The 69086-nt window shown below is 37.6% G+C and overlaps 2 protein-coding genes across 2 annotated transcripts; both read left to right on the plus strand.

The window, feature by feature from the left end:
• Nucleotides 1-21824: 21824 nt before the first annotated feature.
• LOC128859630 (Krueppel-like factor 13) lies at nucleotides 21825-24012 on the plus strand. The gene is made up of 2 exons (XM_054096590.1): nucleotides 21825-22893; nucleotides 22987-24012. The coding sequence occupies exons 1-2, from the start codon at nucleotides 22038-22040 to the stop codon at nucleotides 23223-23225; spliced, it is 1095 nt and encodes a 364-aa protein (XP_053952565.1). The 5' UTR covers nucleotides 21825-22037; the 3' UTR covers nucleotides 23226-24012.
• Nucleotides 24013-51867: 27855 nt separating this feature from the next.
• Nucleotides 51868-54515, plus strand: LOC128855035 (uncharacterized). The gene is made up of 4 exons (XM_054089604.1): nucleotides 51868-52681; nucleotides 52741-53084; nucleotides 53157-54177; nucleotides 54226-54515. Exons 1-4 carry the CDS (start codon nucleotides 52096-52098, stop codon nucleotides 54513-54515), a joined length of 2241 nt encoding a protein of 746 aa, XP_053945579.1. The 5' UTR covers nucleotides 51868-52095.
• Nucleotides 54516-69086: the final 14571 nt, after the last annotated feature.

The following is a 69086-nucleotide window of genomic DNA, read 5'->3' on the forward strand; positions in this document are numbered from 1 at the left end:
TATTTGTATGGCACATCCTCAGTGCAAAGATTGCCCGGAATTTCTCATTTGAACGGAATGCGTTGTCAAAAGCATTTTTTAGGCTGGTACATCCGTCAGTGCTTTGTCTGTTTGTAAACAAGTCAATGTTTGATATATTTTCCCATCTTTAACCTAGCTTTATCTTATTTCAGATCGGCTCTCCTTGTGCGAAGGCTCCAGGTCACGCGGTCCTGAGTCGTCTCTTCACAGACGCTTTTGCATCGAATGTCGATTTCAATGGTGTTTATCCAGATTTTTAGTTGACTGCCTGGTCCTCTTTTTCCCTCTTTTTCCTTCTTTTCTCCTCCTTCACCGAGGGTCAGGCAGACCACCAACGAAAAGCAATTAAAGAAGCAGTGGATTGATTGCTTACTTCTATAATTTTTGTAAGGGAGGTAAATATCTAATGAGACAGCCAAGCGGCAATTAGGGCCCTGCGCTCGAAATTGGGGCGGATCCCTGAATTCTCTTATTTGGGTTTCCGGTTTAGACAGTTCCTGGGCTAGACGGGGAGCCTCGAGACGGTTTTACTGCGAAAGGTGCGAACCGGTGATCTAATCCTAGAAGGATGGGCCGCGAATCAACTCAGCGAGCGCTAGATTAGTGCAGAAACGTACAAAGTCGTGACAACCTTATGGTCAGGGCTAAATCGGGAGCGCTCGAGGGAACTTCTAAGGCTAAGAAAGCCGCACCTATCGAATTTGGTGGTTGTCTTTACCGGGCATTGTCCGTTAGGTGAGACTTGGGATTGCTTCAAGTCCTTTCTGCAGAAGCTGTCTGGAGGATGATCATCAGCACCTTCTCCTCAGCTGGCCTCTCTCGTCGGGCTAAGATTCAGACATATGAGCTCTCATTTTTTTGCTAAGCCTGCGGATATAAAAAAACTAAATAATTGACGCGTATAGTTCTGTTAGGGGTTTCTATTTGTGGTGTGCGTCTTGATGTTGTTCCACAAATGGAGGGACCTATGGTTTTAAGCCGGCTCCGAACGGCAAATGGTTTTTTTATGAGGAGTTTTTTCATGACAGAAATACACTCGGAGGTTTGCCATTGCCTGCCGAGGGGCGACCGCTATTAAAAAAAAACTTGTTTCTATAATTTTGCTGATAGTCATGTACCGAACCATTCGGCTAAGGGAGCCGAATATAGCACGCTTAATTATCACATACCTGGTAAATTTCATCAGCAGTTTGAAGCGGCATCTGTATAGCATCACAATGGACACATTTGATTCTTTCTCCAATTAAGCTCTCGCACGGGCAGCCATTTATCCTAGCCTAACCTAAATATTAACTGATGTAACTGTCTCGCTCGGATCAATGCAGCTAAATAAATACCATGTTCGGGTCCATGAACTTATTAACAAAGACATCAATATCAGTGATGCATAAATGAGTCCATGAAAAAAAGAACGCTTCTCAGGCCAAAACCAAAAACACACAATAAAATCGATTATAACCTAAAGTTTTGTTGATTTTTTTCTATGATTGTTATAGTGTGGACTAAGTCCGATATCCTTCCGCCGGGCCAAACACAAAATGAGGACTATTAAGAATGTTTGCGAATTGAAGCGTTGGAGGTAAAAAGTGCTGTTCAAGTTTCACTCAAGTTCCCTCTTCAAGGAGAGCATTCTGAGACGCAAGATTTTAAAAGGCGTGTATTGGTTTCCATGGAGTTTGCTTTGAAGTTTAAAATAAAAAATAATGAATAATTGCAGCGTTAAACTTTTATTAACTAATTAAGGCCACCAGAAGTGAAAGTTTCTAGCGCTTTTTGCGATATAGGAAATACTTATTATGATTGATGATTGACCCGGCATCCGACCAACGGCCATTCTAATGTTCAAAGGTAAGGAAATTTTCCAAAAACTAGGTGCTCAAATATTTTTTTGATTTTTATTATGAAATTGGCAAAATTTATTAGTTTTTCCTTTTATTTTGATTTGCCTGCAAAATAAATGTGTGTGTCCCACTGTTCTTGTATTCTTATTGGTCGACTTCTTTAAACGCAAATGACACAAACTAATCTACTTTTACATACATATATTCACAAATATAGTAAATATTACTTCCAACACATACACACCTAACCATTGATCAGATTGATATTAATGGATATGTACATACATATGTATGTGTGTGTACAGATATTGTGACATGAATTCCGGGCTGACGCTTCCGATCCAGATGTGTGGGGCATGACTTAAATTGCCGAGATCAAAACAAAAGCGACACATACCAAATCTGGAGCCAACGTTTTAATGGTCAGTTGAGTATATTCCAAATGAATGGGATAGTTGCCTGCTGTTGTTTTGTTTAGGAAAATGAAGTGGATTACATGGTTATGATCGGATTTGAGGTCTTTGAAGCATTTTAAAAGAAATACATAAATATATCAACGACATCAAGAAAGACCTAAAAAAATTGGAATCATTTACGTGGAAGTAATTGTTTTTTTCTAAGTAGATTTTTATACATTGACGTAAGAAATGGGACGAGATTAAATGTGCAAAAAAAAGATAATCCCTTTACATACATACATATGTAGGCAATATACATACATACATACTTACATATGCAAAGATCTGAAGCAAACAATTTTAAGGTTAAGTGGACGGAAGTCTTTTGGGGGAAGTTTATGAAGTGACAAGTCAGACTTTTGCCCGTTATGCAGTTATTGCGTTAGAGTTACGATTTAGTCTTGTTTTTCATAACGCATACATACATAGGAAAATTTTAACACATCACACTGTTAGTATGTAAAAATATAAATCTGCTGACAAACGACAACGTTATTCACATTAGGTCAGTTCATGAAGGAAATAATTTGCAAAGTAGGGGAAAGTGAGAGATCAAAATGATATTTCATTTTGAGGGGAAGGCAGCTGATCGCAAAGTGAAACTAAACACGAATTAAAATATGCGAACTGAGTCAAAGTTCAAAATTTCAAAAAAGGTGATTAAAATGGATAAAGTAAGTAAATATATATTGTACTATTTTAGATATAATTTATAAAGTTTATTTGAAGTAATATATTAAATAGGAATCGGCCAATGATTTAGAGGTATGTACTTCTGATCCACAATCTCCAGTCACCGTTGCTGCAGTTTCCGAAACACAAATCGAAAGCGTTGAGTTTTATGCTTGTACTTCTTGGTTATTAACTAATTTGGTAATATACATATGTATGGACATATATGCATAGACACAAAGAAGAAAGCTGTGATTGCCACAATAATACGATTGCTAATGGAACAATTTTATCAGCTGTTCGTAAGACTTGCGAATCGTTACTAGCTTTGCGTTCATGCACTTCTTTTGATATTTTTCTCTTTGAAAGCGAATTCTCGAAAATTAAGTTACTGCCAAGTTACTGGATAATTTTTACATGAACAAACCTATTGCCTCACCCACACGATCGTTTATGTGTATTCTCTAAATAGAAGAACGAGAATGCAGAGAACGCACTCCTGTACCGTTCGTCCTATTGCGACGGACATTAATGCCAGGTATGGTTTGTAAGGCTATTCGGACGCACTAAATGGTGTTGAAGTCGAGATATTAGTAGAGATCGTACTTATGGTCCGATAAGGCTCCTACTCAAATTTCACAATTCAAATCACTTATGTATGTCTAAATATTTCTAAAACCCTTGCTCATATATAAAAGTTAATTAATAATTATATGGTATATATAATATAATAACAATTCTACACTATGCAATCTAAATGGAAAAGAAGACGTTGAACATTTTGTGGAAGATGCCCAATAATATCGCAAATTCGTGTTGCAAATTTCCTTGAAAAAAGCTAGTTGGCTTCATAAATGCTGCTTTAAAGTACAGCGAATTAATTGTAAATGAATTTACGTAACACGCTAAACATACAGATAAGGGGTAGACTATTCGCAAAGTTAAAGAAAATCCCGATTTAAGCGCTCCAAAATTAACAAGCAAAGTCGAAAAATACTTTGGCAAGATCTGAAACCCTGATACTGTTCGTAGAGTTCTGCGCGAAGAAAATTTTCATGGAAGAATTGCCCGAAATAAGCTGTTGATTAATGCTCGTAATAGAAAACAAAGAATAGAGTTTTGTTGACAACATTTGCACAAAGACATTTCGCTTTGGAAGCCCGTTGGTTTTGCGGATGAAAACAAATTTAACCTTTTCAGGTCTGATAGGAAGTCTTGCGTTTGGAGAAAACCAAACACCGCGCTTCAACCATGTAATTTGATCTGAAACGGCCACTACAGGAAGAATGGGATAAAATAAGTTCCTATTATACATGATATACTATGAATTGCCGATTAAAAGCTGTTCTGAATCAAAACGAATACCCCACTAAGTATTGGCCGTAATCATGAAATCGAAATATTAATGTTTTTGTGTTTTTTGACCTGTGGCCTCAAAACTGTAACTGAATTATTTTAATTTGCCATATTTTTCTTAAGTAGAAGAAACATTTTTTGTTATTAAGGGGGTAGTATGGTATTTTTTTTTTTTTCATTTTTTTTTTTTTTTTTTTTTAAATTATATTATTCTATAACATCTTAAGATTATTGTGTGAAAGTTTGAAGTGCATTAGAGTAAAATTGACAAAGACACAAAGGATTAAGTATCTACCTCTCCAACCGGATTTCACGCTGCCGAAAATAGCTACCTAATCTATAAACGCGTTTTTCTCACACTTGCCTTTTTTACGGTCGGTGTCCACTGTAGATTCATATCTACTGCACCGATTCTTTTCAAATTTGGTTTTTTTGTTTCTTTACTTTATTCACGAGGTAATGACGTCGAGTTTTTTTTTTTTTTTTAATTTTGTCATATTTTAAAACAACAAAGTTTTCAAGTTTTTTTATGAAAAATCGGTGTTTTGACTTCAAAGCGCTTTAAAAAATTAAAAAAAAAAAAAAAAATTCGACGTTGTTACCTGCGAAACTTTATTAGCTGATGAAATCAATTTGGTTTTTTGATTTTAGTTAATCCAGTAATGAGTTCTGAGGGACACCGCAATAAAACTTTTTTATGAGACGTCCGCGAAGATTCGCTGCCACCAACTCATTTCTTCATAAAAATCAATGAAAATTTCACACAATATTCTTTAAATATGACTTTATAATGAAGTAATTTTAAAATTTTGAATAAATCAACTGTGTCGACAAAAAAAATTTCGAAAAATATGCTTGTTTTACACCGAATTAACCATACTACCCCCTTAAATAAAACATGTTACTTAACAATAAAAAAAATTTAAGATTTTTTTCTCTAATCGAAATACCATAAAATAAATTTCATATTTTAATAATTTTTTTTTTTGGCTGCATCAAAAAGCTGTGAGTCACTGTATATCGCATATTTCGGCAGACGATCTTTAAGGCTATTGCCGTTTCTTCCTTATTTTTTATTCTACATATTCTACTTTACATGAAATTCGGCGCAAAATTAATCACCCTATAGGATGTTTTATAATTTTTGCAAATGGCGTCGTACGTCGTACGTATGAACTAGACAGCAGCACTCATTTCATTTCATTTTATTTATATTAGTAGTACACAATAAGACTTAAGTCTTTTTAAAGTATCATACTTCAGCATTTTTGTATGCAATTAGAACTTTCTTTATCTAAATGTTTACAACTATTCATAAACAAATCAATCCAATATATGTAATATAACTTAGCAGTAATAAAAAACAGATGAGGCGGAAATGATGCTGAGCGGAATGTCGGACGTCCAAAAGGACAAGAGTTCACGGCGGTTCTCAGAAAACAGTCAAGCTCGGTGGCTTTTGGATGCTTCTCTTGGTATGGAGTAGCACCTATTCACCTCATAATCAATAAAATGGACAAATTTATTTACTAGGGCATACTTCAAGGAGCGTTGTTACCATTTGCTAAGCGGAATGTGCCACTTCCGTGGATTTTTATGCAAAGTAATGACCCAAAAAACTTGACAATGTTTGTACGTGAATGGTTCTAACAAAATAATTTTAAAGTCATGGATTGGCCAAGCCAGTTACCCGCCAGTTGACCTAAACCTCATTGACATCCTTTGGGGAGATTTAAAGAAACGAATCGATAAAAATAAGAAAGATTTATAGAAAAAACTCAAAGAACTGTGGTATTCCACTCCCACAGAAACCTGCCGTAGGATTATCAATTCCATGCCAAATCGAAAACAAAAAAGCATTAGCAATGAAGGTGGACACTGTGGTTGATTAACCTTCGGTAATTTAAACAGAATTTTTAATAAAATCACCAAGTTCTTTTTGTGTTGCATCTACTTCTATTTTGTACCTATTTTAATGGCATGAATATTCCCGTTTTGTTCCTATTGTCACTAGTGTAAAATTTCAAATATCTTTGAATTATTATTTATATATGTATGTTATATTCATCTATGAAATAAAAACCACAAACAGTTTAGTATCTGTTATTACAAGGTCAAGTCCAAAATAAAAAAGACTGGCGTCATAAAAATGTTTTGATGGCGCCATCTTTTTAAGGGGTTACATGGGTTTCGTGGGTTCAAAAAATCGATTTTTTGTTTTTTGGCTTATTAATTTCTACAACATCTCAAGAATATTATCCTAAGATTTCAAGTCCATCCGAATAATAGTTTCGGAGATACAGCCTTTGGAAGGTGTGCGCTCCAAGCCACTTTTATTGTTACTCAAAACTTGAAACGCGTTTTTCTTGGAACCGTGTTTTCAAAGTCGGTCGTCAAATGCTGTCGAAAACTACTCAACCGATCTTGATTTTACACAGGTGTTCGAGATACAATTTACTCGTGTCTGGGCGAAGGATTTTGTTTTTTTTTCAATTACCACTATTTAAAAAAAAAAAAAACAGGCAAGCAAATTTGACCGAAATTTTCATTTTTTTGGAAAAATGTTTGCCAAAATTCCAATTTTTACTTTTTTTTCTTTCCTTCGTTCAAGCACGAGTTTATGGTCTTAACTAAAGCACTTATTTTTGTTTTTTCATTTTTGATGAGCCTGTCAGGAGTTATTCTGACATCGCGGACGCACCTTTTTTTCGAGGGGTCACCGGAAATGACGTCACAATGGAGGAGTTTTAATTTTTTTCTTTTTGTAAATTTCAAAAATTATTCTCTAAATATGTATCTATAAGACAGAAAAAAGTGTGAATTAAATAAATAATTTTTTACATAGGAAAAAAAATATTGAAAATAGGCCTTTTTTTACCCGACGAAACCCATGTAACCCTTTAATCAGTTAGTGCCTTGGAAGTTACATCTCTAGCTGACTTCCAATGAAGGTTTGGTGACATTCGGTTTAGTGGAAGCGAAGTTATTGCGTCTAAAGTGTCAGTATGTTTGTGTTATCGGTACAAAAATGAGTTGCAAACAAAGAACTAATATCAAATTTTGTTTTAAAATACATAGGTAAACGTTTACCAAAATATTTGAATTGGTGAAAAAAGTTTATGGCGATAATTGTCTATCTCGTGCCAGAGTTCATGAGTAGCTTACACGTTTCAGAGATGGTTGTAACGACATAAATGACATTGAACATTCGGGCCGCCAAAAATCAATAATCACCGAAAACTCCATCGAAGTTGTTCGTAAATTTATCAAAAATTAACCGAAATCATGGTTGAAATTCATGGAATCGGAGTTGAATATCTCCAAAACATCGATTTATCGCATTTTAACTGATCATTTAGACTTACGAAAGGTCTGTGCACGTTTCATTTCGCACAAGTTAACTGAGGATCAGACATTCGAAAGACCTCATTAAAAAGGCCTCATTTTGACTGGTGATGAAACGTGGTGTTTCCAACATGAACCTGAAACTAAGCGTCAAAGTGCCGAATGGAAGGCCCCAGACGAGCCACCACCCAAAACTTGATTTTAACTTCTCCACCACTCGCATTTGAAGAAGTCAAAACTCAAGTCGATGCTCATTTGTTTTTACAATTCTAACAACAGAGTTCGTACCAATGGGCCAAGCCGCCTATGCAATTTTCTATCTTGGCGTTTTGTGACGTTTGTTCCATCGCATTCGTCGAATTCTCCCAGAATACTGCGAAGGAGGAAGCTAACGCTTATTGCATGATAATGCACCATCTCATCGATCCACTCTTGTGACTGACTTTTTGACTAGAAATCGCATTTTAACCATCAATCACTCACCGTATTCGCCTAATATGGCTCCCTGTGACTTTTACCTATTCGCAAAATTGCATTTCGTCATTAAAGGAAATCGTTTTGCTGCCGTAGGGGCGATCAAAAAGGCTTGTCCCGACATCCTGAAGGACATACCGGTCAATGACCTGAAACACTCTTTGGAAAAGCTTTTAGATAGCACAAAACAGTGTTTCGAGGCCAGAGCCAACTAGTCTTGTTTATTTTGGACTTCACTTGTATTAACTTAAAAAACTTTAATTTTCCGCACCTATTTTGAGGACTATATGTGTATGTATGCGCTTCAAATTTTAACGCTTCATGCGCGCAAAATTGTGAAAAACCGGCATCAGCAAAATTTTTGATGCAAGAAGGAAGTAAGGAATAAGTAAGCAAAATCGTTTTTTTTTTCTCAAATTTTCGTAACTTATTGCGCTCAAATGGCACTAATGCGCAATACATTGTGCTCATTTAATGTTTCATCATCTAAGAATTAAAAAAAAAAAACGATTATATATACCATCTGGATTCAACCTTTTTATTTTGAGAAATTTGCCCACTTTCTCACTTTGCCTCTTCTTTAAAATGTCGGTCATAAGCCAATCCATTTTCCTCAATCAGCATTGACTCCTTAATTTTATTTATATTTTAGAAGCAAGCTACTGAAATTTCAATAAAATAAGACAAATACTAAAATTTATTGAATCCATGACGGATGCACAATAGATGTTTCAGGTTGGACTGCCAAATCCCCTCGTAATACTAATAATAGCAAGCCACTGCCATGGATTTCCGAGTTATAATATCTATTGCCAAATTTAACAAAAAATTCATTACTAAAATTTCACTTCGCTCAAAAGCAAACTTCGCAAAATATCCACAATATTTAGGTTAAGCTGAATATCTGCAACAGAGTTGCAGTATTGCAGTATTGCATCAATTATTGAGTAGCACCAATAAGCCTTATGTCGGAGTATGTATAGCGAAAAGAATTCAGAAGGTGTGGCCAACATCAGACCGTTAACTGGTTCCAGAAGAAATCAGCTGATTTGCTAACGTCACATAAGGCATGACGGCGATTTGTTTACGACAAAGCTGAGACTGTGTTGGTGATATATGTATATATAAGTAAAACAACACAGCCATTGCCTATATTACTTCGTTGCCGCTTAAACGGGGACATCGTAACAGTAGTTACTCTCACTATTTTGCTTCGAATGGCCAAACCTTAAAACCTATCATCCTCGGGAGTGTTCTAATCGATCCTCATGATTCATTTCCTCTGTAAATATATTTCTATGGCTGTATATGAACATACATACAATCCGGTTCACATGATTAGCAGCAATAATTTTTATGGAATAAAATGGTTATTAAAGCAATCGTATTTGATCTAGTAAACCAAGATTTTCTGATAATTCAAGTGAAGACTAAACATTCATCAAAATTATTATTTCATCTAACGGTATTTCGCAGCAGTAAAACTACAGCAGGTGCAATACAGTGCTTGATTAATCGGTTCACTTGAATATAGGCACTAACTAAATAAGAAAAAATAATAATAAATTTGGAAACTTTTGTTTTATTTATAAGTTACTGCGTAAATACGTTGATGACTGGATTTGTACAAATTCTCTCCAGATAGCCCAATGAAATTTCATACGGCCTAATGTTTCGAATTAAAGCATTTTTGTCTTCAAACTATTGCCAGTTCTCAAAAACTTTACGAGTCAGCCATGCATAGATTTTCAATAATGTTCAGATCTAGGGAATACGGTGGGCATGCTAAAGTTTCAACGTTTTGGGGCGCAAACAAAGTTTTCCCCCTTTTAAATTGTGTACAAGTGCATTACCCTGTTGAAAGACCCAATTAATAGGCACGAATGTGTCACGAATCTCGGCAAAAGATGATTCTAACGGAGCTTCATAGTTGTTTCCTCGTCATTTTGTAGTCTACAATTTTCAATTCAAACGCGCCATAGTACGATATTGCTCCTAATGCCATAACACCATCTTCACGGCTGTGATGCCTCCTCCATTACCTTTTCTCCTTTCTCAAGTCATGGAAACAGTAACTGTATCCATCGGGCCCATCCAGTTTGAACTTCTTTTCATCAGTAAATACTACATTTTTCCAATCACCGGGATCGTTATTTGTAACAGAACTCCAAGCCATGCGGTCCTTGGCAAAATCGAGACGTCGTTCTTTGCGAAATTTATTGCTTCAGATGTGACACATTTTGAATGGTCCTTCGAACGGTGGATTTTCCGGCTACAAAATTTGGCATTTATTTAATTTTTGCTGTTGAAAGGGCGGAATTTGATGCAATCCTAAGGATTTTGCGGGTTCCCTTCGTTGTCAAAGCCATCGTGGTTCTGCCTTTGTAGTTCTTACCATAGGAGGCAGTTTGTCTCACGTAAAGTTCCACCACACTTGGACTTCGACCAATCTTTTTTACACAAGTTAGCGATTTGAAAGTCGCTCTGAGATCAAGATATCGATTTGTCCTTTTTTGCGTTCTGTCAAACCTTTCTGCTTTACAATTTTATAAGAATTAAGAATTATTCGACCAAATACAATGAATGCTTAAAAAAATGTTTCCTTTTCACAGCTTTAAAGCGCAAATATTTAAGGAAGGCAAAGTGAGTGTCTCTATTCAAGTGAACCAATAAATCAGGCACAGTAGTGCTACTGCTGTAGTTTTACTGCTGCGAAATACCGTTAGATGGAATAATATATTGATGCGTGTTTATTTTCAAACCTTAGAAACTTGGCTTTAATAACCATTTTCTTCCATAAAAATTGTTGCCTCTAATCAAGTGAACCGGATTGTATGTGTTTTTGTAACTTCTTAATATTTAGTTGTGGGGTGGCTTATTCAATTTTGTCTGTGGTACTAAAAACCAAAGTTACAAACAATGACAACGACCGCAAAGTGGCGCGCGGCAGCATCATCACATATATACATATTTCGATTGCCAAATATGTCTGCCATTCCTTTTCATATCTTTCCCTCCACCACTTATCTGTCATTGAAAATAAGCACCACCATTTCCACCGCTCGTTTCTTTTTGTTGCCACGAGTTGAGTGCAAGATAAATTAATCGATATATTTTGTACAAAATAATACAATACATTCATGCTTCTGTTGTATGTATGTATGTCTGTACATTTACGGATAAACATAAGGTATGTATTTATATACTCACACATATATATGTATATATGCTCATACATGAGTGCTACTTATTATCTCCAAAGAATGCGCGCGAGTCATTTTCAATATCACAGTTTTCGCTGCTTTAGCGTCTTGCTTTCGGCTATTGTCAGTGTCGCACGCGGCTCTGATAGTTCATCCTGCATTCTGCAAGTATCGATGCCTTGTGCCCTTTGTGTTGTTTTTGTCCGTTGTACCATTTGGCCGCCGTTTTGGTCAAATCAAATACTGATGGCGTGTATGTGTGTGTGCGTAACCACTAGTATGCTGAGCCCTTACACACCACTCATATACCCTAAAACGAGTACGCGTAGTTTCATTATGTATCTACATACATACACAGTATGTATGTGTATGTGACTATTATTTGTATGCGTCCACAGATGCGCGTTTATAACTATGACAACCCTAAGAGCCGCCCATGTCATAGGCATTGTACTAAATTTCCAAGTGCCATACAATTTTTTTTTTTTTTTTTCATTTACAATGAATCAGTCGAGAAACCATTCATTCGTATAAAAAAAAACCTCAAATAAAATAAAACCAACTGCTCTAACAAGTAATTTGATTTATGTTTCACGCAAAAGTGCGGTTTGCCTTCGTTGCTCGCATCCTCGTTTAGGCCTTCAAGGTTTATAGGCTTTGTCAAGGCATCGCGTCAATATTAAAGTTGCTCATTTTTGACACCTTGACGATTTGGTTGCATATGACTATGTATACATATATACCTGTATGTACATACATATGTCTATGCGCATTTCAACATTTATCAGTTTTTATGTTCTATAACAGGCTCTAGGCGAATTTCAGTTCCGAGATCCAAGTAATTTTTCTTTTAATTCATGGAGACTTAATGAAATTTAGCAGCATCTTCAGCGTTTAAAATTAGGACAATAGATTGGTGAAAGCAAGCCGCATAAATATCAAACCGCCAAATGAAAATCACTGTAGTACTTCTAATTACTAGTACCGCTCGTGATCGAAAATTCTACCAATAAGATTTCCCGTTGGCGGCTGCCGTAGCCGAATGGGTTGGTGCGTGACTACCGTTCGGAAGTGCGCAGGCTCGAATCTCCGTGCATGAAACACCAAATTACCGATAAAGTTGTTCTAATAGCGTTCGCCCCTTAGGCAGGTACCTCTACCTGACATTTCTATTTTAACAGAGCTTTTTACCATAAGTATAGAAGTTGTAGATGTGGGGTTATGATTTCAAGACTAGTCCTTAATCTTTGCCTTCAATTTCAGTTCTAAAACTGCGACAACCACGAATGGGAAACGGTCCTAAGTTCTGAATTATAATATCGGATAAATTTTAGAAACAATGTGAAATAAGTTCTAAACAGCCTAAATTCCTTTGGGTCAGAATTCTGTATTTTGAAAATTATATAAAGACAAAATAATATAGAATTAATATTCTGGGTATAAAAATTCTGTTACAAATTTGTTTTAGGGCATAATTCTGTATTTTGTGAAATATTGCAAAAAAAATGTTTGTCATGTTTTCAATGATTACTCAAAAAGAAGTGAAACCAATTAGCAATTCAACAAAAATATATAGTAGATGCTAAAACATAAACAAATGTGTCCTTGAAACAGCTTTCATTGTTATTTATTTATTTAATTAAAATGTAGAAAATATAAAAATTTCCTTCCAAAGGAATTACAGTTAACAAATACAAAATAATTACTAATTACATAAAAAAATGTATGTGGGTGATTCTCCGCGTAGCGCAGAATTCAGTTCATATTATTATTGGTTTTTCGTTTTACAATTAAATAAAAATCAACCCGTAATCTTCAAGGTTACGGATCAAGAATGAAATATGCATAGTGGGCCGGACAAAATGTTTATAATTTTTGTGTTTTTATAAACAATTTGATTGTAAACGCTGGTGTGTACTATATAGCTATTGACCAATCATTTTTTACCAAACTAAGCTGTTGGATTTGTAGGAGAATTAAATAAGGCTTACCCTTATATTGTATTTTTCAATTTTTAATTGTTTAACAGCAATTGTTTAAATAAATTATGAAAAAATTACAATTTTTCAAAACTATGAAGCGACATTCATTCTACAAGAAAAGTTAGAAGGATTTGGTAATGGAAATATTTTTCTTTAAGTCATACTTTGTTAATAAATCATTATAAACAAATAGCGCTTCAAATGGCTCCAATTCAGGCTTCATTTTAAGCACATTAATTAGATCTATATAGGCGGCCGCCGTAGCCGAATGGGTAGGTGCGTGACTACCATTCGGAGTTCACAGAGAGAACGTAGGTTCGAATCTCGGTGAAACACCAAAATTAAGAAAAACATTTTTCTAATAGCGGTCGCCCCTCGGCAGGAAATGGCAAGCCCCTGAGTGTATTCCAGACATGAAAAAGCTCCTTATAAAAAATATCTGCCGTTGGAGTCGGCTTGAAACTGTAGGTCCCTCCATTTGTGGAACAACATCAAGACGCACACCACAAATAGGAGGAGGAGCTCGGCCAAACACCCAAAAAGGGTGTACGCGCCAATTATATATATAATCAGATCTATTGAACTATTGAGTTCATACGCAAATTAGAATAAATCAGTTTAAAAGTTTGGACATATTTTTATAATTGGTTTAAATAATGATTATTTAATAGTTAGAAATTATACAATACAATAAAAAGCCTAATTTTTATTCGTTTGTGAATTCAACGGTTATTTTGTTTATGGAATTTTATGCGGTAATTTATTTTTATTTATCAAACTAGATTTAAATAAAACTTATCAAACTAGATTTGGAAATTTACATTAGCTTTGATTCCTTTAATAACTTTTGTTTTTGTCTTTATTTGTTTACACAAATTCGCTAAAATTGCACGTGCAACTATTTGAATAAAGCACACGGCTTAATACTCGCCCAAAAAGGCTTCACCATACGCAGATGCTTCACCGTGACGCACATGTAATACTGATTTTTTAAACAAATTGTCGATGATTCTCAACTTTTTTTGATGTTGAGGCCATTTATATTCACTAGACTAATAGTACTACACATTATTTAAGATTAATTATAAATCATTATTAATTGTATTGCAAAATATATGGAGGCTTCTCTGTGACGATTCTGTTATTCCCAAAACAAGTTTGTTACTTCGAAGGTATAAAAACCAAAAAATGTTTGCCTTAATGGATCAAGTTAGCAAAGTTAAATGTTGCTTTTACTAGAATAAAATTAATGTGGCATTTTAATTTTATGTAAATAATCCAATTTTATTGATAGGCTTTACCGTGACGCAAAAAACTGGGGACCAGAAATGTCATCCAAAAAAGCATTAATTTTTTTTTTTTAATAAGTGTTTTATATTGCTCAATTATACTACCTTGCACAATTCCAAAATGTCAATAACAGTTATACTGATTATTATACTTGACTAAAATATTGGTTTTTATTTTATAAGTGATGCTGGGAACAGGCTACACCGTGAAGTTTTGGCACTGCATTCGTGACTGCACTTTTGAAGAAATTTCCTTTTTTTATATATATAACTACTGGTTTTTGTTTGTAAACGCAAAAATTACTTTTTCACGTTGGATTCATTACTGTAAATACTATTTATTTATTTAAAAACGTCTGGGACATGGAATTCTGCGCTACGCGGATAATCATCAATATACAACTTAAATACAAATATTCCTTTAGTTGTTTTGTCGCAGATTTGTTTTTTCTCGAGAAAAAATTATAATGAAAATAACAAACAAAATAATAATAGGACTATGAATAAGTTCGTGCGGTTTTTTTCGAAATTTGAAACTTTATTGACGTAAAATGGTTACAAATTTAATATTCAAAATATTGTCCATCGCTTACTACTACTTTTTCCCATCTTTCTGGCAATTCACGGATTCCCTTTGTGAAAAATTCGGTCGGTTTTGCCGCAATCCACGAATCGATCCATTTTTTGACTTCATCGTAATTACGGAAGTGCTGGTCAGCCAGGCCATGTTGCATCGATCGGAAGAGATAGTAATCGGATGGCGCAAGGTCTGGACTATACGGCGGGTGGGGTAGGACATCCCATTTGAGCGTTTCTAAGTATGTTTTGACCACTTGTGCAACATGTGGCCGAGCATTGTCATGTTGCAAAATAACTTTGTCGTGTCTATCGGCGTATTGCGGCCGTTTTTCTCGCAGTGCTCGGCTCAAACGCATCAATTGTCGTCGGTAGACATCCCCCGTAATCGTTTCATTCGGTTTCAGTAGCTCATAATACACAACACCCAGCTGGTCCCACCAGATACACAGCATAACCTTCAGGCCATGAATATTCTGCGCCGACGTCGATGTTGAAGCATGGCCAGGGTATCCATACGTTGCCCGACGTTTTGGATTGTCGTAATGGACCCACTTTTCATCGCCAGTCACAATTCGATGCAAAAAACCCTTTCTTTTGTGCCGTTGAAGCAGTTGTTCGCATGCCATAAAACGGCGTTCAACGTCTCTTGGCTTCAATTCATACGGCACCCAATGGCCTACCTTTCGGATCATTCCCATGGCTTTTAAACGTTTGGAAATGGTTGATTGATCAACTCCCAAAGTTTTTGCAACCTCTTCTTGCGTTTGAGCCGGATCTTGATCGAGCAATTCCTCCAATTCGGTATCCATGAACTTTGGCGGCGCACCCTCGCGTTCTTCGTCTTCCAAGCCAAAATCACCACTTTTAAAGCGTGCAAACCACTTCTGGCACGTTCGCTCAGATAGAGCATGCTCACCATAAACTTCCACCAAGATACGATGACTTTCGGCTGCTTTTTTCTTCATATTAAAATAATGAAGAAGAATTCCCCGCAAAAACACATTATTTGGCACGAAATTCGACATTTTCAAGTGTGGTAAAAATATTGTTGTTTACGCTTCAAATAAAAAACTTATACTGACGTTTGTGCCTTACGACAGTAGCTCTCCAATGAATGTTTGGAAATGTGGATCGATGGAATAATAATCAAGTTACGCCATCTGTTGTGAAACCGCACGAACTTATTCATAAATAATTTTGAGCTTCCAGGGACGCGAGAGAGAAGAGGAGTTTTTTCATGGCAGAAATACACTCGGAGGTTAGCCATTGCCTGCTAAGAGACAACCGCTATTAAAAAAACTTTTCCTTCATTTTGGTCTTTCACCGAGACTCGAACCTACGTTCCTCTACGTGAATTCCGAATGGTAGTCACGCACCAACCCATTCGGCTACGGCATTAAGAGTAGGAAATTCGTATGATACTTCGAAATAGCTGAATTCTGCATTTTTTACAGTTCTATGTGGTGTGAATTGTGCAAACAATTAAATTGTTTCATTAAAAGTTGTTTAAAACATTTATTAACCAAAGCATAATATGTATAGCTTTCGGAATAGTAGCAGAACACGAAACTATTAAGTTAGAGCGTCAGACACTGGCAGAAGCTTTAAGAAGGCATATTCGTGATGAATCAAACTCGTTTGGATTGTCGCAGTCCTTATTGGATATTTTATTAAAGTTTGCATCATTTTCCATCTTTACAGGTAGAGAAGTAGACTAAAAAGAGTCGCTTTCAATATTTGTTAGAGATGCTTGGAATGTGTATACAGCCAAATAAAAAACTTCACGCCTTTTTGCTGAAGGTGGATATCAAACAGGCGGACGTTTATTTGGCAAAGTCCCAAATCAGGTGGTTGAGATGTTTGAAGTACATTTATTTATGTCCATAGTGGAGAAATGTAAATAAAGCGGAAACAATGATAAATTTGTTTTGCGTGCTATTAACACCTGCATCCATCGCCAAAAAATGGTTTAGTGCCTAATGCCCTTTTTAGAATTTTTTTTTTAAACTCAAACGCAATCTGCAAGCATTTCTCACAGATAGTTGAGACCACGAGATCATTGGAAATAAATATTTAAAGCTGTGCCAGCGCTGGAGTTTCAATTTAATTACTAATTTACATACACTAACGACTCAGATGGCCTGAAACCATTTGAAAATGTAGCAAATTTGGCAATTCGGCTCTTGTCATATGCAAAATGTAGCGAGTTTTCAGCACAATAAATACTTTTAAGAGCAAACTTTGTAATGGTTTATCCTTTCATACTGTAAGAACATTGTTCTACTAAAAACATAATTAGAAAAAATTTAAGCAAAGAAAAAATTTGAAAAAGACAAAAGAAAACTTCGTAATCGATTATCCCTTCATACATTAAATGCATTTCTCTACGTAAAAACATAATTAAAAAGAAAAAATAGTTGGGTTATTTATTTTGCGCCACCAATCCAAATAAGCAGCATAAAATACATAAATGCGCAAAAATTCGAAGCATAGCATCCAAATGAAACTATCAAAAATTGAAAGACAAAGAGAGCTGATGGCCTCTGAAGCCAATGCTCAAACATAATTTTAGTACTGGTATTCATACCAGTCACTAAATAATAATAATAATAATAATAATAATGAAAGACAAAGAAAATATATATTTGAATTCGAGAACAGCAGTTTGGCCAGGAAGGGAAATATCAAAATACCTTGAAGCCTGCACTTCACTCCTGTGTTTGCCACATTATACTATACATACAAATCGTATAATATATTGAATAGATACCGCCAGCATTGTGTGCTAGTCTATTCTAACATAAGCTAGACGTCATAAACCAAGCTTAGACATATGGTAAACAAACTGCTTCAACACATAGTGATTTTGTTTTGGTATCATATAATTTTGGTTTTGTGAAAATGTCTGATTTTGTGCCGGATAATCGCCATTGGCGGGAAGTGTTGATTTTCCTCTTTCATTCGAAAAAAACGGCTCCTGAAGCGCATCGAGAGCTACAAAAAGTTTATGGAGATGCTGCTTTAAGTGAAGCAACGTGCTGAGATTGGTTTCGTCGCTTCAAAGACGGTGATTGTGATGTTGACGACCGTCCGCGTGAAGGAAGGCTCAAAACCTTCGAAGACGCTGAATTGGAGGCATTGCTCAATGAGGATCCGTGTCAAACGCAGAAAGAGCTTGCTTCAGTATTAGGAGTTACTCGCCAATCCATTTCCAAGCGATTGCATGCTTTGGGAATGATTCAGAAACAGGGGACTTGGGTTCCTTATAAGTTAAAACCAAGGGATGTTGAACGTCGTTTTTGCGCCTGTGAACAACTGCTCCAGCGGCAAAAAAGGAAGGGAGGAAGGGTTTTTTTCATCGCATCGTGACGGGTGATGAAAAATGGATTCATTACAGCAAGCCAAAAAAAAAACAGTCATGGGGACTGCCCGGTCATGCTTCTTCGTCGTCGCCTCGGCCGAATATTCATGCTGCGAAGGTTATGCTATGTACATATTTGGTGGGACCAAGTTGGTATTATTTATTATGAACTGTTAAAACTAAGCGAAACCATCACTGCGCTAGAAGCGGCCTCAATACGCGGAGAGGCATGAAAAAGTGATTTTCAGCATGACAACAGTCGGCTTCACGTTGCCAAGCCCGTTAAAACCTACCTGGAAACATTGAAATGGGGAATCCTACCCCACCCGCCATTTTCTCCAGATATTGCGCCGTCCAATTATCACCTGTTGACCAGCAGTTCCATTCATATGACACCATCAAAAAATGGCCTGATCCGTGGAAAGCCTCAAAAGATGAACAGTTTTACCGCAACGGTATACGAAATCTACCAGAAAGATGGGGAAAAGTAGTAGCTAGCGATGGGCAATACTTTCAATGATTCACTTGAAACCATTTTTTTAGAATAAAGTTGTATTTTCATCAAAAAAACAGTGAGAACTTAGTTGCGCACCTAATACATAAATGATCAACACGACTATTTGGAAGTTGGTCTACTGATTGATGGAATAAATGTACACCTTTATCTATATGCTGATGATATTGTCTTCCTGGCAGATAATCCCAATGTTATGAAATCTATGATTGAAAAACTGGACAAGAAAACTGGAAGTAAATTATGAGATGATGGTCTTTAGAAAAGGCAGGTGGTGGCAGAATATAAATATATTGATGTCATTCTCATACCCAAATTGGCGTTTGCTAAGCATTTGTAAGCCAGAAATAATTCAGCAATCGCCATACAAACATACGCCGCTCAAATCTGGTGCTATACTAACGTAGAAGATAGCTACTTTAGCTGACCTCTCAACCCATTTAAGTCACACCACTACTACTATAGTGGGTGTATTCCACCCAAACACTTTTTTAAACAGTTTTTGTGAAAATATCTGCTTTTCATATGAAACTTTTATGCACCTCTACACATTAAGAAATATGTAATGAAGATTACATCTAAACTTTTGATTTTCTTTAATACATTTAACGTACAGTCTGTGTCAGAAGAAAATAAGCATTTTTTTCTTTTAACTTCAAAATATATTTCGTTCTGCTTTTTCCGGCGTAATAGTCCCACTCAAGGGCTACGACACCAGTGCTAACTCAGGTTAGTGTCGTTCGAAACTTTCCCGTAAGCGCAGCCAAACAAAAATGAGTGAGAAGTACAGGTATCTTACGCCGCCGCTGCAAAAGTAATTAAAAAATCAAAAAAGTTTGTCGTGATGTGGAATAGCGGTATAAAGTGTACAAAAATGTTGATGACTTTTGCGAGCGCGGTTTGAAGCGAGTGACGACAAAAAAGCTGGATAAAATGATCTTCCAACTTTTTAAGTGGGACTCTTCTTTGTGACTACGCCAAGCACAATCAGTTCTTGCCAAAAAGGGAATAGATGTGAGTATCAACACCATCGAACGTCGACTGAAGGAGGCGAACATATCCTACCGTCCCACATCGTCAACAAAACCACTGCTCTCACAAAAACACATTGAGAAACAACAAAACAAGAAAATGGCGTGGACTGACCATTGAAAATGTGTGGCGAACTATAAAAACGCATCTTACCGGAAGGCCAGTCCATGATTTAAAGCAACTCGTGCGTCAAGTTCGCAAAATCTAGTCCTGTTTGTCGACGAGCTACGCAGAAAAGCTGGTTCAAAGTATGAAGAAGATGCAAGGCTGAAATAATTCAGCCTTGACCACGATGGAGACTACACGGCTTATTGAGTAATTGCGACTCGTAGTTTTGTAGATACTTTTACGTAAAAATTGTTTAAATATATATCTTTTATACTTCATGAGTAATCGCAGTTTCTTCTTTCTGACACAGACTGTATATAAAAAATAAAACTCACCGTGTGGTTTATACCCTGACGAAAAATAAATCAGATTCTTACCGAATTTAGATTTCCGTACTTGTTTTAAATATAACTTCCTTAATAGGTGCTGCCCAAACAAAACGATGGCCCAACAGAATAATCATGATTGGGCGACTAATGGTTATGAAAATGAGTTCCATTTTATCGAGCCCCATCACCTTAACGCAATACCGAAAGTTGCGACATGCCCGCAAAATCGAGGGCGCGCTTAATATGTAAGCCCCCTCACACATAAAATTAACGGCCAACATTATCGGCAACAACAGTGAGTGTGCACACACATAAATACACACACACACGTATACGAACAGCTTTAGCAAATGGCAGAAACCCGCTTAAAATCTGAGATCGAGATTAAAAACAATAACAAAAATAGCAATAGCAGAACTTCGATACCCTCACCACAACCGTTACGAGGGGAAAAGTTCCTAGGGCGCGCGTTATGGTGTCGCTGTGGGTCGGCGGAAAATGGGTTGGGGGTAGGTTGGAACAGGGGCTGATAACTTTTTCAAAAATTGCGCATCCAGTGGTGGGTTTGTCGGTGGGAAAGCGTAAAATTCATAATCAGAAAAAAGCGTCAGTTAAAGTGCTGTAGCAACACGGCGCATTGACTTTTTGGTATTCGCTCAGCAACACAATTATTATGATCTTCCAACTCAGTACACACACGGTTCATACTAACAGCAACAACAACAACTACGATACAAGAGTAAGCTCTCTAACGTAATGCAATAAATAAAATTTCGCAAAGCATGAAAAGACGATACATACCAGAAGGAAAATAGCTTGGGCAAAGGCAGGATGCGCTTCAGTAGCCATTGCTGAAAAAATCATCCCCGAATTTCGACAAGCACTTATGTGTGTGCATGTGTATGTGTGAACGCTGTCTGCGAATTGACGAAGGGCACGCAGCCAGCTAACCAGTCAGACAGACAGACAAACATGCAGGCAGGCGAACCTGCCACTCACGAAGGCTCGAAACAGGCAAGATAGAGGCAGGCGACAAAACCGCAGGGATTGCTCTTGTTCATGAATGAATCGAGACGAGCATTTAAGGGTGGAGTGTAAAAGTGCGCCAATGGCTGTGTGTTTGTGTGTATATGTATGTGTGAGGCCAAGAAGATGGCAGATAAGTTGATTAGTGTAGGTAGTCGAAGGCTCATGTCCTGCCTTAGGACTCTACACATAAATGCTGTGTTCGCTGCTACAGCAGTCAGTTATCGTTGAGATTTCGTACTGTTCGAACGCAGGTGTCGCGCCACCACGGCATTGTCCGCAAGCATTTCGCATTATTTTTAAAATTTAGTTTCCTTGTTTTTTATTTAATTTTATTGCGTGTTCTGTGAAATTTGGAAAATTATAGCCAATTGAGTACAAAAATATTTTCTAAAAAGTGAAACTACAAACTTTAATTATAAATTGAAAATTTGCAAAAAAAATCAAATGTCTTCGCTGAAAATTCAATTTCCCCCGCATACTTTTTCACGCCTCTTCCGCCCCTGGGACATGGCGCCCAACGCAGACGCTGCTAACGCCAGCAACGCCACCAGCAACCCCACAATGCCACAGAATCTAAGCATTCATGGTGTGGATACACCACCCACAGCCACAAAAACAATTAAGGTAGAAGATGAGGAGGTGGAAGTGGATGATGATTATTACCTGCATACGAATCGTACCTCTGAATGTGCTTCCAACCAAAGTAATTGTAGTCGTCTCAGCGACGAGACCGAACTCTACCAGCGTGAGCAGTCTACCACTGATGGCAGAAACTTACTAACACGAATCACTCCAACTACCGCCATATGTCCGACGCAAACGCCCGAGAATGGCTACATTGCAAGACCCACATTAAATAGGGAAATTTTTGCGACGCCGCATCACTTTCGCAGCAGAGAAGTGCTTGAGTCGCAGCATCAATATCAACTGCACTTGTTGGCACAGAATGTTATGCCAACAACGACGACGGCTCCAGTAGCAATGCCTAACGAATACTTTTATGCGACTAGTACGGCAGCTGCTATGAGCAGAACCAGCGAAGTCATTACAGCGTTGCCTCCCACATCCATCCTGCCCACGTCCAATAGCGCCGCGGCTGTAGCAGCAGCAGGATTTGCCGATATGGATGCGTACGCGCTCGATTTAATGGGACGCGAATATGCACGCATTATGGCCGAAGAGGCGCAAACCAAGGCCTTCAATGCGAGAAAACAGCGTCCAAAGAAATTTCGATGCCCACAATGCGAGGTGGCTTTCTCAAATAATGGACAACTGAAAGGGCACATACGGATACATACCGGTAAGTTGAGTGGCAAAAGTGTTAATCATGTTTCGAAATTACAAAAACGAGTTATAAAAATTATATAATAATATATATAATTTATTCTTTAAGGCGAACGTCCTTTCAAATGCCACGTCGAGTCTTGCGGTAAGACATTTACGCGCAATGAGGAGCTGACCCGACACAAACGCATACACACAGGACTGCGACCATATCCATGTGCCGTTTGCGGTAAGAAGTTTGGCCGACGCGACCATCTCAAAAAACACATGAAGACCCATATGCCACAAGAGCGTCAACTGCGACCTGCCATATTAATGCCTATCTACCCGTACCTCTATGGATACTAAGAGACCTTGCAATTTCGCTTCCACCATCATATTGAGCCGGTGTTCTAGCCACAATCCTAGGTAGACACACAGAGTACATATACAAAACAGTGTGTAAATAATGCATAAATGGAAGCAGTCGTAATATTTCAACAAACCCAATAGACTTGTTTACATTTAGCGTTGTCAAAGCCAAGAATTTACTTCAAAAATATTGTATAAATACCCTAAGCAAATATACAGTGGTGAGCTACAAACAAGCATTCATTTAACTAAAATTTCACGAGCCATGTTTCTACAGACTAAAAAGTACAAAATTCCAATGAAAACTTGTAGAATTTTTCGAAATTCGGTATAAAGCTGGAAAGTTTGATTTATATGACAAATAAGAAAAAACTTCTAACTCGAAAACCATTGTAAATATTATAAGAAAAATCATCATGCACTCAGTCCTGCTCGCCACTGTGCATAAATATGTAAGTAGGAATACTTATGTGCATGCATTTTGGATAAAAGGATAAAGGATTCTTACTGTGTTCACCTTACAACTACAATTGCCCATAATCGTTCACACAAATGTACAAAAACGCCAAAGTGATGCTCTGACAATGCTTACTCAATTTTCAATACCTACACGTAAATAAAATGCAATCTTATTGATATTAAATTTTGTACTCGGCACTTCTTTATGAATGCATATTTAAGCCATACTTGCACACAATATACACAAATACATAGAAAATATAGAAAGTAAATAGAATATAAGACCTTCAGGAATAAGTAGATTTTAAGTTACACAAAATGAAAATACAGATAATTTTATATAAAGTTGTTGTTTCATATAGGGTTCGCTCATAAACTCAGTACACCATCTTGAAAAGTTCCCGGAAAATATTCAGAAATACAAAATTTATTTCTCAAAAGTCATGTTATCGCCTTAAAAGAACTGCCCACCAACTGCCACGCACTTATGCCAGCGTTTGATCCAGGTAAGGTTAGGTATTTCTGGCTGATCTGAAGAGATCTCACATAGACCACACGGGGTCCGTAGTGTTACCAGCGTTGTTGATGTTCGTGATACATGTCTGGGCGAGTTTTAATAAGAGTTTGGGTATATTCAGAAACGCATTATAATGCGCAACGTACTTTTGCAGTGTTGGCAATGCGTTCAGAAATGCAAATATGGCAGTACTGCAAATGCATCGCGTTCCAAAACGCCATTTTTGTATCAAACGTCACGCATTATTTGCAGCAAAAATTTTAATACTGCCGCTGATTACGCTAATATGATGTCTGATGAAAAGTGAGTATAAAACTAATTTGTTTAGCTTTTAATGCAAAGATATATTAAATAAACGTTATTAAAACAATATTTTGTTACATTTTTCTTGATTTTAGCGATTATCTAAGTACATCGGAAGTAAAATTGCTTCTCAGAGCCCGACTGAGCATGGAAAGGAGGAGGAAAAAGAGTGTTTTGTGGAATAAGGTGGCGGAAGAAATAAAAAAAGTGAATAAAGATTTGAAAATAGACGGGCAAATCGCGCAGCGAAAATTTTCTAATTGTTTCAAAAAACGTTTTTTTTTTTTTTTTTTTTTTTTTTTTTTTTTTTTTTGAAAATTGGAAAAGTAATGAATTACAATCACAATAAATTAAAAAGCATCAGCGACTAGGAAAAAAAGATTTATTTTTGGGAATTTTTCGTTTTAATGAACATCTTACTACATGTGATCTTCTTTTTAGCTTTACACGTCTTTTTTTTTCTTAAATTTAGCAAAAAACTGCTTTGTCCCATAAACTTCCTCGAAATCTTCGAAAAAATCCCACGTAGTTGCATCATGCCCTCTTAAATCATTCCTCATTTTTATTCTAGGTTGTGAAAGAGATTAGCATTAAATTTTCAGGAGATCTGTTTTTTGATAAATTAAATTTCGGTGGCATCCGCTGAAGTAATTGAAAAATTCTTTCTCTCTTCTTGGAATGCTGATTTCATAGCCAGTCTTGAGTGAATTAGAACAAAATTTACAGATAATTCAAAGGGAGATCACGCGATTTAAAAGCAAGTACGCTTCTTCTATTATAATACATCTATTCTAAAAAAAATTTGTAATCGGTTCACTCACTCTTTGATTTTAGTATGACCCTGTTATCTCTACTCGGTAGGTGAATAGGGGCATTCCGCAAGATGGTGTTCTCTCACGATTTCTCTTAGTTGTTGTTGTGAATGATTTGCTGGATGAGCTGGCGAGAAGGGCTGCAAGGTGATTGCCTACGCGGATGACGTGGCACTAATTGTTAGACGAAAGTTTGTGGATACTCTGTATACTTTGATGCAGGGATATCTGAACGTAGTTGTTAGATGGGCAACGGATTGCGGCCTGTCGGTGAATCCTCTGAAGACGGAGCTCGTCCTATTTATGAGGGTATATAAAATATATCCGGAGCACAATTTCCCGCAATAGGGGGCGCTCCGCTGATGCTTTCTGATAAGGCGAAGTACCTAGGTATTATCGTTGACAGTTAGCTTACATAGAAATCCAATATTACGGAAAGAGTAGGGAAGGCGGCAATTGCCTTGTGTGGCGAGTTAGCAAGTTGCCTAGAGCTGTTTTTTGGTTATATAATACCATTATAAAGCCAATTTTGTTTTATGGAGTCATAATCTGGTGGAACTCCCTAGAGAGGACGATATTGGTGAAGAAGGTGGAGAGAGTTCAAAGGTCAGCACTCATTGGAATCAGTGGGGTGCTTCGAACAACTCCTAATTTGGCGCTCAATGCAAATGTGGTACCCGAAGACATCGCAAGCAGAATTGCCGCTGCACGGTCCGCAATCAGACTGAGGGGCTCGGGCTATAGGCTCAAGCTCACTTAAGCAGCCATACAAACTTTGACCACCGGAACTTTTTCCACTCACATTCCATCAAGGGGAGAGTGGACGGGGGGCTACACTCGGAAACAGGGCCTGGTGAACTTGTCCATGGATGGAACGAAGTTAGAAGGAAAGATTGACGGAGGAGTTTTTCGAGAGGAGCTCATCATCAGACTCAAATTCAGGTTACCGGACCACTACAGTGTGTTCCAGGCAGAGGTAGTCGCAATGGTTGCCGCTGATTGGCTGTTCACATGTGTACTAACAGTCAAGAAAGTAAATGTTTACTCCAACAGCCAAGCGGCAATTAGGACCCTCAGGTCAGTGACGGTGAATTCGAAACTGGTCAAAGAATGCCTGGCCTCACTTTCGACTTCGAATTCTTTGACATAAGCCACATCTGGGTTCCCAGTCACAACGACATTGCGCAAACTGTGTGGCGGATGAGCTGGCTAGAAAAGCGACATCTTCCCCGCGAAGGGAGAGAATTGAGATCCCCGTGACTACCTGCGGTCTGCTTATGGAAAGATGAGCTTCGCTCCAACTCAGCGAGCGTTGGGCAAGTACACAAACTTGTAAGGTCGCGAAATCCTTCTGGCCACGTGTGGATCGGGAGCGAGCCTTTGAGGTTGACAAAATTTCAGTTATCGAACCTCGTGGGTTTTCTCACAGGACACTATGCGCGTGGAATGCATGCTGTGAGACTTGCTAGTGCATTCCTAATTGCGGAACTTCATCTAAGTCTAAATAAATCTAAATAACATTATCGATCTCTAAACGAACCGCGTTAAATCCAACCGTCTTGGTGGACAAATTCTTGAATATTGTGAGTTCATTTTTCTCGGGAGTTTTGTTTTATACAAATTGACTGATTCGTTGGCTGTATGACATATTCCAACGCCACATATCGGAATATCTGCCAAAAGAGATGCCATTGTATGACAGCAGTCAAAGCAAAGCAGTGCTAAAAAATAAATGGTCAGATCATTTTTAAAGAGTAAACTCAGTAGAGTTGAGGTAGAGTCGCACCGCAGTAGGAACGAAGTTGTTGCGGCTGAAGTGGCAATAATGTAAATGCACCAGACAGGTTGCTACGTGCCACGTAATCTGGAAATACCTACTTTCCTTCTCTTGTATTTCCGAATTTCGGGTTTTCGTCTTTAGTCCTTCGAATTTGTTTAAAATACTGTTTAGACCGTACCACGGTGCAGGTTTTCATTTACTGGCATTAAGGCGGTATGTTAGGGTGGCGGGTGAGTACTAGAACGGAGTATTTGAGGCCAGCGAACTTTGGAACAAAAAAATTATCTTCTCAAAGCAAAAACATTGATATGTCATACTTTAAGATCCGACTATAAACGCTGAAAATATAAGGAAAAAGTAAAAAGTTGACACCTGCGCCTGGCAAAAAACTTTTTTTTCGAAATTACCTTGCAAAAATACAATAGAACGGCGAATTTTTTTTCGGTACGATCTATTGTAGACACTCATACAAACATATTGTCGCCGCTTTAAAATACATACATATGTATGTATACAGGTATCCCTCGTATAACGCGATAGTTACGTTCCAGAAGAATTGCGCGTTATGTAATTCCGCGTTATCTAAAACATAGGTTTCATATAAATTTGGGGGTTATGTTCCAATTGGTTTTTTTTTAATAAAATACATACAAAATAACAGATGCACATATATTTCAACTGAATACTAAAGTTCAGACTTTCTTATACAATTAAAAACACGAGATATGAATAATAATCAATACATATGTACATACATATTTCAAAATTCAAAAAACAAAATTTAAATAATTATGTGCACATTAAAAAATTTAAAAACGAACTAAAACAAATTAAAGGTTTATTAAAAACTTTATTGTTATTCTTCAAACTTCATATGGTAATTAATCTGTTTCACTGTCTTCAAAGATCTTTGCACGTGAGCGTTTTGGGGGAGCAATAGCTTCATCAGAAGATATTTCTTCAACATAGTTTTCGCTATTGGATAAGAAACTAGTTTTATAATTGCAAAATCTGTTATCAGTTTTTGGTGGGTGGTTTTTTTAAGCTCCTTTTCAATTTCGTAATAAGGTGCTAGATTAATATCTATTTCCCTTATTATTTTGCTGGATCTCTCCAGCGAAGGATCATTAGTTGTAAAGAAAGATTTCATTTTCTCAACCAAACTTAAACCCTCTCGTATGCGCTTCAGAGAGAAAGATTAAAAGATCACGCAAACATGCAACTCTTTTTGTGCTTATTGATGACCCAGCAATAACAGAATTTCTAATTTTATTTTCATTTTGTTTAATGGTGCGTATTGTGGATTCATTTAAACCGAGAGATTTTGCTATTAATAATGCTTTTTCACCACTCCTTAATCTATTCAGAATCTTAATTTTGTCATCCAAGGTAATAAATTTTCGCTTCAGCGTTGGTTTTTTGGCAGTTGAAATTTCACTATTCATGGCTGCAAAAATTTACATATGTACATTGTAAATAAAAAAGAATATTACCAATAACAAAAATTCACACTGTACTGATAATATAATAAATGTTAATGAGCAAGAAGAGTACAAATATTTATATATGCCGTAAGCATGCCTGGTATACTCACACATGTTGTGAAGGCAAAAAGGCTAATTCCCGGTTTACATTAACATTATTAAAAATACATTACATATTATAAATATGTGGTACGCAAATTAGTGTTACCAGATTTTATAATTATTTATTTTCCCCTTCGCGTTATATAAGCCTAAGTTTCGAGTTGTACTGAAACCTAATTTTTCCAAATCGCGTTATATCGAAACCGCGTTGTATAAGACCGCGTTATACAAGGGATACCTGTATATATGTACGAGTATGTAGTTTAGAGTAAGGTATTGAAGGATACTAGTATGTGGTTGTTCGTATTTCGCAAGGTAATGATCAACAATGATGAACACAGTTGACGCTCGCCGACAAAGGGTTCAGCATTTGGATGTGGTATCGCTTGCAAGAGTGGCAAGCGGAACAATATCAAAGGGATTGTGGTCCTTTGTATGGGATGAATGGGAAAAATTGAAACTGGCGTCGGAAAAGCCAAAAGTCATTTTTGCCAAAAGCGATCATTTATACAGCAAAATATGTATACATATATACATACAATACATATGTATATAATATGTATATAAACATACATAGTTAAATTGTAGATTAAAAGAACAAATTAATAGGTCTATTTATAAGTTCGTGCGGTTTTACAACAGATGGCGTAACTTGATTATTATTCCATCGATCCACATTTCCAAACATTCATTGGAGAGCTACTGTCGTAAGGCACAAACGTCAGTATAAGTTTTTTATTTGAAGCGTAAACAACAATATTTTTACCACACTTGAAAATGTCGAATTTCGTGCCAAATAATGTGTTTTTGCGGGGAATTCTTCTTCATTATTTTAATATGAAGAAAAAAGCAGCCGAAAGTCATCGTATCTTGGTGGAAGTTTATGGTGAGCATGCTCTATCTGAGCGAACGTGCCAGAAGTGGTTTGCACGCTTTAAAAGTGGTGATTTTGGCTTGGAAGACGAAGAACGCGAGGGTGCGCCGCCAAAGTTCATGGATACCGAATTGGAGGAATTGCTCGATCAAGATCCGGCTCAAACGCAAGAAGAGGTTGCAAAAACTTTGGGAGTTGATCAATCAACCATTTCCAAACGTTTAAAAGCCATGGGAATGATCCGAAAGGTAGGCCATTGGGTGCCGTATGAATTGAAGCCAAGAGACGTTGAACGCCGTTTTATGGCATGCGAACAACTGCTTCAACGGCACAAAAGAAAGGGTTTTTTGCATCGAATTGTGACTGGCGATGAAAAGTGGGTCCATTACGACAATCCAAAACGTCGGGCAACGTATGGATACCCTGGCCATGCTTCAACATCGACGTCGGCGCAGAATATTCATGGCCTGAAGGTTATGCTGTGTATCTGGTGGGACCAGCTGGGTGTTGTGTATTATGAGCTACTGAAACCGAATGAAACGATTACGGGGGATGTCTACCGACGACAATTGATGCGTTTGAGCCGAGCACTGCGAGAAAAACGGCCGCAATACGCCGATAGACACGACAAAGTTATTTTGCAACATGACAATGCTCGGCCACATGTTGCACAAGTGGTCAAAACATACTTAGAAACGCTCAAATGGGATGTCCTACCCCACCCGCCGTATAGTCCAGACCTTGCGCCATCCGATTACTATCTCTTCCGATCGATGCAACATGGCCTGGCTGACCAGCACTTCCGTAATTACGATGAAGTCAAAAAATGGATCGATTCGTGGATTGCGGCAAAACCGACCGAATTTTTCACAAAGGGAATCCGTGAATTGCCAGAAAGATGGGAAAAAGTAGTAGTAAGCGATGGACAATATTTTGAATATTAAATTTGTAACCATTTTACGTCAATAAAGTTTCAAATTTCGAAAAAAAACCGCACGAACTTATTCATAGTCCTATTATATAATTAAAATTCTAAAATGAGATGCATATATAGAATTTATTTAGTCAGCACATGTGCTTAAATTGATGCCAATTTTAATTAATTTTGAAATGGCGACCTCACGCGTCGCTTGCCGGATAAATTTCAAATATCTTCAAAAACAAAAAAAAAAAGAATGCATAGGGTTTGAACCCATAATCCGTGCAGGCCATAATACAGATTCGCCCCTATCTACCCATCTACGTGGAAAATTTTGGTAAAACTTCAATCGAAAGATAAACATTTTTTGTCCGTGGCTCAAAGGAATTTCATTCAAAAGATTATTAAAAACAAAAGTATAAATTTTTGAAAATTCACTTTTTGTGTAATCTAATCACAGAGTTTTATAAATTTAAAAATGCAATTAAAATATTTCTAACAAATATCATTTAATACTTATTGACAAACTCAACTGAAGTACTAACTCATCAACCCACAAGTGATACACCAGAGACACCATAGGGGACCTCAACAAAACTTACGAATTTCCCCAATTGTGTAAATGGGAAATTTTGCACAGTGTCTGTCTTGAACGTACTTTTGCTTAATTTTCTATTCAGTCATGAATTTTTAAAAGGAATCAGAGTAGGGTTATTGCGTCTTTCAGACGCGCAGCAAATATCAATAACGGCCAATTTTGTCACTGTTTCGTTTTTATTCTTGTGATTGGTAGCAACTAGGCTTAGAAACGTGTGTCATAAAGCAGTTGTGCTTGCATTAGTTTTGTTTTAAGAAATGGCTAAAAAGCAACTAAAAGAGGATGAAATTCGACATGCGCTTGATGAAAATGATGACAATTGTGCTGTTGACAGTTGTTCTGAGAATAATTGAATTTGAATTGAATAATTATGGAATGAGAGTGATGATGTACCACTGCAAGAATACGTCACAATTGATAATATTATTTATAAAGGAAGGGATAGAACTACTTGGAAGTCAGAACCCGACAGACAAAATTGAACGCCTGGACACAACGTAATTCTCGGTAGTATTCATAAAGTGATTCTTCCTCCAGAGTAAATTATTATTGATCCGATATACAGTTTCAACATTTTCTTCAACGATCACGTATTGGAATTTATTGCGAAGTATACCTATACGGAAGAGTCTCGAGTGTTACAAAATCAATTGAAACACACCAACAAAATATAAATACAAACACTTATTGATCTTTTATTGACCATTGGCGTCAATAAGCAGGAAGGGGTGGATTTTATAGAATACTGGTACCCAATTTTCGGCAATACGATATTTCGAGCTACGATGGGAAAAGATAGATTTGCTTCCTTATTGAGATTCTTAAGATTCGATGATAAAAATACTAGATCTGTGAGGAAATCAAAAAAAAAAACTTGCACCTGTTAGAGAGTTATCTGAGTACATAAACCAAAATCTAAGAAAGTTGTTTTCACATGGAGAAAATCTCGCTATTGATGAACAGCTTGTACCTTTTCGAGGACGAGTATCATTCAAACAATATCTAACCAGCAATCCTGATAAATATGGCATAAAAATTTGGTGGATCTGCAACAGTAAAACTAGCTACTCTCTATATGGTATGCCATATCTTAGAAAAGAAGGACAAACCAGAGCTGAAAATTTAGCATATAATATAGCAAACCAGTTATGTGAACCATAAAAAGTGGGCAAAAAGTAAGGTGAATTTATTTGTAAAACTTCGCGGGATTAAAATTTTGGTCTAGTTATTTTTTTCATGAGTTGGCAGCACTGCTAATAACATCTGGGCCAACTTTCATATGAATGTCATTATCAGTAATATATTTACGCTTGTGTTTACCAAACGACCAAGAGTGCATTTTTCGATTTTTACGATGTCTGATTTGATTGAGCAGAGAAGTGCCATCAAATTTTATTTGCGTAATGAAATTTCGGCTGCGGAAACATTTAGCATGTTGCAGAAGGCATTTGGTGATTCGACCATGTCGCAGAAAAATGTTTATAAGTGGTACAAAGACTTCAAAGAGAGTCGAGAACGTGTTGATGACTTGGAGCGCTCCGGACGACCATCGACGTCAACAGATAACCAACACGTCAATAAAGTGAAGGAGTTAGTGCTCAAAAATCGTTGGTTGACTGTTAAAGACCTTACTGATATGATCGGAATATCAGAAGGATCTGTGAAAACCATTTTGAAAGACCATTTGGACCTACGAAAAGTCAAATCTCGTTTGGTACCGAAAACTCTCAATTTCTTGGAAAAAAGTCGTCGCTTTGATGTGTGTGAAACAATGCTTTCAGACTCAAGCTCAAATGCATCATTACGGGAGATGAGACTTGGATTTATTCTTAAGACCATGAAACAACCGACCAATCAAGCGAATATCGTGCTAAAGGCGAGGCCAGACCGAAAAGAGCACGTCAAAGTCGTTCAAAAATAAAGGTCATGAAGACAGTTTTTTTGATTTTCGTGGTGTGGTGCACTATGAATTCCTTCCACCTGGCCAAACTGTTAATGAGGAATATTTGAGCGTTATGCGTCGTTTACGTGAAGCAATTCGTCTAAAAAGTCCAGAATTATGGGCCAACAACTCTTGGTTTTTGCATCACTATAATGCACCGTCTCACACTGCACTCGTTCTTCGTGACCATTTCGCCAAGAATTCCACGCATATCGTTCCGCAACCACCGTAATCGCCTGATTTGGCTCCGTGTGACTTCTGGCTATTCCCAAAACTCAAGAGACCACTCCGGGGAACGCGTTTCGAGTCGATTGAGGAGATAAAAGCTGAATCGAAGAAGGTGCTGATGGCTATACCGGAAATGGACTATTTGGCATGTTTCGGGGATTGGAAAAATCGTTGGCATAAGTGTATTTCATCGAGAGGGGATTATTTTGAAGGGGTTGAAATTGATCTACAAGAATCAATAAATATAGATTTTTCATTTTACAACCAAATTCACCTTACTTTTTGCCCATAGTAGTACTTCGGAAGTAACAAACATATTACATTTGACAATTATTTTACTAGTCTTGCAGTTGCAAAAGCTTTGTCACAAAATTGACTCACAGTTGTTGGAGCATTGAGAAAAAACTACAAACTTGTATACTACTAAATTTTGGCCCAACAGAAATCGTGACATCGAATCTTATGTCTTTGCATCTTTGCGTAGAAACTAGCGAAATAATCCAAACGCCCAATCAATTTTATCTAAGGCTTATACTCTTTGCGCATGGTATGGATCAACCAGCTCTTCGTTTAGGATTTTTTAAACAAGAGGCACAATAATTCCTACCTCGGGAGCTACAAAGGAGCAAGGAGGAAATAATAATGTGCCGATGAAAACAATTGGAGAGCGCCCATCTGCGGTTACAGCGGCCCAAACCATTACCTGTGGCCTCCTGGTGGACAATCGATGACTCAAATTCTCGTATGAACGGCCGGTCAAATAAACCTCATCGTTTTGGGAGTTTACGAAATGCTCAATATGAAAAATTTTCTAGTCAGAAGGCACAATGTTTGGTAATTGATCGCTATCGGCAAAGCGAAGCAATTCCTTTGCTCTCTCACGTCTGACTTGTTGCTGCTTTGGTGTGCGATCATGCGCCTTTTGGATCTTTTAAGGCTTGCCTTTAAAATCATTTTTTAGGTATGCGGCGTATGCTATGGTCAGATATTTTCAGTTCTTTCGCCATTTGATTGGCACTTCCTCGGGGATTTCGCTCAATTCACTTCTTCACTCTTTGAACCATTTCACGTGACGTTGCAGTCTTTTGATGACCACCTCCATGACGTTTCACAGTACTACCAGTATCACCATAACAGTTTATTTACTTTAAAATGCTCGAGCTCCCGATAATCGCTGGTTGTAATTTCCCAGTCGAATATAATGCAATCAAACTTTTACGTTTGAAATCCATTTCTGATTATTCAATACTCTGGACTGCACGGCCATCAGCTGCACGAGCGGTCTGAAGTTGGTAACACTTCGCGTGCCGGACCCTGTAATATGCTAAGGAAGCTAAGTTGAATAATATATTTCATAAAGTGGAAATGTAACTGAAAGTGCTGCCAAAATGTATAAAAGAGTTGCAAACTTCGTGAACCAATAAAAAAACTGTTAACACTATTGCATATGCCCTTTAGCACCTACAATCTTCAGTCTTCAACTATCCAGTAGGGCAAAATTTTCTCACGTAGGATACATTCATGTACGAATACATATTTATATACATACAAATATATCTACCGCTGCATATTTCTTTATTCCATTTACTGACGATTTTTCTGTGTCATTCATGCAATTCGCCCTTGTTCGCCAAAACAATGGATTGGTGCCTTTCTTTATACGATTGCCTTCTTTACAACGATCTATTCGTGCACCTTGCATTACCACCATTGCCAAATTGTAGACACACTGTCTGGGCCGGCACAAAGGTATGATTTGGTAGCACAATAGCCAAAACAACAATCAATGGCTAAGCGTGAATCTGACACTGCAAACTAGACTAACTGCTGTGCGATACTCACACTTTTCTATTCAACAAAATCCATCGACTTTTATGTTCGGTTTTTATTTTCGTTTTTTATTAGTAAAGAAAAGAAAAGGACATTCCTCGATTGATGGAGGCGTGCAAGGAACACCTACGTACTACATACATACCTGTTTGATCGACGGTTGACCATTTTCGATCGAATGCACTGCACGTGGGAAGATTTCCACAGACACTGTGTCGTCGCACCAACAGACGGAGTTTAGCAGCGTAACCCTTGTCGTTAACAACAATTTATATTAATTGTTTAAGTAATTTTTCAAAGACAAGATCAGTGCAGAAATCAAAGTTATCGTATGTTACATCGGCAATGCACAAAGGGAATTTAAAGGGGGAAAGACCAAACGTTGTAGAAATATCACCATTGTTGTTCAGTAGTTGTAAAGTATATCACTTCTGACATGATCGCTTGGGCTTTTATTTTGCTGAAGATTTTTTTGTCAGAATTTATTGACTTTAATTTGTCACCTTTATAAAAAGTGTAAATCGAGTTAAATCAACAACTCGGTTGTCAATAAGGTTTGATTGAATGACAAGATGAATCATATAATGTGTTAAATAAGTCTACCGACATACATACATACATACACATGTGTCATCTGCACTTACAAATGTATGTATGTATGTATGTTCATAGATACCGAATTCATAATAGGCTCGCCGTAATGGGTCCGTTGCGACCGTTGCGGAACCGCATTTGACTGACAGCCGAATTGGTTGCCTACAATTTTATAGAGAGTCGTCACATTTGTGCAGCACGTTTTGCCCGAACTTACAAAAGTCGGCCTACTTTCTACCTTTGCTATTCCGACACCTATAAAATCAATAACAGCGTAAAGTCGGTCCTCCAATATGGATCTGAGACCTGACCCATCTCTGACCACATAAGCCGACGCCTTCAACAAATGTCCTGAGATTATATGCCGCATTTTTTTGCCAAGAACCGTCTCCAATGCTGACTTTCTTTCGCTCACTTTCGCTATCTGCCCAATCAATTTTGAAATAAAAAGAGGAAAATGTAACTGGATTTGTCATACTCTCCGTAGAGAAGTCGAGAATGGTTTTTCAATTGTCCCCACAAGGGAGACGGCATAGAGGACACGACAAACTTAGAAAAGAGGAAAATGTAACTGAATTGGTCGTACTCTCCGTAGATAAGTCGAGAATGGTTCTTCAATGGTCCCCTCAAAGAAGCCGACAAAGTTAGATGCGCACGATCCTTAATGAGAGTTCTTTGACCGCCACATAGAAAGAAATTAGGCATGTAGCGGCTGATAGAAATAGTTGGAGAGCCTTTGTTTCTGCCCCATTATAAATACCATCTAAAAGTATATCTCCAAGAATGAAAAACAAGTCCGGCACAACAAAATATAGGCAGCATCAAATACAGAATAGCGTTTTTTTTTTTTTGAATGCGGCATCTCTCTTCATTGTCTTTTACATTTGTGCTTTTGCAGCACCACATGTGGTGAGCTATAATTCGATATTTATGCCGAAAAGTTTGGTATTTTTTAGCATAAACTTACATACATATAAAGTTTTCCGTTACAAGCTTTATTTGTTCTTTTTTCAGTGAGTTGAAAAACTCATCTCGGCAAAACGATGGAATTAACTCGTGAAAATTGTCCTGCGGTAATTTATTACGGCGTGGATTTTGGAGACCGGAGTGCATTAGTCAACTTACATATTTTGACTTTTGGCACACTTAGCCACTGTGAAACGCTGGTACAACGAGCTCCAACGTGGCCGTCGATCGTTGCAAAATGAGTTTCGTGAAGGTCTTCCAAAAACGTTTGTTGTACCAGAAACAATAGGTACATGCTTTGCGTCAGCTGATAACTCGGAATCGTTATGTGACATATCGCGAGATAGAGGCGTTAGTGGGCTCAGCATGCATTTAATATTGTATGAATATTTCGTCATCAAAAAGATTTGATCTCGCCGCATACAACATTATTTGACAATTCTCGCCTGTTTTTCGGAAAATCTAGCTATGTCGCAACCGTGCCACTTGAGAAACTTAAATTATAAAATAATAAATAATAAAATAATAAATAAAAAAATAATAAATAATAAATAATAAAATAATAAATAGTAAATTCTGAGTGGTACACAATCGTTTATTTGCCGAAAGTAGTCGGAGAAGTAAGGAAAAAACCGCCGAATACGAATCATCCTACACCTATGCAATGCAAAAAAAAGAGAAACAAAAGAATTTTTAAGCACTCAAGCACTTAAGCACCATTTAACACCTAATTTCTTTTTTTTGTTGCCGAAAATCAAAAATAAAATGGGAGGTTTAACGTTTTTCAACGCCTGAAGTAGCTGTTGAAACCTTTAAACAGTTCGTTTTGAAGGAATCCATTTCTGAGTAGCAAAAGTGTTTTGAAAATTGGTTATTGGTTTGCAACAAGATTATTTTGGAAAACAATAAAATCATTTTCATTATTATTTTATTTATAATAAATAAATATAAGCAGCAACCCACGAATCGAATCTCGTCGTTTATCAAGGAGTACCTTGAATTGAATCACCTGTCAGTCGTTGACACTACAGCAAAACAATTTTCCTCCACGTCCAAAGCGAACTCATTAGAGGTGATAGCAATAGTACATACACCAAATTTAACTTGTATGCACTTATGTACATACATACATATGTATGTATTTTATTTTTGCTTTGGGTGCTTAAGGTCTGATTATGAGGTTCGCATTTATGCAGTTGGAACCGAGACTCTAAAAAATGTGTTTTACGTAAATCGATGATCTTTGGCTTTGACCCTGTACACGAAGCAAAATGATGCTAAATCAGACAAGAAAGCTCCAGTCTCTTGAAAACTTTCATTTGGGAAAATGGTGGTCGCGTTTTGGCTGACATAGCGGCCAATGCCAGGCTAAAGTTTCTAATATTTGATGAAGATACAAGTACATATAACAAAAGACACTTGGGTTGGTTTGGGACAAAAGTTTGGACGTTTTCATATTTTCATTTTCGCCTTTTCCAACACCAGTTACTTGAATGTACGACTTGCTCGCTTTAATCGGACCTGTGGTGCAAAAAACCCAAAATATTCTTTCTAAATTCGTGGAAGGCGGTGCTACATTGGGTCGAAGGCATTGCAATCGAAATGGCTGAAAATATGTATGTAAATACATACATATGTGTATGTAATGAATATGAGCTAATTACACGTTTCAGTTTCTATCGACACTTGTCCTAAGCAGATGCATACATATGTATGTATGTATGTACATAAATGTAGTTTGTGACGCAAGTGTGGCTGCCTGTGGCTTCTGAATACGAGTACATACATACATACATATATTTTTACTTACGCGCTGAAAGAAACGGACGCATTCGGACCAATTTTCTTTGTTTCAAATCACGCGTGATACGATACGAACTACGATGAACTCTCTGGCGCATTATAATAATTATTATTAGTTAGATTAGTCTCGAAGGAAGTAGGCTCCACGCACTTTAAGGGAAAAGTGTTTTGTTGGTCTAACTCATGGATAGTGCTATCTTGGGTTGGCGAACCAGCCTACTTTCATGTTTTGTAGTTAATCGTGTTAATATAATATAATCAATAACGAAATAAATGAATTGGTGCCATGTTCCAACAAAGTCGAACCCGGAAGATTTTCTCCCAAGAGGCACTAGACCAAAAGGTCTTCTAATACGCCCTTGGGAAAGCACGGACCACTTTTTCTTTTCACAATACAAATCTCTTCCTTTACCAAAAAAAGGCTTTCCGGAATAACGATTTCGTATTTTTTAGTACGGGAGATATTTCGTTGAACTCTAATTTTTTTAATTAATTTAATCGATTATTTTCATCATTTTATCGACCAACTGGAATGGGAATTTCTGAATTTAAAAGAATGAACTTTTCTACTTATTTACATAATTCTAAGATCACACCTTCGAGATGAATACAAAGCTCTGGAGGCGTTAATGTCTACATCAAATATTTGTTCGCTAAAATCATTCCTAAACGACCGATAGATACAAATGATCCAGCTTTGAAATATTCGAAGGAGCATCTGCTGCTACTGAGGAAAATAAAGGCATACCTTGCGTTGGATCAGGTGGAGAGAGACTTGGTGTGACCAACTGGCGCCAGTTAGCACGAGAAAAAACTACTATCGCTATTTGTTAATCTCGCAAAAATCGCTTAAGCCGTTATCGAACCGTTGAAGAAAAATAAGTATAGAAATTTTACCCTTTTTGGTTGTATGACCAATAACTCCCCCTACTATTTTTGGGGTGCATCTTTACGTTGTTCCACAAATGGAGGGTCCTACAGTTTTAAGCCGACTCCGAGCGGTAGATGGTTTTTATGAGGAGCTTTTTCATGGCAGAAATACACTCGGAGGTTTGCCATTGCCTGTCAAGGGGCGAACGCTATTAGATAAAACTTATTTCATCATATTAGTGTGGCACGTCCGAATGGTAGTCACGCAGGATTATCCATGGATCATGAAGAAAGGCAGTGACAGATACCAATAAAATTTCTTTATATGTACATATATTTCAGAAAGGGTTGAGTTTTTCCTGCTCATTTCTCCCACAAAAATGATATAAAGCCAATTATTCTGCAAGTATGTACATATGTACGTGACGTAGACAATCACGTCTGTTAAAGTCGAATTTTTTCAACAATAAATATTTAAAAAAAATACTTATTATCTCTTTAGATAACCAGTTTTTATAAATCTTTAAGAATTCGGATAATAAATCGAATAGGTTATAACTCGGAAGACCGGATGCTGTTGAAAATTTGAGTATAGTAGAAAGCAGAACATTACCCGCGAACCGAGCACGGATTTGGAATCCACACGTGTTTTTTCTCAACGAGATCAGCACACCTAATGAGGTGATTATCTACCTCAGGGGCGTAGGTGCAGTTTCACGTGTACATACAAGTTTGTACCCAAAAATGTGTCTACCCAGTGAAATTCACACTTGCGCATTCTTCATGCTGATAGACAGACGGCAAGAGAATGCCCGACGGCGTCAGACGGGATAACTCAGGTCTCTCGGCTCGAACTATTCGTCACGTTGTTTATATAGCCAACTCATTACGCTGCAAATACTGTACGTGCCAAGATGTAAATATTGGAATACTTATATAAATACTTCACTGCTGTCGATAGTTGGAAATTATTTGTCCTTTCAAATGCATATCTATTCAAGGCGAGGCAGTATGCGAACCCGAAATAGAAAGTAAAGCGAAATGATTCACTCATTGCACTCAGACTCGTATGTGAGTGTGAATGTAACAGCACAGGCTAACCGCAATGCCAATAGTGCATAATAACCAACCACATAGGTACAACAACAACAACCAGCACACCAAGTTCTAGGGACAAGAACGTAAACAATAAAACCACAGATTATGCAGAGACAATCGACTTGCAGGGTATTAAGAACGTTTACGGAAGATAAGCTCACCATTTGGCGGTTGTAAGGACAAAACCCACCTTTGTGTAAAGGCAAAGAGGCCAAATAATCTGGCAAATCGTAGATTACACGCAGTAAAAATAAAAACAAGACTCTACCCGAAAATACCTAGAGTAGATAGTGAGCGCATGCAAATAAATATGGAATATTTTTGCGGAGGTTTATTTACACTAATACATACATATGTACATATTTGCACCCATACATTATGCGCATGCATATGCATTTGTATATTTAGCAAGGAAGTGACATCTACCATCGACGAGGTTCACAACCATTGCATTTATCACAAATACATATACTTGTGTGCATGTATGTTGGCACACACTGGTATTCAGGACGAATGGTTAGGAACATGTGACACTCGAAAACAGAATAGAATAAGGCATACATTTGTATGTATATACCTGTGCTTGTATGTGCATCCAATGTAAACGAATGTATGCATGCATGTGTGGGTTGGAGTTTTATTTATATGCGTAAGATTACGTATAATATTTGCGTATTCGATATTTGCGGACACAAAATTTGTTCAGCATATTTATCTCTTAACTCGGTGCATAGGCTTGTGTGTGTGTACACACATGATAGGTATACATAGATATGCAAGTAGATATGTAACTATGTATGTACGAACATATTTCAGCCTGCGGAATTTCATTCGTTTGTGCTTACACACATACATACATACATATGTATGTACCTACATACATATATGTATGTGCAGAATATGCATTTCAATTTGGCGTCAACAAATAATTTGATCGAACAAATAGTGAAATTTTTTTATAAAATACCAACGCACATACAACGTGAAGCCCAAAATAAACTAGACTGAGCTAAAATCGAAACGACAGGAGCTTTGTTCTGATAACTTCGAGTTTACTTATTCAAAATAGTCCCCTCTGGCCTTGCTACACTGTTTTGCGAGATCTAAAAGCTTTTCGAAAGAGTGTTTCAGGTCATTGACCGGAATCCGGAATGTCCTTCAGGATATCGGCACAAGCCTTTTGTTTGGCCTCTACGGACGCAAAACGTTTTCCTTCCATGGCCAAATGCAATGTTCCGAATAGGTAGAAGTCACAGGAGCCTTGTCAGGCGAATACGGTGAGTGATTGATGGTTAAAATGCGAATTGTAGTCAAAAAATCAGTCACAAGAGTTGATCGATGATATGCACAGACCTTTCGTAAGCCCAAATGATCAGTTAAAATGCGATAAATCGATGTTTTGGAGATATTCATCTCCGATTCCATGAATTTCAACGATGATTTCATTTTATTTCTGATAAATTTACGAACAATTCCCATGGAGTTTTCGGTGATTACTGATTTTCGGCGGCCCGAATGTTCATTGTCATTTATGTCGTTACAACCATCTCCGAAACGTGTAAACCACTCATGAACTTTGGTACGAAATCGACAATCATCGCCATAAACTTTTTTCATTAATTCAAATGTTTCGGTAAATGTTTTACCGATTTAAAAGCAAAATTTGATATTAGCTCTTTGTTCGACACTCATTTTTGTACCGATGACACAATATGAATATGAAATTTTGTGAGAATTCCATATGAAAATGTTGTTCTTAAAGTTGGAATTGACTTAGGGTGCGACCAGAGTGAACGCTGATGCCGAGCGGAGCCGAGCCGAGCTTATTGACGCTTATTTTCGTGCGAGAAGAAAATTTGTATATATATTAACACAGTGAATGCGAGAATCAGCGCTGAAATTCTGTTTATTCCATGTGTTTTGCTCTTATGTCATTTAATTTTGTTGTTCATTTGTGTTTATAAAATTGCTGTACACGGTAATGGATTCATCTGATGAAGAGTATTTTGCTTCTCCTAGTGTGATTAAAGCAAATATTAACACAAAAGAGTTTGGAAAATATCCAATTACACTAAAAAGGAATGAATTTGGTGAATTTCATCATTTATATAATGAATTAATGATTCGATATATTCGTGTTATATTTAATTGCTTTCTTATCGACTGTGAGTCTAAAGCTATGCAGTTATCGGCCGTGATAAAGAAGTAATAGGGATGAAGAATTTTTTTGTGGAGGGAGCCTGAGAAACGGCTACCCCACTCCATTGGCCAGTTTTTTTCGATTTTCGTGGTGTGGTGCACTATGAATTCCTTCCACCTGGCCAAACTGTTAATAAGGAATATTATTTGAGCGTTATGCGTCGTTTACGTGAAGCAATTCGTATAAAAAGACCAGAATTATGGACCAACAACTCTTGGTTTTTGCATCACTATAATGCACCGTCTCACACTGCACTCGTTCTTCGTGACCATTTCGCCAAAAATTCCACGCATATCGTTCCGCAACCACCATATTCGCCTGATTTGGCTCCGTGTGACTTCTGGCTATTCCCAAAACTCAAGAGGCCACTCCGGGGAACGCGTTTCGAGTCGATTGAGGAGATAGAAGCTGAATCGAAGAAGGTGCTTATGGCTATACCGGAAATGTACTATTTGGCATGTTTCGGGGATTGGAAAAATCGTTGGCATAAGTGTATTTCATTGAGAGGGGATTGTTTTGAAGGGGTTGAAATTGATTTACAAGAATAAATAAAGATTTTTCATTTTACATCCAAATTCACCTTACTTTTTGCCCACAGGTAAAAAAAGAAAATATTAATCCTGGCAATCCTAATAAGGATAATGGAAAACTTTTATCAAATTATTGCACTGTCATCGGTCCTTGATAGGTGTGCAAAATTTCAAGTCGATCAGAGTTTTAGAAGCCAGTGAAAATTAAGCTCAAAGATTCCGTTAAATACATACATACATACATACAACCCGACCTAATAAAAGTGTGTTAAAAACACAACTGCGCTCTAAAAAGTAAACATCAACAATCCAAAAAAGCGAACAAAACTGTTTTCTCGCACTCATCGGCTTTGCTCTCTGCTCTTGTCGGCGCTCACTGTGTTATACACAAGCTTATTTGTATTGACTTGTATGTAATCAGTTTTATCGCACTGACAATCTTTATCGCACTGACAATCTCGGCTCGGCTTTCAGCGCTCTCTCTGGTCGCACCCTTAGATCATTGTCAAACTAATAAAACAGTAGTAATTTTATTTCAAATAATAACTTTTATGAAATAATTCATGAACCTTTATTAATTATTTTAAAAAATTAATAATTTTTTTTATTTCGTGTTTTTAAGATTATTAAAATGTTCCTGAAAAACTTGAGGGATGTAAACACATAAAATATCTATGTTTTTCTCCCGTTAGTGCCGTATTTAAAACTTATGAGAGATGCTTTTTTTTAATTGTACATTTTTTTTCATTTCTAGATACTTAAGTTAATTATTGATATATGAAGAAGACGCTAAAGAAATAAATGTCAAAAGCAACGAATGTTGCCGAAAGCCCGAGACTTACTGGTCTAGTGGTAGTGTTTAATGGAAGTAGCTTAACATTTGCGTATATTTTTGGTCTTCTTCTTTTCTGAGAAAGATCCACTATCCATTATATTTGCAGCCGATAGACAGAAACGGCCTTTTTAGATCTTCTAGTGATTTCGTTGAAATAAAATCCGGCTACGACATTCGTTTTATCGAAAATGTATTTCTACTTCTACACTTTTCTATCAATTCATAATAATACTCAGGGTTTTATAAGTAATTTGTTTTTTATTTTCCCAGTCATTGGGCAAAGAAGGAATGGAAATATTATTTGATGACTGAGCAATTCTCATCCATGTCAATGCTATTTTGGAATGAAAATGAATGGTTTTGAAATACATATGTATGTAAGTGCCATGATTCAATTATAGAAGGTTAGGTAAGTAATGACAAGGGCGCTTTGACACTCCTTTATTTTAGGGCTGCATTTACGAAGGATGGAGAAAGAGGGAAAAATGTTTTCCCCTTCTTGCCTAAAGGTAGTAAAATAGTACGTAAAGTAGCTAATTAGTCCTATAATAAGAGAAAAACTAAGTACTTCTACATTAAAACAAAACAACAGAAGCATTATTGTTTTTTTTTTAAGCAAAAAAATATAATATAATATTTATTTAGAATACTTTCGATGTTTATCTAACACAAGAGCACGCAGAAATATGTGATGATACTTATGTATGTGTTTTAAGTTAGTTCGCAGTTGTAAAACAAATATTAGTTAGATGAGAAACGAGACAAGAGTAAAAAAATGGAGTCTCTAACGGAGTATTTTCATTACATTAAAAAGGAAATGCTGCCAGTAAACAAAATAAGATTTTAGTTAGATTTGCAAGTATATTTTTTATTACAAGTTTAGTAGTTTATAGTTTAAAGTTTGTTTACCTTAATATATTCATATGATCTAAAACAAATATATATTTCTAATATAATTCATAAATTAATGTTAATGAAATGAAATGAGAAAAATTGCGGAAAGTGGCTCGTATGGATGTTGGAACGCTGCACCGATTGGAGCAGATGTAGGGACGTTGAACTTGCGCAGAAACCAAAAACCTGTAAACCAGAAGTCTTAAAAATTGTTAACTTCAAATATATAACTACGACTTACATCCGTTGTAGACGGAATGTGCGAGAACTTGATCATAGATCAACGTACAGCGTACTGTTTTAGACCCGGTATGGTATCGGCGGATACAGCCAGTTCGGAAGCCAAGTCGATTTCAGTGGCACCAGTACCAGACACATAACGACCGTAACGTGCCAAACACTTGAAATTATTTACACCATCACCACAGCACGCTCCGAATTGTCCGAAGAACCACATACATATAACAATGGTAGAAACACACGCTTGCCTTCGTTTCTAAAAAGCACTACAGTTGCACCACTTAGCTCTTCAACACACCTCCCGCTGCACTTATGCGCCTGTGAACTCCTGCAAATAAAAACTTTTAAATACAATTTATTTACAAATATTCTAACATAATTTACTAACTGTGGTATATATAAGGTTGTATTTGCAGTTCTAACAACCTATAAAGGAAAAGATTTAATAAGAATTTGTACAAATGCCTGCATGAGAATTCTCAAACGAGTGCTGCCTGTTGCAGAAAGACAGCTTCAAATGACCGACTATAACCAGAATCAGGACATGATCGATCTAAATAACGAAAAACATTATTAATTTACAAAATTATTTGTTTTTATTACAATACTTACTCGAATGTTTCCAATTATATTAAATAAACGGTTTTCAACGAATATGAATAAAGCAACGTGTCAAAATGGAAACAGTGTTACCGACCATATAATTTGCACCAAAAGTTTAGTTCTTACTACAATTGAAAAGTTTTTTTATGAAACATGTACTTTTTTTATAAAGAAGCAACACGTTTTCAAATAAGGGAGCCGATTTGTCAAGAGGAAGCGAGAAAGCTGCTTACTTACCTGACCTTCTATAATTGAATCATGTGTAAGTGCTTAGCGAAGTTTTTAGCCTGATAAAATAATTTGAATAATATCCATCTTTAATTATGTTTAATTGTTAAGATTTCGTATATAAATTGGCTTAATCTAAATAAACAAGACTGATAAATTTAAACAAAAATTTAAGATACAATGACCCAAGTTGAGCTCTCAGCATCTGTGACTAATATGTGATAACAAATATTACTAAGAAAGTTTACACATTAATCATTAATAAACACAAACGTAGTTTATTGTTAGGAGTACAATGAAAAAATTAAAACAAAAACATTATATACCATAATTAACAAATTTATGGGGTATAAGATAAAAGCAGACGATACAAATTAAAAAAAAAAAAACCTAATATTATATACTTATATTATTCCTTTTGCCACCACAATTTTTGGCATTTAATGTCTTCCAAAGCTTTACGATATTTGAAAGGTATATTCATATCGAATCTATGTTCATTTCCGTCAGGTTTAGAGGTATCTGCGGTATAGAATGTCTGTATAGTGAGGTGCATGCTCTAAGACATTTGCGTTCAAAAATTCTAATTCTGAAGGATGGAGATATGTTGAACCGCCGTATGTAATTATAGGATGTATTAAACATTGATACATGATTATCTTGACTCTAGATGATATGTGCAGTGAAGAGAACAATTGTTTATATCGTGTATATAGAATGCCCTTGTGGCCTGTTCCATCTGTTGATTTACGTAATGATTATAGTATTAGCATTGTCTTGTCCAGGCTTATTCTTAAATATTTCAGTGTGCTCCAAAATGCTTGACTCATTTATGTTTGATTTTATTCCAACATTTTTCCAATTTTTTCGTATATCACGACTTCATTTTTTTAAGGCGGGTCTAAACAAGATTGTTTTGCACTTTTTTGGGTATATTTTTATTTTATTCTTCGACCTGATGGAAGATTTGTTGGAGATTTGAGTTTTATGTATGTATGTATGAATTATTATGTGACTTCCCTAGGCATAAAGTTGTAACAACACGGCAGCAGTATGCCACTTCGTTGGAGCTAATAAAGGGGAAATCAATCATGGCATTGATACTGTGGTAGACCTTCCGGTTGTAGATAGTAGAGAAATTCTTCTTTAGTGGGGGAAATAATTTTTATGTGCGTGCCATCCACACACAAAATTATGCCAGGAAATCTATATTTTTGATAGAATACCATTTTACTTTGCCGTTTTTCATTGGAACTCATGTCGAGATCTACCCACTGAGGACACAATCGTGTTTGTAGTCACGCCAATACGTCTTTTAGCACATAGCTAAATGTCGACTGCCCCGAAATCTTTGCCTACTTCGTGCTGATAGCCTCCCTTCGCAAGAAATCATAAAACTGAGGATAGTCGGAGACCTGGAGTTATAGACAACGGCCTCGCTGAGCTAGCGCTGTCTTCAATAAAACTCAAAACGTGTATTAATGCAGCTTTATTCAACCGGTAATTTTTGATAAACCTATTTTAAAACGAATTTAAATAAACTTTTTCTTTAACAAAAAGGTAAGCACTTACATTGGTTCGTCCATATCGAGAGGGTTGCTTGCATTTCCCAATATTTTTCGCTCAATTCTGAGACTCTGTTTGCTTCTCTCACTTTCCTTCTCCATAACACTATCGCACATGTCAACGAATGCATTTCAATTTGAAAATTCAGCTAACTTGACAAAAAACTTAAAGATTATTTCCTAAATTGTCTTGTTTACATTGAAGTGAGCTTTTGTCGAAATATGAAAATTTAACATTTAAAGGGTTAGGGGTAGTCAGAATTTTCAAAAAATTGGATTTTTTATATCTTAAAGTATAATATCTTAAAAATATTGTGTGAAGATTTGAACTGAATCCGACTAAAACTTTTCGAGTTATTCAACAATTAACAAAGGGTGCTCGTGCGCTCCGGAGCAGATAGGAAAACTTTAAATGCGTTTTTCTCAAAACTATGTTTTGTGAACTGGTGATCACTGTAACTTAAAAACCGCTTGGAAGATTTCAATAAAATGTATACTGCTTTTAAAAAACATAAAAAACTCGTGCCTGATCGAAGGATATTTTTTTTACAAAATTTCGATTTTTTTTAACAATTAATTGTCGGTTTTTTTCTCGAAATTCTGAAAAATATTTCCTGAGGCTATCGTTAATTTTGAAAACAAAAAAAGCTTCAATCAGGCACAAGATTATCTATTAGTAAAACTAATTTCTCTTGTCCGATAATCACCGCAAAGGACTTCTGGAGAAACGGGCTCCACACAAACAGCGATAACTTTTACAATTATTGATTTTTTTCTTGAAATTTTGCTAAAGTCAAGTCGAAACATGATTGTATTAATGCTATGTTTTTATTTTTGTCAAAGAATGCAACTGACTAGCAAAAAAAAATTATTGAAAATCATCAATTTTTCGGGCCTCTATTTACCCCTAACCCCTTAAGTTTGGCAGCACTTTTTTCGTGTTCACATGGAAGCCACGATTACAATTTTCTCGTATTCGTAGTAGACATTCGTATTCGAAGGTTTTCTACGACAGATTCCATGATAGGACTAAAACTAATTATTTAGTTATACATAGCTACAAAAGTCTTGATATCATTACGGAAAAAAATGTTACATGCAGCAAGAATTTCGGCTTTAAATTGGAAGACCAGTCCTGGTAAATGTAGTGTTAATGCTACGATTTTAGCCTGAACAAGCATCACTGCAAGCTACTACTTGTTTTTGAGTAGTTATATCCTTCGTATGCACTAAATTGCCTGATGCTACTTCCTGTGCACCTCTTGAAACTTTCGTTTCGTACCATACATACATATGTACATATTTATGTACATCTTGGCATTGTCATCATGTAAATTATGGAAACCCAAGTTTTATACGTACGTACTTCGCTTATAGTTGGCTAATAAAACAGAAGGTTTAGCATACGGAAGTGCTTTTTGCAAATCAGATGAGAGTCCATATATCCAATATTGCCCGGAATTTTCTGGTCCTCTACATGTTTCTAGCTCGTTCAGCAATTTGCCAATCTCAGTTTTCGTAACCAAACAGCTGCCATGACCCCGATTACGTCAACCAATTAGCTGATTCTTTCAAAATCGCTGAGAGCCGGTTAACGGTCTAGAGTTAGCCATACCTCTAAATTATTTTCATTACAAATTCCTGAGCACACTCTCTCATAAAATGAGAGAATTTGGCAATTAGTCGTCTATGGTTCAGAGGGCAGCGAAGTAGCATGAGCGTAAGCTGTGTTGAATTTTTTCGTATATCACCAGCCCAATCTTAGACAAGCCGGTATCATGACCTCGGTTATGTCAATCAATCAGCTGATTGCCTCAAAATCGCGGAGAGCCGTTAATGGTTTGATATTGGCCACATTACAGATAGGTATGTATATATCAACTTATCAACTGAGTATTCTGTAATTCATTTAAATAGTGTGAAGCCTCTTCCTGTTTAAAATTAAGTAAGTGTAGTCTTTCGTCCGTGCCTATTTCTCAAGTGGGCAAATTTACTTTCTTAGCATTTCATTTTCAAATTGGCATCAAGAAAATCCGATATATTTCTGCATTTGCATATTCAAATGGCGCGGTAAAATGAAAAAGAAGTTGTCAGTGGAAATTCGCCATCTACTCCTAACATTTCTGTGGTGAACAAACGGGCCGCCCAAAATCAGTAATCACCGAAAACTCCATAGGAATTGTTCGTAAATTTATCAAAACTGAACCGAAATCATCGTTGAAATTCATGGAATCGGAGTTGAATATCTCCAACACATCGGTTTATCGCTTTTTAACTGATCATTTACCGAATGGAAGGCCCCAAACGAGCACCACCCAAAAAATCGCGTTCGGAGAAGTCAAAAATCAAGTTGATGCTCATTTGTTTTTACGATTCCAAGGGAATTGTCCACAAGGAGTTCGTGCCAAAGGGCCACAGCGTCAATGCAATTTTCTATATTGGCGTTTGAAGCGTTTGTTCCATCGCATTCGTCGAATTCGCCCTGAATACCGCGAAGAAGGAAGCTGGCGCTTATTGCATGATAATGCACCATCTCATCGATCCACTCTTGTGACTGATTTTTTTACTAGAAATCGCATTTCAACCATCAATCACTCACCGTATTCGCCTTATGTGGTTCCCTGTGGCTTCGGAAAATTGCATTTGGCCATGAAAGGAAAACGTTTTGCGTCCGTAGAGGCCTAAAAGTCTTGTACCAACATCCTGAAGGCACAATTCCGGATTCCGATCAATGACCTGAAACACTCTTTCGAAAAGCTCTAACATCACGCAAAACAGTGTATCGATGCCAGAGGACACTATTTTGAATAAATAAACTCGAAGTTATCAGAACAAAGCTCCTGTCGTTTCTATTTTAGCTCAGTCTTGTTTATTTTGGATTTCACCTTGTATGTGCTTACCAAAATGCTCAAAATGAAGTGAGAAGTCGATTTAGCAATGTCTATCCATCCGTCTGTCAGTGTGCACGGTAATTCGAGAAAAAAATTGTATAATTCAATGAAACTTGGTACACACACTCGTATTGCTCTTCGTCCAAGGTAGGTTGGTATTGATAATTCGTCAATTAAACATGACCAACTCCCATATATGTATCGGTAATTTTAAAAAAGAAAAGAAAAAGAAACGTAATATTTCAGTTATAAATGAAGCAAATTACTTAAATGTAGTGAAAGTGATAAATCAAAAATAAGAAGTACGACGTTAGAAAAATTTTCAAATTGGCGTGGAATGCTAGGCTCAATTTTAGGTAACATAAGTTCATGTTATTAACTTTATAAAACTCAACTTATAACAAGCTAGCACCGATTGTGGTACCGCTACTTTGCTCTCAGCAAATTTGACAGAGTCGCTGTGTGTTTGTTTTCACATTTTCCTCGCGCACTTGTACCAGTGTGACGTCGCGCCTCTCTGATGGGCCTAATCTTGTGTTCTATCATTCTTGTACTGAAATGTGAGCGGATATACTTACATAAAGCTCGGATCGGACCGCGCTTAGCCTTTCTTACTATTTAGCTTCAATTTAAATTTTATATCTATTAAGCAAAAATGTATTTTAAGAGTTCCCTTCTTCTTAAAGTTCATGGAAAAAATATTTTTTGTGAATTTATCCATTCTCTGATCGTTTCTTGCGAATTCTAGATGAGAATTGAGTACCCCAAACACGACCAGACAGATTGGCAACAATGCCAATGAATAGAATTCTGACCAATAAATTTCCAAATTAAGAAAAGTTGACATTTCCAACTGCGCTACCATACAACATAAGCATTTTATTTATTTGAGATAACTTACAAACTTACAGGGTCGACCAAAAACAGGTATCGTTTTGTGTCACTACTCTTCTTTGCACAAAATCTTGACTCTCAATCAGTATTACAATATATTGTATGTACATATGTACATATGTTTATTAGGGGTGTCCTTATTTTGGGAAAGTTACTAGATCATCGTTCACCGGGTCTAATTTTTTTCCTTTTGGTATAAAAAAAATAACTGCAAAGTTTGAAGCCGATCGGGCTTCATTTGATGGACCCGGAAATCGCTTATATCTGAAAGATCCACTAATAGGTGTAAAAAAGACGATTTTTTCACTTTTTTACTTTATTCTGTATTTTTTTGCTCATGGTTGTTGCTTTTTTTTATTAAATTACATTGAATAAATATTATTACATTTCATTTCAAATATATTTTACAAAAAAACCACCTAACAGGAACATTTTTCATTTAAATTTACAGCATGTCAAATGAAAATATAGTCGATTTCGTATCGTTTTTTGTTGGGGTTTTTTTAAATATATGTAATTATATTTTTTTTTCAATCCTACATTTTTTCAAATATATACGTATATACCTTTTCCACTAAATCGTCCTGCATGTCAGCCAACCCCGCGCAAGGGTCGTGTGCGACTCGGCGCCACGCCGGTAGGTGGCCGCGCGAGTCTTCTCTCCCATAAATGATATTATGCGCAGCGGCTTCAAAGCGACTTTGATATTTTGACAAAAAGTTTATCCCTGTGTCGTATAAGTGCTGCATCACACATCAAGTGCTTTCTGCGAAGTTTATTTGGAACATATGGCAAAAAAAATATCACCATGTCGGATAAACCATCGACCTCAAGTCATTCAAGTAGAAGATCTGTGAAAAATTTGAATAACATTGATTTGATCGGCAACACTGCGCATCAGATCACGGGCGCCAAACTTCCGTGCATCAAACAAGTGTTACAAGTGATGTTCCATAATATGCGATTTGTTGGACTTACTGCAAAAGACAGTGCAAAATTGACCATAAGTGCAGCTGTAATATTTTGGCAACAAGCTCGCATTCCAATTATTAATGATGATAAGTGTGTGAAAAAGCTGATGAAAGTTTACGACCAATGGAAAAACATACAAAGAACTGTCCCAGATAAAAGGTCAAATGCACAAAAGCAAGTTGCCGAACAATTTACTCAAAATCTTGATGATTTGTTTGATATTGCCATCGGTGATGCGTTGGAAAAAATTCGAATTGAAGAGGACAGAGAATTTTTAAAATTGCAAAGACAAAAAGGTCGTCCAGGCTGCATGGTTGGTGTCGATATGAAGTTATATGGGCGAGAAAAACGTACGCAAGAACGACAAGAAAAAGAAGAAGCGCGTAAAAGAAAACGCGAGGAAGAGATGGCTAGACCTTCAGGTAATTTATTGCAATATGTCATAATTTCAAAAATCATATTTGATTGTGAATTTTTTCAGATGTCGTGAATTGTGATGATGAAGATGCTGAAATGCCATTTTGTGAAACGATTGATGAAGAAAATGAACCGATTGACGATGACTGGGAACCAGAGAAAGTAGCTGGTAACGCAACATCCGCCAAAAAAAGAGGCCGAAAAGAATTCATCACAGCAAGATTGGCTGCTGCACTTGATAATGCTAAAGTTTCGGATGGTATGGCCGTGCATATCCTCATTGCAGCTGCTGAAGCATTTGGAATACGGGCTGAAGAGTTAGCTATCAACCGTTCAACTATTCATCGCGCTCGCCTGGAACATCGATTGGAAGATACAAAAGATGTGATGGCTCGGTTTCCCGACAACGTAATTAAAACTTCAGCTTATATTTAATTTTTATTGGGTTTTCAATTTTTCATTTTAAAATAAATTTTTTAGATAAATACCGTTGGATCATTAGTTGTTCATTGGGATGGCAAACTACTACAAGATTTGATTGGTAGACTCAAAGTTGAGCGCATAGCAGTTCTTGTGAGCTACAATGGGACATCCAAGTTCCTCGGAGCACCGAAAATTGAATCGTCAAGTGGAGAACACATTGCTGCTGCGGTTCACGAGACATTAGTTAAATGGAACATTGCGGAGTACGTGCAAGGCAAATGTTTTGACACAACTTCAAGTAATACCGGCACAGAAAAAGGAGCTAGTGTACTCTTGGAAAAGAAACTAAAGCGTCAGTTGTTATATTTATCGTGTCGACATCATGTTTACGAGATTCTTCTGTCGAGCGTTTTTGAGGTCAAATTATCACCTAGCTCGGCACCAGAAGTTCTAATTTTTGAAAGATTTGCCAAGTCTTGGACAAGTTACGATTTGGATTCGTTTTGCAGTGGTCTCAACGAAAAAATGGTTCTTTTGCAAATTGATCAAGTTGAACAAGAGAACATCAAAAAATTTTGTTTTGATCAGTTGACAAAGAATCAAATTCGAGACGATTATAAAGAGTTTCTCGAATTGGTTCTTACATTTCTTGGAGCAGGACCGTTCAACTTCCGTACACCAGGACCAACGAGTTACGCTCGATGGATGGCAAAAGCTATTTATTGCTTGAAGATTTTCTTATTTCGACAACAATTTCAGCTTACAAAAAGAGAAGCGAATGGTTTGCGCGATATTTGCATTTTTCTCATCAAACTTTATATCAAGCCATGGTTCAGATGTACGAATGTTATAGCTGCTCCTCTCCAAGATTTGAACTTCGTTAAGGCTGCTGTTCAATACGATCAAACTGATTCTGCAATCTCAAAGGCAGTTACAAAAAAATTGACTCATCATTTATGGTATTTGTCGGAAGAATTGGTAGCCCTAGCCTTCTTCGATTCAGATGTGTCTCACGAAGAGAAACGCCAAATGGTTGAAAAATTACAATCCAAAGAGCCAGTTGTGAAATTAAAAAACGGTCGAACATATACTAATTTATCAACATTTGAAAATTACACTTTGAAAGATTTCGTTTCAGAAAATACGAAGAAATTTTTCAACCGCTTTGGTTTGTCAACAACGTTTTTAGAGTTTGACCCATCGACTTGGGAAACGGCATTTGATTACGAAGAAGGTTGGACTTTTTGTCAAAATTTGTTTGTTGTTAATGATACAGCTGAAAGAGGCATCAAATTTATAAAAGATTTTAACAGAATTTTGACGAACGACGAAGAAGAACTCCAATTAGTGTTGCAGTTTGTGCAATCATATCGCGAAAAATTCCGTTCCTATAAGAAATCTGACTTGACACTCTGAACTTTAGTGAGTTTATTTAACACCCTTACTAGAAAATGTAAAAAAAAGCAACAACCATGAGCAAAAAAATACAGAATAAAGTAAAAAAGTGAAAAAATCGTCTTTTTTACACCTATTAGTGGATCTTTCAGATATAAGCGATTTCCGGGTCCATCAAATGAAGCCCGATCGGCTTCAAACTTTGCAGTTATTTTTTTTACACCGAAAGGAAAAAAATTAGACCCGGTGAACGATGATCTAGTAACTTTCCCAAAATAAGGACACCCCTAATGTTTATATGTGGATATGTGAGGCACGCTATACGACGTCTGCCTTTGGGAAATAGTGCAAACTATTTCTCCAAGTGAATGTTGCTTTTTTGAAAAGCATTTTTGTGGAAAGGTGCGTTTTCATCATGCCAGCTGTGGTAATAAAAAAAAAGTTGATATTGGGCTCGAAAACAAACTGGCATAATTATTAACTCTTAACCACGTATCACAGATCCTCTACAGTTAGTAATCGTGAATATTTCTGCCTTTTGTTTCTATACCTTTGCTCCACATCCATCACTACTGCGCAAATTGAGGTTATTATTATTATTATTGTTTGCTTAAGCGCCGATTATGAGACGCATAATGCCAAAGTTAATGATTTACACTTTCTTCTGTAAGTTTGTTTAGCTCGCGTCCAGGTGAGATTGTTGCTGGATAATTCCTCGTGAAGACTGCGTCGCCAGGATCCTTTGGGTCGCCCTCTGCGCCTTTAACCTTGAGGGCTCGACTCTAAGACCATCGCAGGTATTTCTTGCGCTGGTTATCTAAGAGTATTGTGTAAATCAATGTTTGATATCCAGTATCGATTTACAAAAGTTTGGAGTTTGGCTGCTATTTTCTGTGATGTTGGCCATTGACATTGACAGATCTGCCATTCTCTATCAGTTTGAATAAATGGAAGAAGTGTTAGTTAACATAACTTTAAGAATAGTACAATCGTTAGCGCAAACAACGAATACTGTAGACAAGAATAACAATTGTCGAATCGTTTAAAGTTAGTGAATCGCACTACAGGTGTCCAAGCATATGCAGACAGAGAGTGAGAGTTTGCATTAGGATACATTTTATTAAAATATTTCTGAAAGGTCCTTTTCGGTTTTCTTTTTTTTTTTTTGTCGGCCAGACTAGCAAGTACAACACTCAGACACAATTAAGTCCATTGTACTGCATTCGGATTCCCTTTTTAATTTTCTTTAAATCTACTCGACCTCCGAAGAAATCTGAGCAGATCTTGTAGTGCCAAGGAGCTAAGGTGGTCGCTTCTTAACACATCAGTGCCAAAGACGGGTATATTCAGAAACGCATTAAAATGAGCAGTTATTGCAGTGTTGGATGCATTGCCAATGTGACAATTCATACAATTGATAGATTTGCTGACGTTTTGCAAATAAATTTGCTGCATTTAAAAACGCGTTCTGCAGTAAAATGGAATTAATACTAAGTTTAGTAGCCGGCGATGCATGTGAGTGAAAAACTGATAATTTTTTATTAAATTTAAGAACCGCGTAAAGCTTAAAAGAATGACTTATTTTGTAAGAAGTTTATTATTAAAACGAAAAATACCGAAAACAAATATTTTTTTGAAACAATAAAATTATTTCATGAGGATATATTTTTTTCTCATTTTCGAATGAATTGGTCCACTTTTTAGGTAAGTTTTCGATATCCAGTTGAATCAGTTTTAAATAAGATCATTTTATGAAGTGTTTAAAAGCCGCCATAACTCCATTTTGGTTAACTGCAAGGACCGGTCGTTGTGGGAAATCATTAGAAAAATGTTTATACATTACATTATGGAAGTTATGTAATAGCAAGCCCACTTTCCGGCAGCTTTCGGATCGTTTTGATATGGCTAAGGGAGCTGGGCATTATCTTTTCAACAAAACAATTAAAGCAATATGTAAATTGAAAAGCGAAATAAAATGGCCATCTGTTGAAGAGCAATAAGCAATTATGACTGAGTTCGAAAACAGCAGAGAAACCCCGTTTCCCTGTAATTGTTGCTTAGATGGAACACTCTTTAATATAAGAAAAAGAAATATAGTTTAGCTCTTGTGTTTTCAATATAATTTTTCACAAAAACCTAAAAAAATTACTATTATACTTACTTTTCATCAGACATCGTTAAATGACAATCTTAAAATTTTTCTTGCAAATATTGCGCGACTTTTTATGCGGAAATGACATTTAAGAATGCGTTGCAATTGCAGTGCTGCCATATTTGCGTTTTTAAACGCTATGCTCATACTGCAAACGTATGTTGCGCATTATAATGCGTTTCTGAATATAACCGACCTAAAGCCTGATTCGAGCGAAGGCTGGACAGACGCACAGAAAATGGTCCACCGTCTCATCCTCCTCTCCACATGCTGGGCAGAGTGCACTGTCTGAGATTCCTACCTTTTCCAAGTGCTTTGCCCATAGAAAGTGGCCCGTCATCAGTCCAACCAGCCTCCTACAGCCCCCTCTGTTTACTGACGGGAGGAACTGCGACAATCGGTCGGACATGACAAGTATCATCAGTTTTCTCTCTCAGTCTCTCAGTCTGCTTAGCTCGCTTGTGGGCTGAGGTAAACCGTTTGCTAACCGTGGCTTTGATGGCTGCAAAAGGGAGTGACGGGCTCCGGGCCAAGGAAATTGGCGTGTCCTTTTCTATTACAGTAGGCATTACACTTTGACTTTTTGTAGGCTGAAATTGAAGATATGAATTTGAACGATTTTTGGTGCCTATTAGCAGTATTTTTGATAACAACAAGCAGCCTTGGAGTTTCGATGGGACTTTTTTGTGGTTTATAGCTGCTATGTGGATAATTCGAAAGCGAGTCACAATCACAGGTCGAATATACATATGTAGTTTACATTGGTCGCTAGCTAAAGCGAGAAACCGTCTACAGGGTCTAAGATTTTGGAAATATTTAGCATATTTACTTATTTTATATTATGGCACTTTATTAATTTGATTTTATTTTTAAAATTATACGTGTATTTGGGCCAACCTGTATCTGCGCACGCATGCATGCATCCTAAATTAAAACAATTTGTACTGTGGTGCTGTAGCACGTAAAGTGCCCTTTTTCTTTTATACACCAATGCACCCCGCACACATAAACATGCATCTACCTGGCCAGGGATTGCTCGATAGCCCGATAGTCGTTTTCATCTATGTATATATCTCTACAATGATTACTAAAGTAATAATGATATTTACCTTTGGCTAAATTTGATGTGGCGATCTTTGCTGCGCTTCTTACAATGCGAGTAAAGTAGCACAAATGAATTGGATGCGCTAGAATCTGCATTGTTGACATTGGCGATGCTTTATTATCAACTAAAATGCTCGCCACCAAAGGTGTTGGTAATTCAGATTGTATAAGTATCTCGAATGCATTAAGGTGTGTGTGCGTGTAAACACACTTTCTTCTTTCTTTTCATTGCTTCACTTACGTGTTATTGTTTCCTCTTTTGACTTTTGTTTTGCGCCTGCCATTCATTCTTTTCAATAAATTCACGCAAGGAATCCCAAAGTTAAAATCTGAATGTTATAAATATGTCTTTTATCAGAGCGGACAATTAAAAACTTCTCCGTTACTACTTGTGTGGTAGACTATAAGTAGTTTATTGGTAGCACCGCAGTCTTGTTGCGAAATTTCACTTCGGGCCACCCAGTCGAATAACGCAATTTCTTATTTGTTTTGGTTTCTTTGTGGTTCTTTGTGATTGTTTATGTTGGAAAAGGGCCATGAATGTCTCTGTGGGTTGTCGAAGAGAGTTAAGTAAAATGTAACGACATCTTAATTCGTAACTCATATAAAAATAATGTAATAATCACAAGTCAAAACAAATTGTATAAAGTGGCATTTTTGCGAAAATCTTTCAATGATCATCCCTTAATATTGATTTATATGTATGTATTTCGTGGAAATACTGTATTGCATTGCGAAATATGATATCGGTTGAATAAATAAAACAAACTGGATGCATACATATGTACATACGTAGGTGCGTTTGAAGCAACTATCTGTTATTAGCTATGGATTTCCAATTTGAAATCGCGACACAATGCAACAAACGAAAAACAAACAGACAGGTCTATCGAAACTATCCCACTTAACATAATAACACACTTTTTTCAATAGTCTATCGTTATTGAAAGCAGTTTCAGTTATAGGCAAATTTCCAAAACTCTCTGCTTCTGCCAACAGGCAGCACGCAAAAGTCCACCATTTATTCTTCGATTTGGTAGGCGCTTATACGCTTAAACGAGTGTCAACAAAGCACGTCGAAAGCATTTTCTATTTCTAGCAGGCAATAATTGAAAATATCAAGCTAACCCAAATCTTTTCGCTAATCCTTCCAATATAAGCCATTCTAACTTCTCTAGCTAATGATTTCGAAGTTCGATTAATTTTCTTTTGCTGGAGTCTCGTCAAGCGATTTTGACTAGCGATAGTAAAGGGTTTTCCAATAACAGGTGTTATCTTTCGCTATCGAGAGATGATTTAGGATTTTTTATAGCCGGAATTGGATGGTATTGATCTGGACAACGTTTATTTTCAACAAGACGGCGCTACATACGTGCCAGACAAGCAACGAAACCATTGATCCTTTATGGGAAAAGTTTCCGGACCGTGTTATCTCTCAAAGAGGTGATCACAATTGGCCGCCGAGATCTTGTGATTTAACACCTTGTGAATTTTTTTCATTGGCGCCACGTGAAAGATGGAATTCGTGAGGCTATCGAGGACATAGGGCAGCCACTTTGCAATTCGGTTATGGAAAATTTCATGAAAAGGATATTGTCCTGTAAGCGTGGTCGTGGTGGTGATTTGCGTAGGAATGGTTTGAGTGGGAATTGCAACTGCCTAGAAAAGTATCAGCGGAAAATTTTTTGTTATTTGCGCTTCGCAACAATGGCATCAAGTGCGCTTTTAAAACTATAAATACAAGGTGAAGCAATGCAATACAGTAAACAAAACTGAGCTAAATAGAACTGACAGGAGTTTCGTTCTGATAGCTTCGATTTTACTCATTCAAAATAGTCCTCTCTGGCCTCGAAACACTGTTTTGCGCTATCTAAAAGCTTTTCCAAAGAGTGTTTCAGGTCATTGACCGGAATCCGGAATGTCCTTCAGGATGTTGGTACAAGCCTTTTGGATGAAATTTTCCGAATAGGCAGAAGTCACAGGGAGCCATATCAAGCGAATACGGTGAGTGATTGATGGTTGAAATGCGATTTCTAGTCAAAAAATCAGTCACAAGAGTGGATCGATGAGATGGTGCATTATCATGCAATAAGCGCCAGCTTCCTTCTTCGCGGTATTCAGGGAAAATTCGACGAACGCGATGGAACAAACGCTTCAAATCGCCAAGATAGAAAATTGCATTGACGGTTTGGTCCGATGGCACGAACTCCTTGTGGACAATTCCCTTAGAATCGTAAAAACAAACGAGCATCGTCGTGATTTTTGACTTCTCACGTCTCCAAACGGGATTTTTTGGGGCCTTCCATTCCGCACTTTGACGTTAAGTTTCAGGTTCATGTTGGAAACACCATGTTTCATCACCCGTTACAATGTTGTAAAGGATGTTCTCGCCTCTATAATGAGGTCTTTCGAATGTTGAATTCTGAGCAACTTTTGGTCCCCAGTTAATTTGTGCGGAATAAATCGTGCACAGACCTTTCGCAAGCCCAAATGATCAGTTGAAATGCGATAAATCGATGTTTCGAAGATATTCATCTCCGATTCCATGAATTTCAACGATGATTTTATTTCATTTCTGATAAATTTACAAACAATTCCTATGGAGGTTTCGGTGATTACTGATTTTGGGCGGCCCGAATGTTCATTGTCATTTATGTCCTCACTACCATTTCTGAAACGTGTAAACCACCTATGAACTCTGGCACGAGATAGACAATCATCGCCATAAACTTTTTTCACCAATTCAAATATTTTGGTAAACGTTTACCTATGTATTTTAAAACAAAATTTGATATTAGCTCTTTGCTCGAAACTCATTTTTGTACCGATGACACAAACATACTGACACTTTAGGCGCAATAACTTCGCTTCCACTGAACCGAATGTCACCAAACTTTCCAGTGATAGTCAGCTAGGGATGTAACTTCCAACGCAGTAATTCATTAAAAAGATGACGCCATCAAAAACATTTTTATGACACCAGTCTTGTTTATTTTGGACTTTACATTGTATATGATGTCTGACCTTGAAACGCATAGCCCCCTGTGACTTTTTCCTTTCCCCAAAACTTAAATTGCCACTCCGCGGACGTCGCTTTAAGTCGATAGAGGCCATTAAGGAGAATACGATGAAGGAACTGAAGATGATCTCTTCAAACGCGTGTAAAAGCTGCTTTGCTGACTGGGCATATATGGATCTTTGGCATATGTGTATTGCTTTGAATGGAGCCTGGCGACAAAATAAATCTTGATGATTAAACAATTATTTTGCGTTTTATTAAACAATTCCCGGTACTTTTTTGACAGAATGTATGTGTACCAAGTTGGACTGAATTTTATTGGGTCGCTATCGAAATATACACATTTACCCTTTTTTTAATTTTTCTACGCGTATTTCTTTTTTCTTTCTTTTTTTTGGGGGTTTTTAGGCTCCTTACTTGTGCCAAATATGAGTAATTTTGCCTTATATGTTATAACTGAAATAAAACATTTTTCTTCCTGAAAAATTACCGTTACATGGGAGTATAGATGTGGTTATTGACCGGCTTTCAAAGGCGAATAGACGAACAGACATTGCCAAATTGACTCCGCTCATCATTCTGAGCATGTCGGTATATATATACATATGTATATATCCATACCGATTCATTTATGCTGAACAAAGGTATGCATAAATGCGCGCGGGTATAAATATATACGAGAATATGTACGAGGATGCATATATGTAATATTAACACATCGATTTCTTCACGTGCCAGTATTTTGGTTTCCTTGTAAAACCATTGTAAAATGTGCATACATACATATGTAGGTATATGTATGGGTGTACAGGATTAACCTATTTTGTACTAACAAATGCACTTAATCACATACATACATATGTATGTACGCATACACATATAGTAGCATGCATCTGCAAGATTGTCTCCTTTACCAGAATTACTTTTTTTGCAGAAAATTAAAAAACACAAAAAAATCAAAAAACCTATGCGATTGGTCGATTTTGATGGATGGGCTCTTATAGGTGTACAAGTAGTATTGCCATTATAACTGTGATCTCAGTGTCACAACTGTTTTCGTTTTCTACTGTATTCTTTGCCAACTAACGGCAGCCACAGTCGGCTAATTGAGTGCGCAAAGACCCAACACCTCGCTTCACAGGAAGATCGGCACACATGGTGAGCCCACAGCAATCGCTCAAACGTCTTATAAGTCCACAGGAAAAACAGTAGAGAATGGCAAGAAAAACAAATCACACATTAAATGGTGTCATTATGTCACAACTGTGACATTTCGCAAACAAATCAATTAATTGGCATTATATCCAATTCGTATTGCCTTCTCACTGTCTGTCCCAACGGTGCTGATTATGCCAGGATCCTTCATTCTTCAAATTGTTTTGTATGTATTTTGTTTTGATTTTTTACACAAAGACACAGCGGCAGCACTTCCTTCAATTGCTGATCGTCAGCGTCTTCTCATTGTAATGTTTCTTTTTTTGGTCAGAAATTGACTTCTCATATGGCAACACACGCTAATGTTGTTGTTGCGAAAAGAATCGAAGCGGAAGAACTATACACACATACATAAATATGTATAAATACCTGCACACCACATTTCCTTTCCGGCAATTGACTTCTCATCGTTGCACAATTTAAATCAAAGACACCCATACACCCATGCGTTGACATCCATACGAGTACATTCAAACTTAAATACATACATATATACAAGTATATAGTACATAGATCTTGCACCGAATAGAAATGTACTGCTGGCGAAATTATGTCTTCATTTAGAGGCGACGCTGCGGTTTGTGAGGAAACTGATGATGAGAAAATCCACGGGGATTCATTCAATGCGCTGTAGGAGACTGAATGATGATGTAAACAGACACATAGATGCATATGTATTGGTTTATATGTTACCACAAGCTTACATAAATCATAGCACACATACTTATACATATATTAATAGGGTGGGCCATGTAAAATTTGATTTTTGAATCGGCTATAGAAAAAAAATTAATCAATATTTTGTCAAACTTTTCTTTTTATTTTGAAGATTGAACATTGTGATTTATGAATGAAAAATAATATCGTTCAAATGAATGCCACGACTGGCTTTACAGTAGGCCATTCGATCAACCCAATTTTTAAGCACATTTTCGATTGTTTGGGTTCCAATTTCATGAATGGCAACTTCGATTTCGTGTTTTAAAGCATCAATCGTCTCTGGATGGTTCGCATAGCATTTGTCCTTAACGGCTCCCCACAAAAAATAGTCCAACGGGCTTAAATCACAGCTGCGAGGCGGCCAATTGATATCGGAATTTCGGCTGATTATTCGGTTTTCAGAAACGGTAGCCAAAAGTTCGAGTGTAACTTTGGCAGTGTGACAGTTGCACCGTCCTGTTAAAACCAAGTGTCGTCCATGTCATCCTCTTCAATTTTTTGAAACAAAAACTCGTTGAGCATGTCACGGTAACGCTCGCCATTTACTGTAACCGCGGAAGAAGAAGAAGAAGACTCACCACTTTGGAAATAAGTTTTCAATATTTCCCAATTTGATTCGAGCGTATAGCGTCCCATTTCGTAAATGTCAAAGTAGTAAGTAAATTATGAGTACATTTGACATGTCATTTGTGTTACCATTCCCAAAAAAATAGGTGGTTCAAAAAGCAAACGTTATATGGCCCAACCTGTATTTAGTATACTCGTAGGTATGTCTCTGGGACCCACATTTTTTACACGAATGTTAGAAATGTTACGACGTCGTAGGCATAGTGCAGCAAATAAAGATCCAGTGGCTTCGTTGGTTGGGTCATGTCGTCCGAATGAATACAAACGCTGCGAGGAAAACGCGCCGATCTTAAAACCTTCTGTAAGCCGCCGAACTTTCTGGTAGAATTTTCGGGCGTTGGTCCTATTGGCCAGCATCTCAAGCTCCTCGCTCTCACGTATTTCGGTCTCTCGTTTCTTCTGCAGGATAATACGTCTCTCTTCCTTTCTTAGCTCTCGATAGCGATACCACATGGCTCGCATTGCGCCCGATCGCAGCGTGGCTCTATGGGCAGCATCCTTTCTTTCTGCGGCAGCATGACATTCCTCATCGTACCAATTGTTTTTCCGGTTCACCGGAATCCGATTTCTTCTTCGGCGGCGGTACGTAGAGAACGAGAAATGTTGCTCCATTGCTCGTGCATGCCGGATTGTTGGGCAGTTCTCTCTGAGAGCAGGAGTGAGAGTCGAGCGGCGAATCTTCTGGCTGTCTGTTGTGATTGCAGCTTTTCAATGTCGAACATTCTTTGCGTAGTTAGATGTACGTTTTTTGCAGCACAGAGGCGTGTGCGTAGTTTGGCTGCAACAGGGAAATGATCCGAGTCGATGTAGGGTCCTCGAATCGTAACAACAAATCTGACACCGAATTTGCGCTCCTTTACATGGCAGCTGTAGTAGACGTCGAGGTTCTACGGTTTTTTGCCTTGCCCCGTCCACCGCATCTCTTTAATGGCAGTGATGTTAGCCTTTACTCTCATGAGGGCATCAACCAGCCGGACAGAGGCACCTTACCCATTAAGGGGCCGAACAGTCCAGGTGCTGCCCTCAAATCGTAGTCCTTAGTTCGTTTGAAGGGGTCGTCATCAGTGTTGGAAGTTCTCATCCGTGGCTTTGTGTATGTTTTCATTGGAGGGGATTTTTAAGTGGGATCCTGGGATACTTCGCCTTCTCACGTTAGCTCACTCCGGGGTATTCGGAAGCTACCTAGAGGATACTTGGGCTAATCCCGGAAGTTGTGAGCTGCTTTAACTATATGTATAAGAATCGTCCTGGCCACCTCCCAAGTGAATGCCGATCAATAACTTTCCCCACTTGCGTGGACTTCTACATATGGAACCATCCTCCTGTGAGTTTATTTTTATACATACAATCATAGTGCTTTTTTCGATATAAATCCGAGCTTCTCCGACAGCTCAAGCCCAACGGCAGCGTGATTTTGAAACTACCAATATCTTCTTAGAAAAAATGGTGCCCCATACAAGGCTCTAGCTGAGAGCTCAGAATTATCATGAAGTAGCGATTTCAGCTCAGGGTGGGCTTTAGCTCTTGTGCTTAGACTTCAGCTTCTCTTCCTTTTCTTTAGACTACAGCAGTGTGACCGTAATATGCTTTGTTTGCTACCCAAATTCTGTCTTGTATTGTGTCGTGACTACTGTTGTCATTTTTATTAGTACTCCCAAATATTTGAAGTGCTGAACTCATTCAAAGGTAAATGTCCCGATTCCGATGTTTTCAGGATTTCGTCTCTCTTCGGTGCGCGAGATCTTCAGATATTTGCTTTTGCCATCATTTATTCTAAGCTCTACTGCTTTTGCGACTTTCAATGTTGCAAAAGGTTTCAAACCTTTAACTACTTGCCTTTATTGTTATTCCTGAGTGACTAAGAAGGTTTCCAAACAACGTCAAAATGAAGAAGGAGATTAAAGACAGATGTTACCAACTGAATAAGTTTTCATCTGACACCCAAGTCGGCAAGCGCTTCTAGGATTTTGACTCGGAGAACACTGTCAAAAGCTTGCTTGAAATTGACGAACAGGATATGCACTAAGTTTCATTCACAGAATTTTCAAGATTTTACTTTGGCATAAAAACCTGTGGACTACTACTGGAAAGATGAGCCTCGAGTCAACTCAGCGAGCGCTGGGCTAGTGCGCAAACGTGCAAGGTCGCGAGATCCTTCTAGTCACGGATAGATCGGGGGCGCTCGAGGGAACTCCTAAGGCTAACAAAACCCCAGCTCTCGAATTTGGACATTGTCTGTTAGGTGTTCATGCGGTGAGACTTGGAATTGCCTCAAGTCCGTTCTGCAGAAGCTGTCTTGAGGACGAGGTGGAATCATCTCAACACCTTCGTTCCAACTGCTCTGTTCTTGTCTGGCAAAGATTTAGACATCTGGGCTCTAATTTTTTCGCTACGCCTACGGATATAGTGGGTCTAAATATCACAAATCTGATGAACTTCATCAGTAGCTCGAAGCGGCTAACTACGAACGTAAATCAGCCACCGTCGGCGACGTCGTAAATGCATGGTCATCATCGTCTCTAATCCCAAGGCTCCTTCTTCCTTCCCTCCTCCTTTCTCCTCTCGCCTGTATGGCATCAAAACGAGCGAATTTTTGAATGTTTGCCCAAGTGTGCCCAAAGCTAGGGCTGAAGTTTAATCTAACCTAACCTATGTAGCACAAAAAATTGTGTCTGTTGTTGATCGACGTAGGAGAAAGTCGCCCTAGTATTCGTCCAAGATAGCCAGGAAGCGAGGATTCGAGAGAAGATTTTATATGTGGTGTTTAAGATTGTGATTCCAAGGTAGTTGTCACAGTTCAATTTAGCTCCCTTTTTGTAAATAGGAGTTACCAACCCGACAATGTGCGCTTCCAGGATATAACCTCGGCGCTATATTCTTAGAAAGAAGTGTAGCACTTGAAAAAAAATGTGACTTCTTTTGGAAAAACCCGGTAGTCGTAGGTGTTTAACCTAACCAATTAAAATTTTACAGTCTGTTTAATAGAAGTGTAACCGGTAAAAATGAAACTTCGAGTTGCGTTATAAAAAATGTGAATGCTGCTAAAAAGGCACATCCTTTAATTTTATGAGATATTTAGGAAGCGTACATTGTTTTTACAAAATGATTTCTGTGTTTAAAGAACGATTTGAAGCGGTGCTCCTATGTGTATATATACATATATACTTTATAACTACCGCTTACAACCTTTTTTGGGTGTTTGGCCAGGCTCCTCCTCCTGTTCGTGGCATGTGTCTTAATGTTGTTTCTCAAATGGAGAGACCTACAGTTTCAAGCCGACTCCGAACGGCAGATATTTTTATGAGGAGCTTTTCTTTTCTCCAAAACAAGATCAGAAAATCATTGATTTGTTCGTGACAAAGCAGAACTTATCGTTGCGTGAAACTGAAGCAATTTTAAGTAAAAGTGGTGATAAGGTCTCCAAAAACACGATTCGAGGACGTTTAAGTCTAGAAGACCTCAAATTCTAAAGCATATTAAACAACCGCAGATCTAATTATCATACATTGACACTTTGACAAGGACTTGCATGGGCTAACGCAAATTCGCAACGAAATTGGGCAAACGTAATATTCACGAATAAATCTTCCTTTTGGGCGAATAGTTCCAGACATCCGTCCTGGTGTACAGTTGATAGTAGGCAACTTCAACGAAGTGTTAAGCATCCACTTGAGGCTCACGTTTGGGGCTACTCCTCCGAAAAAGGAGACCAATTTGAAGGTAGTTTTGATGATGAAAATTTACCAAAAAATGTTATTACCGTCAGCTGCGAAGATGTTTGGAATAACTAGCCTACCTTAAATTTTACAAGACACAACGCTCCCAAACCTCGAATCCGAAAGAGTGTAGAGTGGAAACAACAAACTCGAATTGAAATGTGGGATTGGCCTTCACAGTCGTCTGATGCCAATCCTATTGAAAATGTTTGGGCAATAGTTGACTTACTGGACATTTACCACAGTTGGGAAACCAATAGTGTCCTTCCTTAGCATACTGGTTTTAAACTAGGCAAAGGACTGGAGGAGGGTTCCATGTGTAGAAGTCCAGGAGGATGGTTCCATGTGTAGAAGTCCACGCAAGTGGGAAAAGTTATTGATCGGCATTCACTTGGGAGGTGGCCAGGACGATTCTTATACATATAGTTCAAGCAGCTCACAACGTCCGGGATTAGCCCACGTATCCTCTGGTTAGCTTCCGAACACCCGTTCGGGAGTGAGCTAACGTGAGAAGGCGAAGCATCCCAGCATAGCTGGTTGTGCGCAGGGTTTGGGACCCGCCACTTAAAAAGCCCCCCAATGAAAACAGCAACAAAGCCTCGGATGAGAACTTCCAACACTGATGACGACCCCTGCAAACGAAATAAGGAATACGATTTGAGGGCATGCACCTGGAATGTCCGGTCCCTTAATGGGGAAGGTGCCTCTGCCCGGCTGGTTGATGTCCTCGTGAGAGTAAATGCTGACATCACTGCCATCCAAGAGATGCGATGGACGGGGCAAGGTAAGAAAAACTTAGGACCTTGCGACGTCTACTACAGCTACCATGTAAAGGAGCGCAAATTCGGTGTCGGATTTGTTGTGGGAGAGAGACTTTGTCGCCAAGTACTGTCGTTCACTCCGGTGGACGAGCGTCTCGCAATAATCCGCATCAAAGTGTTTTTTAACATCTCGCTAATTTGCGCCCACGCCCTGACGGAAGAGAAGGACGATGCGACCAAGGATTCTTTCTATGAGCGCTTGGAACGTTCCTATGAGCGCTGCCCCCGCCACGACATAAAAATCGTGCTTGGCGACTTCAACGCCAGGGTGGGCAAGCAGGGAATTTTTGGTCCCACAGTCGGAAAATTCAGCCTGCACAACGAAACATCCGGTAACGGACAGAGGCTGATCGACTTCGCCGGGGCCCGAAACATGGTAGTCTGCAGCACCAGATTCCAGCATAAAAAGATACACCAAGCTACCTGGCTGTCTCCTGATCGAAAAACGCGAAACCAGATCGATCATGTTGTGATAGATGGAAGACACGCTTCTAGTGTATTAGATGTACGTACGATCCGACGAGCCAACATCGACTCGGATCATTACCTTGTTGCAGCCAAACTGCGCACACGCCTCTGTGCAGCAAAAAACGTACATCTACCTACGCAAAGAATGTTCGACATCGAAAAGCTGCAATCACAACAGACAGCCAGAAGATTCGCCACTCGACTCTCACTCCTGCTCTCGGAGAGCACTGCCCAACAATCCGGCATGCACGAGCAATGGAGCAACATTTCTCGTTCTCTACGTACCACCGCCGAAGAAGAAATCGGATTCCGGTGAGCCCGAAAAAACAATTGGTACGACGAGGAATGTCATGCTGCCGCCGAAAGAAAAGATGCCGCCTATAGAGCCACTCTGCGATCGGGCACAACGCGAGCCATGTGGGATCGCTACAGAGAGCTGAAAAAGGAAGAGAGACGTATTATCCGACAGAAGAAACGAGAGGCCGAAATACGTGAGTGCGAGGAGCTTGAGATGCTGGCCAATAGGAACAACGCCCGAAAATTCTACCAGAAAGTTCGGCGGCTTACAGAAGGTTTTAAGACCGGGGCGTTTTCCTGTAAGAACAAAGACGGCGATCTGGTGACTGACGTACAGAGCAATCTTAAATTTTGGAGGGAACACTTCTCGAGCCTGTTAAACGGTGACAGCTGCGCATGTCATAGAGAATGTGAAGATCCCGATACCGCAATCGTTGACGACGGAATTGTCGT

The sequence above is a fragment of the Anastrepha ludens genome, chromosome 2 (assembly GCF_028408465.1).
Source record: "Anastrepha ludens isolate Willacy chromosome 2, idAnaLude1.1, whole genome shotgun sequence".
NCBI lineage: Eukaryota > Metazoa > Arthropoda > Insecta > Diptera > Tephritidae > Anastrepha > Anastrepha ludens.

Coding starts and splice junctions, on each gene's coding strand:
- LOC128859630 (XM_054096590.1), top strand. CDS start 22,038: ATGTCTTCGCTGAAAATTCAATTTCCCCCGCATACTTTTTCACGCCTC. Junction 22,894..22,986: donor GCACATACGGATACATACCG/GTAAGTTGAGTG, acceptor TTATTCTTTAAG/GCGAACGTCCTTTCAAATGC.
- LOC128855035 (XM_054089604.1), top strand. CDS start 52,096: ATGTCGGATAAACCATCGACCTCAAGTCATTCAAGTAGAAGATCTGTG. Junction 52,682..52,740: donor AGAGATGGCTAGACCTTCAG/GTAATTTATTGC, acceptor GAATTTTTTCAG/ATGTCGTGAATTGTGATGAT. Junction 54,178..54,225: donor AGTTGTGAAATTAAAAAACG/GTCGAACATATA, acceptor ACACTTTGAAAG/ATTTCGTTTCAGAAAATACG.